The sequence below is a fragment of the Cupressus sempervirens genome, chromosome 6 (assembly GCF_028749045.1).
Source record: "Cupressus sempervirens isolate cs-2001-9-10 chromosome 6, ASM2874904v1, whole genome shotgun sequence".
NCBI classification, from domain to species: Eukaryota; Viridiplantae; Streptophyta; class Pinopsida; order Cupressales; family Cupressaceae; genus Cupressus; species Cupressus sempervirens.
In genome coordinates, this window is record NC_143123.1 from 185,129,392 (window position 1) to 185,201,480 (window position 72,089).

The following is a 72,089-nucleotide window of genomic DNA, read 5'->3' on the forward strand; positions in this document are numbered from 1 at the left end:
TGAGTTTATCTCCTCAGCATGGTGGGAGTGGGCCATTTAGGTTCCATGAGGTCGGGTGGTAGTACATTTTTCTTATACCATTGAGATCTAATAGTTCGATCTTGTGGCTAGAGTTCCTTGTTCTACATTTCCTTTCATTCTATTTTTGTGTACTATGATGGATGGTTATACCTATTGTATTGTATTTTATTTCATGGATCTCAAGAGATGATGTAATCTATTTTGTTATGTATATTCTTTTAACTTTTCATATCATATGACCTGTACGGTGGATGATTATGCAGTCTGATTATTGCCAAGTCACATTTGAGATAATTATATATTATTTAAATGGATTCATACTTGTAGTTATTCTTTGATGTGGATATGTTATATATTGGTTTTAGTATTAATTAAACTTAAATGTGATTCAATGTCATGGGACCCTTAATGGCATGTGCTTATCTGAATGTTACTGCTTCCACTATATTATTTCTATTGTTCTTAAGTTGTTATCTTAAAAAAAAAAATGTTTGAAAAAATTAGTGAAACTTTAGTTTAATTTATTTTTGGTCCCCTAGTAGGGCATTACACTGTTAGAGGATTTCAATCACCCTGTTAGGAGTGACCTTGTTAGAGGTCTTCAGACACTACACTTAGACATGCCACTTTTTTAGAGGATTTACAAAATGACTATCAGGACAACTCTATTAAGAGATTTCTTCACTGCTACAATTGTTAGAAAGTAACAATGATTTACCTGATTGATGAAGCAACTGACTTTGAAGATTCAAATTTATTTTTTGTTTTATCCTCTTGATTCTTCCTAGTGACAATATTCTTTGTAGATCCTCAGATGTTTTTTCCTTAATTATATATCCTTCTTATTTCATTTCTTTCACATTGTTCCAATTTCTTGTTTCAATCCATAATTTGACCTTTCATATATATGAAAATCAATGTCAAGTGGGCTTGAATATCCTTTCATACAAAATTTTAATGTCTATTAGTTAGATTTTATTAACCAATTAATCAAAAAAGTAATCTGCTAACTGTCGGCTAACACTGGACTAATCACTCGACTAATACAAAACCTCCTTTGTTGATCAACTAGGCTTGATTAATACTAACTTACTTCACTAATTGACTAGGATTAGTTGACACTAGCTTCCTTCATTGATTGACCAAGCTCGATTGACATTGGGTTTTAGTTGACTGATATTGGAATCTTCTTTGGTGCCCAACTGAGCTTGGCTTATACTGTGCTTGGTTAAAGCTTGACATTTGTGTAACATCGATGATAATATACAATTGAATAATTGTTTTCAATAATTTTACACTAGAGACCATTCTAGAATAATCCATATGACTCTCACTTCTAAACATGTTTGCACAAACAAGTTTCCTACAATATTCCATGTTCGCCAACATTAATTCTTGTTCACCAATAAGGTATAGAAAAAATATTTTTTACCTTCTCTATCATGATTTCTTGTAGACTGATTTGGTATCTCTTCACAAAAATATTTGTAACTTAACCAAAATATTATATAAAGTATAGAAAACATTGATGTCTATGATCATCCTTATATACAAATGTAAGCTCACATATCCAAACATGTCAACCATTGTCCTCATTATAATAACAAGTGCCATTAATACAACATCTCTACAAAATTCATAAGTTCCAACAATATCTCCAATTCCTAATAATCTCCCCCATTTGGCATTGATGGAAACTATTGGAAATAATCAAGACTAGCTATGTTACTGAGAGGGGAGGGGTGAATTAGTAACCTCAAAAACTTTAAATCAATTCAGTACTTGATCCATACATCATTCATTCATCTAATCTACTATATGCATGAGAAAGATAAACATTTGTAACACATGAACACAGAATTTTGGTGACCTAGAAACCTTCCAAATAGAAAGTAAAACTGGGGTGGGGATGATACCCACAAAAATTTGTTACTACAGTATGAAGTTAGCCTATTAGGGCTTACATTGATCACTTCTGATGATCTACTCTATTAAGAGCAATCTGGACTTCTAGATCCACCTTGTTAGAGGATTTACAAACATACAATAAAGTATGCACTCTGTTAGGAGATTTATACAAAGACTGTTAAGTCTACCTTGATAAAGGATTTACAAAATTGATTCAATTGTTAAGATGAAATAGTGGATCTACTTACAACTTGATTTCTTATTAGATCCTTGAAGTACAGATCACCTCTTGTGACTGATGAATCTTTAATGCTCGTTGTAGACCTTGCTGAATACTCTACTCTATTGTTGATTCACTTTTTATCCTTCTCAAAGCATTACATGTCCATTCCTTTTTATACTCATTCTTTACAAATGATATAATACAGTACATATATACCATTCCAATAATTACAATTGCAAGGTCAGCCAAAACACAAGTGAACAAAATATTACCGAGTTGGCCAAATAGTAGAAAACTCGAGTTCTTCAAGCTGACTTGGTAACCTTCTGATACTTGGAATCCACTACATTACTCGGCATCATCATGCACTTGGTAGAAGTAGAAGCTTGGTCCATACTAATCACACAATGTAGCTTGGAACTCGGTAACTATTGGAGACTCGGTAGATATACTATCACTTTGGTAAAAACTAAATCCTTCGTTTACCTTGTTCTCACTTGGTAAACACTATACTTCCATCACTTGGTAAACATTGGCTTCCATCGCACAAACTAATGACTCGGTAGACACCATGAAGCTTGTTGAATACTATATGCTCGGTAGATACTGCTGGGCTGCACACTTACTCAGTAGCTTTAGGAATGCTCAGTATGAACTACTGGATTGCACACTCACTCAGTAGCTTTAGGAATGCTCAGTATGAACTACTTAAGTGATGAACCTACAAGGTAACCATTGAATTCTCAGTATACACTATAGACTGAGTGATGAACTTGGTAATTATTTAGAATTGAATAAGTGTTTTCACTAATGAAAAATACAATATAATGCCAACAATCTCCCCCTTTGGCATTAGTGACAAAAAACTTATGAGCCAAACATTGTTTATACTGACATACTGGATTTGATTTTTCAAAATTAATCTATTTAAACCTATTGTCTATACATTTCTTACATGTCTTTATATATCTCCCCCATACATATGGCATGGTATATACATAGCTTATCACTGTGCATATATCAATATATTCTCTCTTGTTTTCTCCATTGTTTCTTACTCCCTCTTTGACTTTTACTATCTCTTACTCACAATAATCTCCCCCTTTTTGACAATAATGCCAAAGGTAATCATACTTATATAGAGACACCAAAATGTGAGAAAAACTCAAAATGTACCTTAAAAATAATAGCCAATGTCTTATCCCAGTTCTCTTGCAAAATTTTGTAGGTGGAGAGAGCCACTTGAACTTCTGTAGAAAGTTCAATCATATGATCTGCTATAGAAAAATTATTATCATGGATCAATGTTTTTGAATAAGCAATGTGCGTCTACATTGTGTCCATGATAGGAAGGATCATGTTCTGGATGTCTAATAGTGTAGACTGGATCCTTGCTTCCTCTCTTAATAGTTCTTCCTGCATGTTTGACAGGAATCTAATCTTTATGTGATGTGTGGAGCTTGAACTGGGGTCAAGCTGCAACTTTTGAGCATTGACCTTTAGATCTTCATCAATTTTATTCAATTTTACCTTTATTTCTTTTGTGTACTCAGTAACATCACATAGCTTGGCAAAAAGGGATGTTAAATTTGTAAAAGAATTTTCAAGATTGCTCAAAATTGAAGATAGTTCAACCTGCTTTATTGCAATGTGTTGAGAAATGTGCTCAAGCACTTTATGATCAAGTTTCTTCTCTGCCTTTTCTATAAGCTTCTCTTGACCAAAAGTTTCCTCATTGAACTTTTGTATGACCTCTTCTAATTGTAAGAAAATGTGTTGAGATGAATCCACATCAACACCTATTGCCTTAGTAATTATATTTTTAGCACTTACAATTATAGTGAATTCTTTATCTCTCTCATCTCTAAGTCATTTCTGCCTTGCTCTTTTCTCTAAATGCTAACTGACTAGTCTCATTTCATCAACTATGGTAGTATCCAAATCTATCTTAGGTAGAATAATTTCCTTTTCCAAGTCTATATCCTCATCAATTGCTTTGCCAGTAAGCAGAAGTTTTAGTGGAGTCTTTGGTTTAACTTTAGTGCTTACAATAGTTGATGAAGTTGGACTAGCAGAAAAAACTTGAATTGAGCTAACTGGAGGAAAACTAAGAGAGTTGCTAACTGTATCCAAAATTGATGTGCTTCTCAAAAATGAAGTATCAATAGGTAATGTACCAACTAGAATATTTACAACTAAAGTACTAACTGGAACAAAAATTGATTTAGTTGAAAGTATGGATGAAAAAACTATAGAACAAACTAGAAAACTTATTGTACAAGCTGCAATAGATGACTTAGGAGCTAATAAAGAGGGTTGCGGCTCGGTAGATGAAGTGGTTGACACTTCCATTGAAGATACTTGTAGCTGGGAGATGACAGATGATGATTGAGTTATTGATGTGGCAATTGTGCTCACTGTCTCACTTGTAGAAGCTATCTCTATAGTAGATGTAACAGTCTTTGGTGGAGAGTGAGGAAGGGATGCAATAACTTTTGCTACAATTTTTACTGGATCTTCTTCATCCTTGTCTTCCTCTTCAGCTTCATCATCATCCTTTAGTGCCTGATAGTCCTCAACATCAAAAGTGGCACATGGAGCATTATCTCCTTCATCATTGTCACTGTCATCATTATCATCTTTGATTTCTATAGGATCATTACTAGGCTTTTGCAGATGATAGATGTTCTTCCACATGTTTGTTGCATCTCTTACAACATGCTCAATGTCCTTAATTAAAATCAAACATATGCGAAATCTAATCATCATTTTACCTTCATTGTTCTTCATTGCTGCCTTTATTTATGCTTCAATAAGACTTAGTAGAAAATTCTTCAAGGATTGCTCATATATGTCCTTGGCCATTGGGTGGCTGACTCCCACCTTGGTTGCAATCTCATCAACAACTCTTTGGAGATTTGAGGGGCAAGATGGTCTGGAGAGTATTTCCATTTTCCCATCTTGTTAAGTACTAGTTCCTCAATCTGCATTTTCTCTGCATCAGTCCTTGTTTCAAATTTCAATGCCTTGAAATTTTTGACTCCAGCTCCCTCTTCCAATTGTTTCAATCTTTCTTGGAAGGTTAGTTGGGGCTTTCTAAATACTACTTCACCTTTGTGTTTACCTTTTTTTCACCTTGTGAAAATAGCTGTGGAGTCTTTAGGTGGCTTGGTAATGATTTCGTTGCCCTTCTTTTTTACTGGCTCTGCCTCCTTCTCTGATTCTTCCTCTATATCTTCTGGTTTCTGCTCCTCTTCTTCATCCTCACCTTTTCTGTCAGTAATCATTAGGAGCTCGGTAGCAGTTTTTAACTTGGGAACCTTTCTCTTGCCTTTATTAATTGCTTGAGGAAGTTTGATTTCAAGCTCAATTCTGACCTTTGCCTCATCATATGTTCCAAAAATTGGTTGCTTTGGATCTACTGGCTCATTCACCAGTGCTTCAATAATATTCTTGGTTTCATCAATATTCACCTCATAAGGAAGAGGTTTCACCCATGCAACTTGGGGCCTAACTGCCTAAATGTATACTTTATCACAATTAACCATAAAGCATACATCATCTTTGTAGTCTTCAACCAATTTTGGTAGAATTCAAAACTTGTTATTCATCCTTTCCTTGAAATCTTCAAAATAATTATCCATGATGCTATCAAAATTTACACCCATTTCTGCTACAAACTCATTTATCTAATATAGAATAGGAATATATTTTCTCCACACAAAAGTTCCTTTGGATAGAAATAATTTTTGTACATAGAAGAAAAGACATGTCAACAAAGAACCAAATTTGCAAGGGTTGTTCTTTGAGGTCCTCATGCTGTCCATATTCTTGTTCAGTTGTATTAACAATAATTTTGATAGATCAAATTCCATATTTTTCTTCACAACCTTGAATGCCAAATCCACAGCCTCACAGGGCACACTGTTCAAATGACTCAAGCTATAAATCTTGTGAGCAATGACATGAATACCAAATCTTAATTCAACATCAGAAACAATGCTAACCTTCAAACCTCTACCATCCCATTCAGCTAGGGTTTTCTTTTGAAGTTTGTCTCGACCTACGGTTTTGGTAGTTTTTTCTTTACTTAGCATGGGGAGACTAGTAATCCTATGAATCATCTTCTTGGTGATTAATACTAGTTGCTCTAACCATATTTGACCACTGTGCACATGAATGACGATGTACCTAATCCACTTATTCTAGAAACTTCTTGGCATATGCGAGATATGGGTTAATCCTTTGGTCTCTAGATGCTTATGCTCAGGTTTCAAAGAGACATCAACACTCATTTCTCCTAGGGCTTTGTCCATTTCTAGGTTTCCAATTTCTTGAACAGAACATTTAAAATGTGTACGAATATCATTTATGAGGAGTACCTTTGGTGGAGTTTGGGATTGAGCTCCATTAGGGTCAAGTGACTCTGCAATGGCTGAAACAATTTTGAAGTTAGGCACTTTCCACTCCACACCTTTAACTATCATTTATGAACCTCTTTTTGCCTTGGTGTTGTTGCTACTCTTGGATGCCATTGATGCTTGATAAAAGATAGAATTTTTTTCTTTTTTTGAACAAATCCTTCGTTAGAAAATTGCCTAAAATTGCTTGCAATTTGCTTGAGTGCACCTGGAAATCTCTTAGCTCTGAAATCGCGGTGAAGAATGAAATCAAATTCTGCCCTTTTAACAAAAATTTGTCATTAATGCTTAGTACAAAAGTAGTTGAGATGACATAGTGCTTGACAAGCTATCATTCATTCACTTGCTCGGTAGAAGCTTGCAACTCGATGATCGAACAAAAATTTTGTTACTCCTGACCTAGCTTGGTATGATTTGATTTCTTGTGACCCTTTGTATTTGAAATACTGATTGGATCTTTTACTTTCTTTCATTTAGAACTGCTTCAGATATAGCTTGATGATACCTTTCCAGATCCTCCTTTATGAATCTAATTAGAAATGGTGGAGTCGCCCATTTCTTGAGTGACATGGCCATCATTTGAACTATTTTGCTCGATAGGTCTAGGAATCCACTGTTGTCTCATCTGTTTTTGAATGTTATTAGCTTTAGCTTTGTTTTCATCTTCAATTCTTCCTATATTCATGCAATTCTTGGCTATATGACTAAGTTATGTGCATGTATAGCACCTTACAATAGTGTCCTTCTTCCTTAGGTGATGTCTTGCACAATTATACCAATATGTCCATATTCTCCACAATAATGACATCTGCACTAGGTATTGTAATCCCATCCAAATATTACCTTAACAAGTTGTTCAAATGGATTGAATGATTTTGATTTGCATTGGAATGCCTTGTGACCATGCTTCTTGCATTTGTGACATTTGCCTTCAAATTTTGGTTTCTCCTTGCATTCATTAGCTTTATGACCATGCTGACTGCAATTGTAGCATTTAGCATTGAATTTACCTTTTCCATTGCTCCAAAATTTGTTTGATGTGTGACCTGACTTACCATAGTGATTGCAAGTAGGTCTTTGATTCCTTTGGGCACCTTGTTTGGAGGTTTCACCTTCTTCCTTATAACCAAGACTAGCTTTACCTTTTTGTCTATGAAGATTCTGCTCACTTTTTTGATTTAATTGAGTCATGTCTGCTTGAGATTTCATTATCCTTTCATTGACTTGATTTTTAGTGATTAAGTCATTTTCCAAACTTTCATTGATTTGTCTTTCAGATCTTAAGTCACTTTGTAAGCTTTCATTGATTTGTCTTTCAGTGATTGAATCATTCCTCATGCTTTCATTTTCAGATCTCAGATTCATAATTTCTTCATTTGCATTAGATAGTTGATCTATAAGATCTTCATGCTAATTGGATTGATTTTTTTTTCCTCCAAGTCTTCATTTTCCTTGTTTTTCTTTGTTCCAAAACTTCACATAGCCTTATTGATTGGATTTCTTGTCCTCTTTTAAGCTTTCTTACTTCTTCTTGCAGAGAGCCATTATTTGCTAGGAGTTCCTTGATTGCCTCATTAGCTTCATCTGAACTGCTTGATGGTAAAAGGTCTTCAATTTTTTCTTCAACATACTGATGGTCATTCATTTGTCTTGCAAGTTCTTTCCTTCTTTTCAAGGATTGGGAAAGATGCTCCTTTGCTTCTTTGAGTTAAGCCATAGCCATTTCTAGATCTAGCTTTTCATTTTCAATAGCTTTGTCAAGTTTGAATATCTCCATTGTCCTTGATCTTTGCTGAAGCTGCCAAAATTTATCCTAAGAACCACAATGCTCTAATACCAATTGTTGGAAATAATCAAGACTAGCTAGGTTACTGAGAGGGGAGGGGTGAATCAGTAACCTCAAAAACTTTAAATCAATTCAATACTTGATCCATACATCATTCATTCATCTAATCTATTGTATGCATGAGAAAGATAAACATTTGCAACACATGAACACAGAATTTTGGTGACCCAAAAACCTTTCAAATAGATAGTAAAACTAGGGTGGGGATGATACCCACAAAACTTCATTACTGTAGTATGAAGTTAGTCTTTTAGGGCTTACATTGATCACTTCTAATGATCTGCTCTGTTAAGAGAAATTTGGACTGCTAGATCCACCTTGGTGGAGGATTTACAAACATACAATGAAGTATGCACTCTATTAGGAGATTTGCACAAAGACTGTTAAGTCTACCTTGTTAAAGGATTTACAAAACTGATTCACCTATTAGGATGAAACATTGGATCTACTTACAACTTGATTGCTTATTAGATCCTTGAAGTACAGATCACCTCTTGTGACTAACAAATCTTTATTGCTCCTTGTAGACCTTGTTGAATAATCTGCTCTACTGCTAATTCACTTTTTATCCTTCTCAAAGCATTACATGTCCATTCCTTTTTATACTCATTCTTTGAAAATGATATAATACATTACATATATAACATTCCAATAATTACAATTGCAAGGTTGGCCAAAACACAAGTGAACAAAATATTACTAAGTTGGCCAAAAAGTAGAAAACTCGAGTTCTTCAAGTTGACTTGGTAACCTTCTGATACTCAGCATCCACTGCATTACTCAGCATTGTCATACACTCAGTAGAAGTAGAAGCTTAGTCCATACTAATCACACAACATAGCTTGGAACTTGGTAACTATTGGAGACTTAGTAGATATAGTATCACTTCAGTAAAAATTGAATCCTTCATTTACCTTGTTCTCACTCGATAAACACTATACTTCGGACACTCGATAAATATTGGCTTCCATCACACAAACTGATGACTCGGTAGATACTTTGAAGCTTGATGAACACTGTATGCTCGGTAGATACTGTTGGGCTACACACTCACTTGGTAGCTTTAGGAATTCTCACTATGAACTACTAGATTGCACACTCACTTGGTAGCTTCAAGAATGGTTGGTATGAACTACTAGACTGCACACTCACTCGATAGCTTCAAGAATGCTTGGTATGAACTACTTAAGTGATGAACCTACAAAGTAACCACTAAATGCTTGGTATACACTGTAGACTAAGTGATGAACTTGGTAATCATTCAGAATCAAATAAGCATTGTCACTAATGACAAATACAATATAATGCTAACAAGCAACATAAGGAGAAACACCATCAATATAAAAGTAAACAATGAAATAAATATTTTTTAATATCCTTAACGTATACAGCCTTCAAACTTCTCATGTAGATGTCACAAATTGTCTCTCTTGATTATTCTCCCTGATGAAATATCTTTACTAATTTTTTCCCCTTTGACATCAATGGAAAAGGAGTCAAAATGCTAATTATCTAGAAATATTTTTATCCTAAGAATTTCTTTCCTCCTTTGATGATAATCTCATTAAAGTACCTATATTAGATTAAGCTAGTAAGAAACCAAAAATAATATCACGTGCCAACAAATATTGTTATGACATAAATCATTGCATAAGAGCTCTAGGACTAGTTCTACCATGTGACCACTCCCCCATGAGAGTAGTACCAAGCATCGCATCCAGGTGAGTAAATATGAGCTCTAAATACACTAGAATAATGCATATATGCATCAATTAATCTTCATAAGGGGCCATCACCCCAAACATACCTAGGAGGTACTCAAAGATTTCCTTAGCCAAAGACTTAGTAAATATATTTTCTACCTTCTCTTTTATGCTCACATATTCCAATATAATTTCCTTCTCAGTGAATTTCTCTCTCAGAAAATGATATGCTTAGTTTTTCAATGTAAAGTTGGATTCTTTGATGTTTTGATTATCCTTGTACTATCATAATGCATAATGATAGGTTTAGATAATGTTATATCAATATCTTTAAGCATTTATTTCATCCATTCCAACATATTACAATTATTTTCTACTGCTATATATTTTGCTTCTATTGTAGATTGTGATATGTAATCTTATTTCTTTCTCAACCATGAAACTAATCCTCCTCCGAGGAAAAATTATCCTTCACTAGTACTTTTCTTGTCATCAAAATTTTATGCCCAATCTATATCAATATAAATATTAAGTATGAAATCATTTGATCTATCATACAACAAACTGAATCCAAAAGTTCCCATCAAATATCATAATATTCTTTTATTGGTTCTAGATGTGTTTCTTTAGAATCTACCTAATATGTCTCCATAATACTAGTTGCACTTTCTATGTTAGGCCTAGTATGAGTCAAATATTATAAGAGACCAATCATAGATATATATCTTGTGTGAATAATGCTAGGGGAATCATCATTAGTAGTCAACTTACAACCTATAACCATAGGTGTTCTAAATAGTTTGTAATTTTCCATATCAAATCTTACTAAAAATTATTTAAGATAAAAGATGGTAGCTTTGTAGGGAAAGATTAACAATTAGAAGGATTCTAAGACTAATGATAAGGAAGGTCTAAATATCAAATCCTTGATAGACATGGATTCCTTTTATAGGATGGAGGTTAAAGTGCTAGAGTTGGATAAAATGGTTTCCAGCATTGAGAATACTGTGAAAAGTATTATTGATTAGATTTTTAAAATAATATATGTATCCAATGATCACCTTAATATTCTCATCAACAACCTATAGAGCTTGGCAAGGGACAAGGCCATTATCAAAGCCTTTGATGATCAAGGGGGTCCCTTGGATAGCCATGATGGGTAAGTTAAGAGAACCAAGGCCAATACTAGAAAGTGGCCTCTTCTACTTCTACAAAGATCAAGCAAATCAAGAAGTTTTCTACGAAGATGGATGTGCTAGAGTAATAGGTTATGGAGCTTCTCAAGAAAATTGGATATGACTCTAGTTAGGTTCAATATTTCTTTGTGTGTTTTTCTTGGCCTCGAGTCTTTTGGGTCTATTTGTTTGGCATTGTCCTTTTGTGGCTATCCTTTTTTTCTATGGTTGGTCGTGTTCTTTTTTGTTATGTTTTATCCTTTGGAATTTAATGGAGTCAATTAGTAGCTCTTTTTTACACAATTTTAGAACCTCTTCAAAACCTAATTTCTTAATCCAAAAACAAAACAATTCTTTAAGAAACTCAGTTTGTGATATAAAGATAGCAATTTTAGTTTAACTTATTTAGAATCCAAATAAGTTTTTTATTTCACCTATCATAAATATTTCAAATACATCTTTGAATTCATCAAAAACTTGCTACTCACCTCATCATTTCCTCCAAAAATTATGTCATCTATAAAAAATCATTAATTAGTAATCCACATGATTAATTAATAGGTACAAATTGTTGTCTTTATTTCCCATTTTGAACCCAAATAAAATAGGTGTTCATCCAACCTGACATACCAAGCTCTTGGAGCTTGAAACTAGGTTGGTCACTCAATTTTTACCTCCTCATCTAATTTGTCATTCAAGAAAGTCAATTTGACATCCATCTGATACACTTTGAATTTATTGTTAGTTGCATATACCAAAAATAATCTAAATACTTATAATCTTTCTATAAGGGCAAAGGATTCTTCAAAATCAATACCTTCTTATTGTGAATAACCTTTACATACCAGTCTTGCTTTGTTCCTTACCACTTGTCCTTATTAATTCATCTTCTTTCTAAATACCTACTTAGTTCCTATTACATTCTTATCTTTATTTTTGCAATTCTTTAGAGAAACTGAGAGGGGGTGAATTATTAATCCAAGGTCCAAATGTACAGAAAACCTTTTCATAGCTTAGTGAACCCATATACATAAAATGTTTTCATCATGCATACATGCATTAGATTATGTAATCCCTTAAACTTGTACGTTATTGTCAAATCAATTTGCAAAAATGTAAACATGAAACATAACAGATTCAATAACACATTTGACAAAATGATTTAATGTAAAAACCCAATATGGGGAAACCACTAGTAACATGCTACTCATTCTCACTCTTCTAAAGTGATGCAATGTGAAAGGCCAAACCTATTAAAGGTTAAAATGCACACTGTTAAATGTGACCTGGTTAAAGGATATCAATCACCCTATTAGGAGTGAGCCTTGTTAGAGGAGTTTAGATCATTCACTTGGAATGTCACCTAGTTAAAGGATTTACAAATGTCTATTAGGTTGGCCTAAATCCAAATGATTTACTCTAGAATAATATAATGATTAGAGAGTATTAGTAAGGCTTGATCTAATAATAACTTACAACAGACTTGCAGATTATAGATCTTTGTTTGAGTCCTCCATTCTACTTGGGTTTTACACACTTCAGCTTTAATAGCTTGTTCACCCTTCAAGCATCCATACCCTTAAGCCTTCTTGCTTTGTTTTCCAATGTAGACTCTTCTCTTAGGTCACTAAATGAAGCAATGACCTAGACTCCATGTCTTCCTTAGGTTTTCACACACGACAACCTTTGCTTCTAACCAGCTATCTCTATAAATAGAAAATTAAGATATTTTTTCGTTCATCCTCCATAGTTGATGGAAGTGGTCAGGGTACTGGTAATGCAAGTTGGGAGAGATCAACCCACAAAAAGACCTTAAAAAGGTTTAAGAGCCAAAAGAGACCCTAGACCCTTGAACTTGCACCTTTGTATAGAATGGCTCAATACATGAAACTTACTCAAAACATGTAATCATGAGACAAGGCTCAGGGGATATTATTTTTACATCAATATGGTCATGTTGACTAAGTTTAAGGACCCCAAAACAAACAAATTGCATAGTTCCTTCAATACACCCTTGGAATGCTAGTAGCCCAAGAAATACGATTTTGGCCTATAACTTGAAAATTTTGGATTGAAATAGAGATACCAATAATAAAAATGGTTATTAGTTTAGATGTACTATAGGACCCCCAAATGTTGAGACCCTATGAATAAAGATGTTGTCCAAACCCACTGTAACAAAATTTGGGCCTAAAGGGCTAATTAGGGCATTTTTACAAAGGAATTACCATTTAAAAATGTGAAAAAAACATAAGACCAATTATTTTAGTTAGAAAACATTCAAAATAGGCTAAATCCAAAGTTTTAGGCTATAGAATTGAGTTTTGGAGTCCCAAATGCTTGTTGTAGCAAAATAGTGTATAGGTTCATACATGAGATATACACCTAAGGCATCATTTTTCTCCCTTGTCCCTACATAATAACAACTGAAAAAAAAAGAATCTTGAAAAGGACTATAGGTACAAGGATTCCACAAAAGGCCATTAATTTCTTATGGTGGAATCTGGAGTTATGAAGCAATTTCTTCAGAAACCCTACAAGCCCTCAAAACTCAGGCTGTCTGCACTAAAATAGGGATAACTTGAGTTCTATTGTGTTTCAGGACCTCAAGCCAAATTTATATGAAATCTATCTCAATTGTACAGCCAACAGTACTAAGCTCAAACTCCTATGCATCTATACAAATTTGTACCATATAGAAAACTTGCCCAAAATGCATAAAATAGGGTTATTCTTTATTGATTTCAAGGCAAAAACATACATCATACCTTCCACCCACCTAAAAGGGCTATATAAAGGTCTTACCCAACTGATCAAACCAATTTTCAAAGGTTGTGACCATTGGGGGATCAATTACAATCAATTTTCCTAAATATGCAAAAGGTTACAAAATTGCATAGCAACTTTTGCAACATTTGTTGCATTTTTATATTTTAAATCCTTAAGGGAATTTTAACCATCCAAATGAGTCCTAATTAACTCAATGCAACTAATAGACCCTAGATTACAAGCAAATTTTTTAAATTACATGAATTGTGCCCTTGTGACCTCATTGAGCAATGGGCTTATAGAAACACCGAAATTGCTAATGGGCCACACAAAAGGGTTAAGAGTAAACCTAGGAGTCTAGAATTATTGCCTTATTGAAAACATAGAAATGTAAAGTAGAACAAGGTAATAAATGACCCAAACAACTATATTTCATTGTTTCATTAGAGGGTTTTCCTGCACCATGTTGCCCTAGGGAAAAGAAACTCAAGTTCCTACTCGAGGTGAGTTGATCAAGAGTGTATCCATATTGTTGTATCTAATCTTTAGTCATCCAGGTGGCATCAATGGTAGGTAACCCCTTCCATTTGACCAAGTATTGATAGTATGTGTGATTCTTTATCTTCTTGGCAATTTTTGTTTCCAAGATTACTTCCAACTCTAAGGGTTATGAAGGTGGTAAATCCTTCAACCAATATTCATGTGAATATTTTGTAGATGTACTTGCAACATCAAAACTATCCTTGAAAATAGTGAGGTCAGCCACATTGAAAACTGGTGAGATGGCAATAGTAGGTGGTAGTGAAATTTCATAAGAATTAGGACCAAACTTAAATGCAAGATTGTACAAGGTCCTATCTTCTTCATTTGGAGTTTGATATGATGACCTTTAGGGAGTCTTTCCTTTCTCAAATATGCCCATACTTTGTCACCTACTTGGAATTGAACATCTTTCCTCTTCTTATCTGCTTGTGCTTTGTATTTTTGTGAAGTATTTTTGAATCTATCTTTCACCTTTTCTTGTACTTGTTTGATAAGGTCAACCAATTCTTCTCCTTGTGCACTAATATTTATGTCATTAGGTAACTCTCTAAGTTCTAGAGGTCCCTTTGGGTGATAGCCATAGACTATTAGGAATGGTGTCTTTCCTGTAGACCTATTGAATGAATCATTGAAAGAAAACTTAGCTTGTGGAAGAATGAGATCCCAATTTTTTACATATTTCTTGGTGAGGCACCTAAGGAGGTTTCCAAGAGATCTATTTACAACTTCATTTTGGCCATCTGTTTGGGGATGGTAGGTAGAACTAAATTGCAAATTAGTGCCCAATTTCTTTTGTAAGGTTCTCCAACAGTGTCCTTGGAAATTGGTGGCTCTATCTAAAAAAATAGAGTTAGGAAAACCATGAATTATTACAATATCTCTAAAGAAGAGATGGGCCATATGAGAGGCATCATGAGTGCTTTTACAAGGGATAAATTATGTCATCTTGCTTAAATGGTCTACAACCAAAAATATATTATCATATCCTAGTTTTGTCCTTGGTAGTCCCATTAAAAAGTCCATAGATATTGCTTCCCAAGGTCTAGAAGGAATTGGTAGAGGTTGGTATGACCCTTGGTTAGTTGTAGTACCCTTTTCTTTTTGCCATATAACACATGACTCTACATATTTCTTGATATCATGTTTCATTTTTTGCAAATGATAATATCTCTTGATAGCCTCTAATGTTTTGTCAATACCAAAGTGACCACTCATTCCCCCACAATGTTTTTCCTTTACTATATTGTCTCTGATAGAGAATTTTTGGATACAAAGTTGATGACCCTTAAAAATTAGTCCATCTTGAATAAGAAACTTAGAAAAATCTGTATGATATCTGTCCATAAGAGTAGTGCAAACTTGATATATTTCACCAAAATTTGCATCATCTTTATAGAGGTCCTTCAATGCTTTGATGCCTATGCTTTGAAACTGGATTTCCTACAAAAAAATGATCCTCCTACTTAGAGCATTAGCAACTTTATTTTCTTGGCCTTTCTTATGATTTATAGTGAATGAATATGCTTGTAATTGTTCCATCACTTGATGTGTTTGACACTCAACTTGTCTTGAGAATTTAGGTAACTTAGAGCATGGTTATCTATACAAACCACAAATTATTTAGGTAATAAATAATGCCTCCATTTCTTGAGGGCTGGAACCATAGCATAAAGTTCTAAATTGTAAGTTGAGTACTTCTTTTTAGCATCATTTTGTTTTTCAGAGAAGAAAGCCAAAAGTTTATTGTCTTGGCTAAGGACTGCCCAAATTGCTAGGTTTCTTGCATCTATCTCAACAATAAAGACCTTATTAAAATCAATAAGAGTGAGTATTGAATATTTTTCTACCCTTTATTTCAAATATTCAAATGCACCATTTTCTACTTTGGTCCAAACAAACTTTATTTTTTTACCTCCTTTCATTGTATCCAACATAGGTGCACATACATGGCTGAAGTTCTTAATGAAATTTCTATAAAATGTTGCTAAACCATGAAAACTTCTTACATCACCTAGATTCTTTTGAGAAGGCCAATTAATGATTGCATTCACCTCTACTACATCCATTTTTAGTGTCCCTTGTGAGATTAGAAATCCCAAGAAGATGAATTCTTTCTGCAAGAATGAGCACTTCTCAAGGTTGATCATTAGTTGAAGCTCTTTTAATCTTTTGAGAACCAATTCAATGTGTTCAAGTTGTTCCTCCAAGCTGCAACTAAAAATTAGTATGTCATCAAGATAAACAACCAAAAACTTGCCATTGTAATCATAAAATATTTCATTCATTAGCCTCATGAAGATAGAGGGGGCATTACTTAAACCAAAGGGCATTACTAGCCATTCATAGGGACCTTATTTTTTTTTAATGTAATCTTCTATTCATCACTTGGCTTGATTCTTATTTGGTGATAACCATATTATAGATCAATATTTGATAAGCATGATGCATTTCCCAATTGGTCTAGGAGGTCTTCAATCTTTGGGATAGGAAATTTGTATTTGATAGTGATTTTGTTAATGACTCTACTATCAGTGCATAGTCTCCATTTACCATCCTTTTTGGGAGCCAAAAATAAAGGGACAACACATGGGCTAATATTTTTTTTGAATAAGTCATTTATCCAATAATTCTGCAACTTGTTTGGATATTTCAACATTTTGAGTAGTAGCAAGTTTGTATAGGACTTTGTTGGGAAAGGATGCTCCAGGGATGAAGTCTATTTGGTGGCTTATGTCTCTAACAGGTGGTAAGGATGAGGGTAAATATTTTGCAACCACTTCCTTGTATTCTTCAAGAAGATTTTGAACTTATTTTGGGACTAATTTATCCTTGCTAGGTAATGGTTCATCCCTCAGTTTCAGAATTAATGCATATCCCTCTTTTTCTTTTTTGATTTCTTTTAACATTTCTTTTTCTCCCACTATGATAGCCAAAGATTCTTTTTCCTTTTTAGGTTTACGTAGAGGCTTGAGATTATAATTTTTTACATCCCTCACTATGGTGTATGTATTTTTTCTACAATTATACATGGCATCCATATCATATTGCCATGCCCTTCCTAAGAGAAGGTGGCAAGCATCCATTCCTACAATATCACATAAAACTTTATCTTTGAGATCACCTAAAGAGAACTCTACCATGGCTTATTTAGTTACAAGGGTTTGCTGCCCTTTTTTTAGCCAAGAAACAATATGAGGATATTTATGAGGAATTCTTTCTAGTTCTAATTTTTGAACCATTTCTTTAGAAACTAGATTTTCTGTTGATCCTTAATCAATTAATAAATTACATACCCTTTCTTTGCATTTTATCCTTGTCTTGAATAGGTACTTCCTTTGTGCTAGTTCTTGAGGATGAGGTACTTGTAGGAATGATTGTCTCATCATCAGTGCCATACCTTCTTTAGCCTCTAATTTTTTTTTCCTCTTGCACCAATTGGGTCCTTATTTCTCCTTGATTGTTGTTGTTTCATTTTTTAGGGCACTTGTTTGGATAGTGTCCTATTTGATTGCATCTAAAACACTTAGGAGGTCCATTAGATCTCCCTCTTCCTCTATAGAAGGATCTTCCTCCTCTAGAGCTTCATTTCCAACTAGATTCACCATGGTCTTTATTTTTTTGCTCCATGGATTTTTCGTCATTGGATGATTGACCCCTTTGCTACGAGTTATTTCTACCCCTATCATTTTTGCCTCTTCCTCTATTGGATTGTTCATTTATTCTCTTGAACTTCTCTTCCACCTTTAGTGCAAGTTGCAAGCATTACTGCACGGTGGTTATTGTTGTCAAACTCAATTAATCTTGGATAGATAACTTGAGACCTTGTAGGTATCTTTCCAACTTGATACTTTTAGATTCAACTTCTTGTGTCCTCATCACCAATGCTTGAAACTCATTAGTGTAGGTTGAAGCTATCATGTCTTTTTGCCTTAGATTCATTATTCTTCTATGAATTTGGACTTAATAGTCTTCAGGAACATAGGACTTCCTGAATAACTTCTTCATCTTTGTCCATGTTGTTATTATACCTTTTCCATTCTTTACTTTATCACCTTGGGTGATATTCCACCATGTAAGAGCAGTGCCTTTCAACTTGAAATTGGCTATATTTGTCTTCTGATTCTCAGGAATCTCATCATGTTCAAAGAAACTATTTAGGACATCCACCCAATCAACTGCAACATCAGGGTTCATTCTCCCATCATAAGTTGGTAAGTCTAATTTGGCATCCATGGTTCTTCTTTCCATGGACTTAAGAGTACTCACAAGCAGCATCTAATCTAGAGGTATTTTTTCTTCTTCCTCGAAAAGGATTTCTTCATCACTTTCTTCATCAAATTCTTCAGAGTTCCTACTTTTGGAAAGCTCTTCTCTAAGCCTTTTTAACTCATCTTTCATTTGTTGCATCTCAATGTTTCTAAGTTCATCTCTATTCCTTTGTGCATCTTCATTTATCTTTTGCTCCTTCAAGTATTTCACTATGTCTGCATTAGACATCTTGAATGGCAACCCATCATTCTATCCATTTGACATTTTGAAAAAAATTTATAGAAGCCCAAAGGCCTAACTAGGCTCTAATACCACATGATGCAAGTGATCAGGGTACTAATAATACAAGTTGGGGGAGATCAACCCACAAACAAACCTTAAAAATGTTTGAGAGATAATAGAGACCCTAGACCCCCACACTTGCACCTTTGCATAGAATGTCTCAATACATGAAATTTACTCAAAATATGTAATCATGAGACAAGGCTTAGGGGATATTTTTTTTACATCAATATGGTCATGTTGATTAAGTTTGAGGACCCCAAAAGAAAGGAATTCCATAGTTCCTTCAATACACCTTTGAAATGCTAGTAGCCCAAGAAATAAGATTTTGGCCTGTAACTTAAAGGTTTTGGATTGAAACAAGGAAACCAATCATCAAAATTATTATCACTTTAGATGGACTACAAGACCCCCAAATGTTGAGACCCTATGAATATAGTTGTTGTCCAAACTCGTTGTAACAACAATTAGGCCTAAAGGGATAATTAGGGCAATTTTACAAAGGAAGTACCATTTAATCATGTGAATTTTTTTTAGACCAATTAGGTTAGTTAGAAAACATTCCAAATAGGCTAAATCCAAATTTTTAGGCTGTAGAATTGAGTTTTGGAGTCCCAAATGCTTGTTGTAGAAAAATAGTGTATAGGTGCATACATGAGATATACACCTAGGACATATTTTTCTCCCTTTTACCTGCATAATAACAACTGAAACAAAAATAATCTTGAAGAGGACTAAAATTACAAGGATTCCACCATAGGCCATTAATTTCCTATGGTGGAATTTGGAGTTATGAAGAAATTTCTTTAGAAACCTTACAAACCCTTAAAACTTGGGCTATCTACACTAAAATAGGGATAAATTGAGTTCTATTGTGTTTCAAGACCTCAAACTAAATGCAGATGAAATTTAACTCAATTTTTCATCCAATATTACTAGGCTCAAACTCCTATGTGTTAGTACAAATATGTATCATACAGAAAACTCACCCAGAATGCAAAAGACATGGTTATTCTTTATTGATTTCAAGTCAAAAACATACTTCATACCTTCCACCCACTTGAAAGGGCTATATGAAGGTCTTCCCCAACTGATCCAACCAATTTTAAAATTTTGTGACCATTGGGGGATTAAATACAATCAATTTTCCTAAATATGTAAAAGGTTACAAAGTTGCATAGCAACTTTTGCAACATTTGTTGCATTTTTACAGTTTAAAGCCTTAAGGGCATTTTAACCATCCAAATGAGTCCTAATTGACTTAATGCAACTAATAGACCCTAGATTACAAGTAAATTCATTCAATTACATGAATTATGCCCTTGTGACCTCATTGAGCAATGGGCTTATAGAAACACCCAAATTGCTAATGGGCCACACAAAAGGGTTAAGAATAAACCTATGAGTCTAGAATCATTGCCTTATTGAAAAAATAGAAAAATAAAGTATAAAAAGGTCATAAATGACCCAAACAACTTTATTTAATTGTTTCATGAGAGAGTGTTCCTACACCAATTGTACATTTTAGGGTTAGGTCAGATTAGGTAGGTGTAGGACCAGAAAATAGGCTAATGTTTAACATAATATGAGCAAATCAAAAACTCAATAAATGTACATCAACATCCTCTAGTCTACCATAAAATCCAAATAAAAAAAATTAAGCAACACAATGTTGAGAAAGCCCCTCTTTCATTTGTAGCTCCCATGTCCTTCTTTCTTCTCCATATGATGTAGCTCCAAATTACTTATAATGCACACAATTACGAAACAAAAGTCTATGATAAGGATAATGTTATGAGAATACTAGAAGATGTGATTTAAGCTTGAGAGTAAGAAGACCAAAAAGGTAGGGACTCAAGGACTTAGGACTTGAAGGAGCGAAAAATGAGATGAAGAATTCTCATTTTATAATCAATATACAAGATGAGAGCATTGGATTTGTCACCTTGGATATGTGACTTGGCAAGAGATTCCTTTGAGAATCAATGACACATATGACACAAGATGCCAAATATAGGATTATATGATGCTTAGAAGTCAAACAAGGCTATAAATGGAAGAGGATCTATGACACATCATGTGACACCTCAAACCCATTTAAAGCCAAGAATCTATGACAAGGAAGCTACATATGGGGATGCGTAAGGAATAAAAATATATGGATTATGAAAATATCTTAGCCAAGTGTAAATGGAGAATCCACAATGTTTCATTCCCATGTTTCATGATGATGTCAATATTATGTAGAATATTTGAATTAAAAATCCATTATTCCACACAAATAGGAATTAGTAAAAACAGAATTAATGGTGGAAAATATGACTTAGGAAATTGTGAATTTCCATGGTTTGTGAATGATGAATCTATTAATTAATAAAATTAATTAATTTAGGATGATAATTAGGAATAATAATTAGTAAAATGATATAGGATTAAATTATGGGTTATTTAATCCTATAGAGAAAATTAGTAAATGATTGCCCAGTTTGATTAAATAAATGCAGTAATATCCTTTGATGAAAATGTGATGATGACTATGTGGATTGACTAGGATGATGATGGATAGACCAAAGCCATGGTCAAATTGATTGATTGCTGAAAATTGAAAACATGCCAAGGACACATGACATGAATTAAGGACACGTAACATTTAATTGATAATGTAAATGCTACAGGATCAAGATTGGTTGATATGGTTGGTCATTATAACATTGATGGACATTGTTAATGTTATTAAATGGTTGATAATTCCATGATCTAACACTAAGAGACTTGACAATTTCAAAGATTAGATGATGTGAATGATAGTTTGACCTAGCACTGAGAGCCATGGCAATACTAAGGTTAGATTGATAAGATTTGATAGATTGATAGGCTTCCAAGGCATTGAAAGCCACAAAAATGCCTAGGATTGGACATATGATGATTTATTTAAGGTATCTAAGATGTTTTGGGTTGATTATGGTTGATGTTGGGTGATTTTGAGTTGTTTTTGGTTGATTTTGAGTTAATTTGAAATGGTTTTGAAATGATATGCAATTGATGTGAAAGAGGATACAAATGATGAGATATGATCAAGTTTGACAAAATATCTAAGTTAGTGGAATGAGAAAATGTGATGAACTCATAGATGTGAACCATTTTTGAGCATCTACATTTTGCCCCTCTGTGATACAATGTGATTTAGAGTGTTGTGTCAAAGAATAACTGATAAGAAAGCCACAACATGCCCCAGTAATGGTGGTATATATGGGTGCACCCTCAAGAAATTGACTAATATAAGTATATGATAATTAAATTTTTTGGCAACAAGAAGAAAAAACCATAGCAACTGATAGATCGCAAATCAGAGCTAAAATGTGAAAGTTATGAGGTCTAGAGTGTAGAACAGGGTCAATCAGGAGAACGAGAGTAGTTTCAAGGGTCACCACTCAAGATTATGACTAAATAATGAAAATGATAGCTAAATTGTTTCACAACTAAGACAAAATTTGAACGCAACTGATGGATTTCAAATCAGAGTTGAAACACAAAAGTTATGGCCTCTGAAGTGCAACATAGGGTCTACGAGAGTAGTTTTGAGCATCTTATTGCCCCAAGTGCACCTAAAATGCACCCAAGTTCTCCCAATGCACATTTAGTAAGCTTGAGTGTGCTATGACAGTATCAAGTGCATCCATGGTGCACTTGGGAAGCCCAATTACACTCTGAAACTGTAGATTGCACTTTAGAAGACTCTGGGGGCCAAAATTAGCCCAATTGGACTTGGAATGACCTAGAAATTTGTGTGCATGGCCAAAGTGATGGAAAGATGTCACACCATAAGAAAAAAAAGTCAAACATGGTTAGATTTGGTTAAAATTGGTCAAAGAAAGGTTAGACCAAGGTGAGACTAGGTGGAAAGCCACATAAGGTTGACAAACAATGTATGATGATGTAGGGATGCAAGATGAAGATGATTTGGTGTATTAGAATACATGATCATGGTGTTGGATGAAAAGATCAATAATAGAAGACTAAAAAGATATGATGAGGACCAATTAGAAAGAGATGAAGACTTTTCCTTTCAGAAAGTGCACTATATGTCAAATGTAGCTTTATTTTGATATGGCAAATAGAATGCAACACATCATGGCATAATGGGCCAAAACAAAAATGCAAAACTTTTGCATAAACCAACATGATGTAGATAGAAAATGACTTTGTCCTTCTAGAGTCATATGTACATGCCTCAAACTCTCAAAGGTACATTTTTTTAATAGGCAACAAAAGAAAAAGATGACCATGAACCATGAACCATCCTGACCACTCTCATAGATTAGTTTATATCATCAAGTGGCATAGGAACATGATCAAATAAAAATAAAGAAAAAAATAAATCACTCACTAAATAGCCTAATCCAACAACTATTCTTGTCCATAGTTGTAGTTACCTTTTAGTGCTTTAGGTCTTTAGATAGTGTTTGATAGGTTGATCATGTGATATTTCTATTTGTGGATTCAATTGATGGGTTCATGGTGACATGTTGGATCAATTGTTGGTTCACATTGCTCAGATAGGTGTGATTATCATTGAAGTGTAGTGCTTTGAGTTTCAAATTGCAAAGTGCAAGTGTTTATGCAAAAGGAGTGATAATCCATAGTGATTATTTACAAGGTTTATTACACATTTTCAGTGGGTTTTTGTAATTTTTAGGGTTTTTGGGGATATTTGTTGTTTTTGTGTGATTGGTTTTTTCAGGACATTTTACATTTTTAGGATTTACTTCAGGATGTTTTATGATGTTTAGGGATTTTTTTAGAACATTTTATGTTTTTTAATGATTTTTTAGGATGCTTTATGATTTTTAGGGATTTTTTCAGGACATTTTATGATTTTTTCTTTAATGATTATTTCGGGATCATATTTGAATTTGTAGGATTTTTTTAGGATCATATTTGATTTTTTAGGATTTTTTCTAGGACCATATTTGAATTTTTAGATTTTTTTCAAGATCATGTTTGAATTTTTAGGATTTTTTCAAGATCGTAAATGATTCTAAATGTTAGCTCTAGTCTGATATGTGAAACTCCAATCAATAAGATGTGCTTAGGGACATGCCCCTAGTTCAAGTTCAAACTCATGCACTGTGTGGGTGATATGCCCTTAGACAAGATGCAAACTATGTGCAAAGGCCAATGATAGAGTATATATAGATTGGTGATGCTTGGGTAAGATAACAATGGACATTAACTAGTTCATCAGCCATGATAAGGGACTAGGGATGTCATCCAATATGAAGGATATGATAAGGGAATGACAAAGGGGGAAAAGCTAGATGGAATCCTAATAGATGGAGGAGCAACAACTGATTACACATGGTGCTTGTTTGCGAAGTTTTCACCATGGTACTTGCCTAAAGTGCCTATTTGCTAGGTTTTCACTTTTGGATGAAATCTTTCTCTCGACTCAAATTTTCATACCAAGATACCTGTTTGCTAGGTTTTCATCAAGGAATCCATTTTCCATGATTTTTTTCGCTTTTTTCTTTTTTCTTTTTTCATGACTTTTTGCTATTTTTTGATTTTTTTAGGACTTTTTGCCATTTTTTGATAGTTTTTAGGACTTTGAGATGAAATCATGAATGTTGTTGGTGAATCCTGAGAAGAAATCTATTGCTAGTGCTACTAGTTGATAATCTTTGAACCCACAATTGACCATAACTACATAGGATTCACTCCAAGTATGTAGCTAAAATCAAACTATTAGAAAGGCCTCGAGATATATCATTGTGTACCACATGTAAGAAAGTGTTTGCCTCTCACAAATCATGACATATGAGGATAAATAGGTCAAAGGATTATTTGTATAGGATGTCACTAATGATGACATATACAAAGGGTTGTTGGATTAAGATTTGATCTTGGGTGTTGGGAAAATTATGTAGCTGGATTTAGGGATAAGAAACTAGATATAAAGAAGGATTGGGAGGATTGAGACCAATGTCTTCCCACATGAAGGCTGATTGAGAATGCTCAAAAAGAATTTGTAGCATGTTGAACACTAGAACACTAATATTCATGGCATTATGTTTTTCATCTTGAATCCTTGGGAGTTGATTAGCTTTTGATTTTTCATGGTCTAATGGTGTCTTTTGGTTTTCACCAAGAGACCTATTCTTGTCATTTTTTTCTTTGTGTTCAATTTTGCATCTAGAAGATGGAATTGGCTCCCCAAAATATGTCAATGTGTTCTTTTAGGAGAAATTTCTTCTTTATGATGGCCAATCATAATTCCTTCATAGATTTCAAAGTCTATTACAAGAGTGTCATCATTGTGTAATTGATCAAAATTTAGTTGTCCCTGCTAGTTCCAATCCAATAGTTTAGGACAACCTAAGGGGATGTCATCATTATTTTTGAATGGGCTTTGGTTTAAGGTATATATATATATGGATATCTGATTCAATGGTATAATTGGGGTCATGCTCATAAGCTAAAGGACTATTGGTTTTAGGTTGGGTATCCTTAGATGCCTTTTCATCATTCAAAACATCCATAGTCTTACACATAGGTATCATAGTACTCAGAAGACCTATTCACAATGGTTTGAATCCAAACCCCAAACTAGGAGGTCATCCTTTTGTAGTGATAGGTTCAATAATTCCTATTTCTAAGATCCAAGGACACTATGTCCACCATACCCTTGTTTCTGTATGATTGTAAACCTAGGTCCATCCTTGCTAGGATATATCAAAATGGGTTCTTGTTCAACCTTTTCTTTCTCAATATAGACATTTGTATTCTCATAGACATGTTCTTCATGTAGGCCACCTCCACTAATGAAATTTCTAGAAGTGGAATTTTGTGTATTGATCTCAAAATGTTATGCTTGCAATAGGTTTGATTTACCATAAGACTGGGGAGAAGGTGGCAACTCCCTAATGTGGAATACTTGAGACATAAAGTACTCTCCACACCCATTATATTCAATCTTTGTCTTTTACTTGGCCTTACTAAGGAGTATATTGGCATCCACATATTTAGAGGAATCTGTGGGTTGTGCTTCATTGTTTATTGGGACTTGGTATGCTGTAGCATCTCTCAGATTAGTGAAAAAATAGAAAGGGTATGGATCACCAGGGATTGTAACCTCCACAATGTTATAGGAAAACTTTAGACATTGATGATATGTAGAGGGCACTACTTTCATAGCATGAAGCCAAGGGCATCCTAGTACCATGTTTCAATTCATTGCTATGTCTAGGACATGGAACAATGCATTCTTAGTAGTTGGACCAACTCTAATGGGTAATATAATGATGCCCTTGGAGAAGAATTCACCATCATCATAGGCCTTTATAGTAATTCTATGAGAGGGATCCAAATCTTCCTCAGAATAACCCATACCCTTGATAACTTTAAGAGTACATATGTTCAATCCCACTCCTCCATCTATTAAGACATCTTTGACCTTGTCTTTATGTATAAAGACTTCAAGATGAAGGGGATCATTATGGTTGGGTTTGTCTTTAGGAATAGCTTGGGGGGAATAGGTGATATGCTATGATGTGGATAGGTTCCCAACCATGGGCTAGAACTGGACAACATCAATGTTATCTGGGGCTATTGACTCTTTTAATGCTTGGTCAAGGATCTTCTGATGTTGGAGGGACACATGTTGTAGGTCCAAGATGGATATTTACATAGGGGTCTTGCCAATCTGTTCACCAAGGCTACCATCAAATGAAGTAGGAGCATTAGGTCTACTAGGGGGTGTAGGTCTAGTAGAGGTTGTAGGTATAGAAGGTGCTCTAGGTAGGGTGATCTTGGTACGACATGTAGTGATAGTGCAACAAGGGTCTTCATACCTTTAAGGTGAATGTGGATATGTGAGAATCAGACTCGTTGAAATAGTTGATGGTGTAATCACATCCTGTATGTGTGTAATTCACATTGGCTTGTGAAGTTGACTTTGAGCTAGAGGCCTTCTCTTTGTCATGATTACCTAAAGGATCTTTAAAAATATTGTGATCAGAGTTGGATGCCAGTAGTGATGGATTGACTATGATCATACCATCATCAATAAGGTCTTGTATTACATGTTTGAGCTAGAAACATGATGAGGTCTTATGTCCTTTGGTGAGGTGGTAATCATATAATTTTTTGTCATCCCACCAAGAAGCTTTAGTTAGTGGCTCTTCTTTGATTAGGGGTAACTACAGAAAGTTATTACTAAGTAATTGTTGGAGTGCAGTCTCAAGAGGTATCCCCTAAGGTGTGAATTTTCTATCTTTGGTTCTAGGATGTCTTAGTGGTCCATCCTGCATGGAAGTCTCAATTTTCTATTGTGGAGGTGGTGTTTTATTGGGAGTTTATGAATTCATAGGGTTCACACCTTTCAAAGTCAATTGAGGTTGTGTTGTGCTAATTTTTCATGCATCCACAATGCCATCATTGGTCACATTCTTATTTTTGGAGAAAAAAATTTCCTTGTCATTGGATGAGTTGGTTTTTGTGTTTTCCTTGTTCATCTTGAGGATTCCCTTATGGATAAGAGCATATTCAATACTAGCCCCTTTTTTCATTAGTTTGGAGATGGTGCTTGGAATTTTGATCTTAAGTTCATACATTAAGTTGGGGGCTAGGTTTTCAATGTACAAGTTAACTTGTTGCTCTTCAAGAATGTCTAGTGAGCATTGACTAACTAAGCTTCTCCAACATAGTAAGAATGTGATAAATGGTTCTCCCATCTTTTGTTTAGTTGAGCACAAATCAAATAGTGTCACCTCATTTATAATGTTGAAGGCAAAGTGGGAGATAAATTTGTCTACTAGCTCTAACCAAGATTCGATAGTACTAGGAGGTTTGGAATACCATTCGAGTTTGAGCCCACCTAGAGAATGAGGGAACACTCTCATGAGGTACATGGGCTCACCATTGAGTTTGGTACATTAGGTACAAAATTCTTTGATATGATCAACAAGGTTGTATATTCCTCAGTAATTTTCAAATCTTGGTACCTCAAAGTGTTTTGGGAATGGAGGCATATACAGACTTTTATCAAAGGGATTAGGACATAAGTCCCTTTCTGTATATAGAGCCTATTTCTTCTGGACTCCTAATGCCTTGACTTGTTTGGAAAGTTGTTTGGACTATTGTAATAACTCTTCATTAGGGTTTTTCATGATAGTCTTCCCTTCAACCCTTTTTTGTCTATGAGTAGATTGTTTTTTATGGCGAGAACTATGTCTACTTAGTTCTAACATTTCTATGTCTGATGAGTTTGGTGATGTGTCACTAGGTGGTGCAGGCATGTTAGTACCTCAAAGACAAAAGGGTCCTTGTTTTAATAGATGTTGGGGTACTTGTTGTGGTATTTTTTGTGGCACTTGTTGTGGTATTGACTGTGATTGTTGTACCATATTTTGTTGTTATGGTAATTGTTGTGCCATTTTTTGTTGTTGTTGTTGAGATACCTTTGTTGGTTGCATATGAGACCATGTATGTGATTGTTGTTGTAGAGGTATTTGTTGAGCTTGTTGTGGCACATGCTACTATTGTAACAAATGTTGTTGATACACAATTTGTTGCTCGAGGTGTCTTTGGTATTCCAACTATTGTTTTATTTGCTCTTTTTGTTTAGAAAACATGGCTTGTTGTTGATACATTGCATGTAAGTCAAGTGAATTTACATTGGGGTCCATGTTAGGGATGTTGGATGCTTGCACCATTTGATTGTTGTGGTTTTGGTTGATGTTGCTATTGATTTGTCGAATGTGTGTTGAGTGGATTCAAACTTGATTGTGGATTAGAAACATTGAGTCCTTGTACCACTATAGGTTGATGTTGTCATGGGAGTTGATTATGTCCTTGGGAATTGAACATCATGTTTGGGTTGTTATTTTGGTATCTTTGTGTATTAGATATTTCTCCTTGGGACATCATATTGACTTGACAATGAGACATGTTCCTTTTGGGAATGGGTGTAATGTCAATAAGACTTTTCATTTGTATGTCCATAGGGATTATTGCAATTGATGTTTCACATGTTGTACTCATGAGAGGCTTTATAACATTTGACATCATAACATTTGGAAGAGTTAGGGGCAAAGGTGTGCTTTGTTGATTTTCCTTCAATGGAGGTATGTTTGGCATCCCTAGAATACAAGTCCCTTCAAGAACATCTTATTTTTGTGTCATGTGATTAAGATAAAGTCTTAACATCCTTTTGGGATATTTAGGAAGAGTCTTGTTTCCCTTTATTTGTGGTGGTTCATCAAACAAGGGATTAATGTTGATGTGATCAAATGTACTTTGGAGGATTTTGATGGTTGATTCTTGGTGAGACCTTATAGGTGCCATCATTGTGTTTGAAAAATTTGAAGGTTATTTTCCCTTGTCTAAGTGCAAATTGATCATGGGTTGTATGATTTTGAGTGTTGGATTGGTTTGATGCTTGGACTTAGGACCTTTCAAGTTTGGGTTGAATTTGACAATTTCTTGGGCTACTAAAAGTTTAAAGTTCATTTGGAAGGTTTTATCTTGACATGCCCTAGCCATTTCTTCATTGGTGATGGCATAATTAGTGTTAGAGTCATCACTTAGGTGTATAGTACCTTGTTGTGTGTTTGATGTGTTAAGGTTAAAGGTACTTGTGTTGGGTTTGCTAAATTTGAAGGAGTGTGTTTGCTCATCTTCGGATGTGGTTGGCACACTTCCACCTCTGGGTGGAGTTGACACAAATATAGGTTCAAAGTTAGGACACCATTGAACCATCCTATGTGTAGGGGAAGTGTTTGTAGGAAACCTCATGGTAGGTGCATTGTTTAGGGTTTTTTGTGTCATCTCTTGTATATTGTGATCTTGTGGATACATGTTTAAGGGGTCTACAAGTAAAGGTTGTAATGTCTCAATTTGGTCTTCTTTAAATGTTTGTTGGGCTTTCTTGTTCTTCTTTTGTCTTGGACAAGGTTTTGGTTGTGTTGGTACCTTAGAAAACAAGGGTTGATAAAGTTCTTTAGGTCTCTGGGTTGATTGTGTCCTAGTAAGTGGTGGCATGATACCTAAGGATGCAGATGCAGTGGAGGAAAACCTAAATGGACTCCCTACCTCCCAAGTGCACACCTAAACTACCAATTGTGCTTAGACAGTAGAAAGTGTACCCTTGGTGCACTTGGGGCCCTGAAGGTAAGAAATTGGTAAGTAGAAGGTATGTAATTGGTAAACAAAGGTGTTAGGGTGACCAAAATGCAAAATGTGAATCATTTGAGTGTTTTCCAAGGTTTACGGATGTAATGCAAGCTATGGAAGTACAGATTAGGGTTATGAAACCTAAAATGATATCCCCAATTACCAAGTGCACTCTAAAACTACCAATTGTGCAGTGAAACTACTAACTATGCACCTGAAGTGTGTAGTTGGTAAAATAGGTATGCAAGATACGAGTGTTTATTGGATTTTTAGGTGTTTAGGGATATTATATAGTGTGAGGAAGAGCCAAATGAACTAGGGTTTTAATATGAAAACTAAAAATTTCCTAGGGATGCTATGAAAATGAAAATGCAAAGTGACGTTTTGGAAATTTACTAAAGGAGACAAAAATGACTCTATGGTATGTAAACTAACAATTAGGGTTAGAATTTGAACTTGGAAATGATGATAGAGGTTGGTGTATACAAGCTAGACTATGCAAGGGATGACATGCTAGGGTTGAAAGTGATGTTTGGGATATATGTAAAATGAGGATAAGTGATCAAGAAGACAATTTGGTTGATAGACAAGTTGATAGGGTTTGATAGTGGAAATGATGTTAGGGTTTTGAACAATGCAAGATGAGGGGGATATACCACTAGGGTAAGTCAAAATGATGTTTAGGGATGCTAGGAATATGACAATGCTTGGTAAAGGTATATGCAAGTTTTTTGAACTTAGGTGAAATATTTGAAAGGTAATTTTTCTAAGAGTCTAACCTTGTGAAGATGGACTTCGGACCTTGACCAGAAAGTGATAAAAGACAAAAAGCTCAAGTTGATAAAGATGAAAAGGTCAAATCCATCAATACATAGATTGATGCAGAGCCCTCTATATTTACCTTCAAAGAATCCTAGTTAAACTCAAAGGCTTCATAATAGTCTGGAACACCCTCAAGGAACTAAGTATATCTCAAAGACTTCAATAGAGAACCCTTACATTTAGGCGAGTAATTCAATATCCCCATCCACATTGTCTGATTTCTATATCCAAATAAATTACTCATAAATTTCAAATTTGATATTTTATTTCAAAACCCTTTGGAGTAAATTTATACAATTACTATTTCTAAAACATATCCAAAGATGAGTCAAATCCAATAATATAATTAGAGGTTATGGTCTCTCTACCAAGACCTGTATTTTTTGTCAAAAACCAGATGTAAAACCAGTAACCCTACCTAGGGCATCAAATAAATTTTTCAAGAGAAGTCCAAATCATACCAAAAAAATTTACACTCAATATTTTATGATTCTAGGTTCCAAAAATACAAGCCATAAATTTTTTCAATCAATAAATAATTCTACAATAATATATCTTTAATTGTAACTCCAATAGAGATCTCTACAAACAAATCTTCACTCAAATACACACAACTTTTACAAATATGAACCAAAAAGACCCAAACCAATTTGAAATGAAACCTAATTCATATATATTTCCAATTCATATAGATTTAGTTCCTCATTTATCAAAATCTTCCTGTACCAAACATTTCAATCTGATTGTAGTTGGGCATCCTTAAATCTGAAAATAACAACTTTCACCAAAACTTGCATAACTTTTTCAAAACTTACTACAATTAATTCAAACAAAAATAATGAGAAATAAGATTCATTAATATATCTATCCATTACAAATTTATAGAGTTTCTAGACTGTACATGTCCCTAAAAGTCCTAGAAATAGAGACTAAATGCAAGAAACCAATCAAAATAACAAGTTTTGAATACTCAAATTTTCAAAATTGATATCCTCCTTCTCTCTCTCTCTCTCTTTGAATTACCATTACAATTTTTTTATAGTTTTTTTGGTATTTCACAACTTTCCAACCACTTTTTAAACCAACTTATTACATTCCTTTAGCCCTTTATGACATTATGCATTTGTTTTCACAATCTTTTGTGCACTTTATGTATTTTTCTATTACAATTTTTGTATAAGCCCAAACTAGATCACACCTATAACTCAAATGAATTTATATTGATACATATAGTTCCATTCACATATTAAATGAACATTTTGACATTATTGATCATATTAAGACCTCCTTAGACAACTTTGACACCTTATCACAAATGGCTTTTCTAGCCTTTACATCTTGACTCAAAAGAATCAAATGAATTCAAATATCTCACATTAGAAATATTTACCTTCTCATTTCTTGTATATTAGGTGCTTCTACATCATACTCCCCAACTTCAAATTTTGAAAAGTCCTCTTGGAAATGTATTTTAGGTGATCTGCAACAAACTTTGATTCCATGCTTTTGCTGCACATACTAATCTTAAAATGACTCTCATTAATGAAGTTGATATGGCTACTTCCAAGGTGTTTTGACTATCATAATATCATCCAAATAAATAATCACAAACTTACCCAAAAATCTCTTGAGAACTTCATTCATCAACCTCATGAAAGTACTAGGTGCATTAGTCAAACCAAAAGGCATAACCAACCATTCACAGAAACCATCTTTTGTCTTGAAAGTAGTCTTCCATTCATCACCTTCCCTAATTTTGATATGATGATAACCACTCTTCAAATAAATCTTGGAAAGATACTTTGCTCCACTCAAACAATCCATTATGCCATCCATCCTTAACATAGGAAACCCATATTTCACTATGATTTTTTTAATAGCTCTAGAATTAGTAGAACTTATCCATTCTCCATTCTTCTTAGGTGGTAATACAATAGGTACATCACATGGACTCAAGATTTCTTTGATCAAACCTTTCTACAAAAAGTCATGCAATTGTTTGTAAAGTTCTTCATTCTCTATAGGTGTCAATTTATATGGTTCTTTTTTGGTAAACTAGCTCCAAGAATCAGGTCTAGACAATGACTTATACTTCTTACTGGTGGTAAACCATCAGGTATATCTTTAGTAACAATCTCCTTGTAATCATTCAATAACCTTTCAATTTCTACTGGCACTTGGGCAATACTTCTAGCTTCTGTTGTCACTTAGTTACTACTAACCTCTATTACTAGGTTATTATTGTCTATCACTCAGTCATAAGTAGTTTCTATCACTCATTTGCTACTGATGCAACTTGATATTCTAGGAATTATAGAAAAATAGATTTGATTCTTCTTCATTTCCTTTTCAAATTTCTTCAGATTGACCACACAAACTTGAACTATAGTACAATTAACCTTATCTAGAATTCTTGGTATACATAATTGAATTCCTTTGAATAACATACCTTCTTGAATGAAATACTCATCATACTTACTCATTTAATCTAATAGATTTGGTTCTTTGATACTGCCAGACTCAAGGAGGGGATGAATAGCTAGGGACAAAGGTAGACCTAGCTATCCAAACACCTTGTTGAGTAAACACAATAGAAGAAAACACATGGAGAATAACACCAAGGAGAGAGAGAGAGAGAATAAAACACTTTTATTGATTCATCAAGTCACTAGCATACATGCCTAGCTATAAGGCCTTATTAGTTATGGCCAGATACAAAATACAACTTCAAGATCCATGATCTGACTTCAAATTCACAATTCCAGAAATATCTTCTTTGAACTTTCTAAGTCATTCCGTAACCTAAACCAATCACCTCTACTTATACTTGCCCAAAATGGATTACAAAATATGCTAGATCATTACATAATAGAAAGGCTAACCTTAAAATAGTATGCACTCATCCCAAGACAAGATCCTATCATTAAATAAATGGTACAAATTAAATACATAAGTTGTCTCAAACTAAAAACTAATCATAGAAAAACTTGGTCAAAGAAGGAAATGAGCATCAACAAAATAATAGGTTCACTTAGCGCATGAAGGAACCCTCGCTCAACACTAGACAACTCACTTAACACTAGAACTTGATTAATACTAGAACTTGGTTAACACTAACTCGGTTAGCAATTCTTGAACTCAATTAACACTAGAACTTGGTTAACACTATTGGAACTCAATTAACACTATTGATTAACAATAGTTTGATTAACAATAACTTAGATAATTAGGCATAGGTTTAGGCTTAATCTCCCCTTCTACCTCATGCAATCATTGGGTAACATAGTTTTAGCTATTCATACTGATCCTAAGGGTGACCATGCCTTCCATGAGGGCTTAGGTATTGGTTATGGACCTTCTAAAATCCAAAAAAGTTGATAGACCCCATTATAGAAAAAAACATTGGAGAGTGAGATTGAGGGGAGTGAATAGGATGAGGGCTTTGATGAGGATACAAAAGAGGAGGTTGCTGAGTCAGATGATCAAAAGAGGAAAAAACTCATTCCTAGGATCTCATCTAGGAAGTAAAGGAAGATTAAGTATGTCAAATCTAAGATGGATATAGAGTCTAAAGAGGAGCTAGAGGAGTGTAATAAAAAAAAGGTAGTTCTAGTATTGTTACAAGAAATAAGAGGAAGAATAAAGATAGGGTTTCAAACATACCTTTTGATGATGAACCTCTAATTAAGAGGATGGAGTGGAAAGGGAAGAATGTGCTTTCTCAAGGGAAGGTGGCTAACAAAGGGTGGCTAACAAAGGGCCTAAGGAGGCAGATAATAAAAGAGATAATTTGGGTAGGGATGAGGATTACTTGATTCATAACAAGAATAATGATGACCAGGGTCATTTGATGGGGATATTTCATAATCCAAAGCTAATGAAGAAGGACATTAATAGTTTGAAGTAGTAGATGTAGGACATTCTAAGAGAGTTTGATCAGCTTAGCAAAACTACTAGAGGGGAGAGAACCTTGAGTCAATATATTGATAGAATTTTTGGGGTGATCAGTAATGATGAAGAGGTTAAGAATTTGATGAAACAATTTCCACCCCTGGAAGCCAAGAGTAAAGCTTTGGATCAGCTGATTAAGGATCTCTACAAAACATTGGATGTTATGGATAATAGAGTGTTCAATATGCAGAAGATGGTTAAGAAACTTGCTGACCAGAATTGTTCTATTCTAAAGATAGTGAAGGACAACATTAACACTCTAATGAACAATTTGAATAGGGGAAAGTCCAAGGACCTAAGGACATGAAAGATGACCATAGACCCAAAAAGCATACTAGGGCCAACTCAAAAAAGATCGAGGTCACGGAAGCCAAAGAAATGGAAGTTCTAAAGGCCTTTGTAGATAATATGAACATCCTTGAAGTTCTGGATATACTTTACTTTGGTTGTAATTGATCTTCTGATCATTTCTATTCTATTCCAAGTATCGTCTACACATGTTTACCATTTATATAAATATATAGGTTTATGTACTCAGATTTTATATATTGACACTCTGTAAGGTCTCGCCCTGACCCATCATAGAATAGATACTATATTTTTATTTTGTTACTTAGGATTGGATATCTCGACATATATTTTTGAGACTTGATGGATAGTAAATTTTGCTACTTATTCGATGATATTTACCTTGTTATTTTTTGTCATGATATGTATTAGGACTTAATTGGCATAGTTGATGAATTAATGGATATTTATTCAGTACTTCATTATTATGATAGGAAATGGAATTATGATGTGATTTAAATGCTTAATTTTATATTGTTAGGGAAGTTAGTAATATGTAATATTTTGAGGTTTAATGATTAAATGCTTTCTATGTAAATGATGGAGAATAGGAAGTTAGTTATGAAATACGCTATATGTGAACTATAGAATAACAAAATTATCATGTATCCTTACTTTCATATGTATTTATATGTGACTTTTTATTGGATTATTGATGCTTGAGTTTAGTGTGTAGGGAAGAAAAAATGAAAACATAATGGGGAATCAAGGTATAAACACATGTTAATATGACACTGCCAAGGTGAATCTTTAGAGGATTCATAAACCTCATTGTGATGTGTTATTTTGTAAAAATGAGATGTATGTTTCTAGTATGTATTTCATGAGTAGATTCAAAACATGTCATGTGTGATGTATAGTGAATTTTTTGTGTTTCACTTAACACTTGTACTCATTATGTGAAAATGACATGTTCTTTGAAGATGGATCATGCAGCCACCTTATCTCAAGTTAAATTCCTTAATTAAGAATTACACTTATTGCGTTGACTTAGTAAGAGAAATAAAGGTTACCCCCATAGGAAACTTGTAATTGGACTTTACCTAGCATTGTGAGTGCCAAAAAGTAGCTCTAAGGTGAATTTGTGATGAAAATAAATTCTACCCATGATAATACTTTAAGTTAGGGGACTAATAGTGACCATTAGGGTGCCTAGAAGACCTAAGAAACCCCAAAAAGAATGCATTTTAGATTGAATCCGAAATGGGAGTCTTATATAGAGACATGGCTATATTAGAAACCCATTTACCCACTCTCTAACTTTAGATACATTTAGGGTTTGGAGGAAGAGGATAAGGAGCTCTACAACAACTTTCATTTTCCATTGCTTGGAGTGAGGTTGGAATGCATGATCCATGGTGTTTCTTCATTGCATTGTAGATTTGATATGGAATTTCTTCATTGCACTGTAGATTTCATATGGTGTTTTTTCATTGCATTGTAGATTTGATAAGGTGTTTCTTCATTGCATTATAGATTGACATGGTGTAGATGTGGTTTTGTGAAGAATCTTGTTGTGTGTGTTTGTTGAATCTGAGAAGTTTTTTGCTTTTTTTGATTTCTTCCTTGAATCTTGTTTTTTTCATGTTGGTTGTTTGTGTAAAATGGGTGTGAATCATCACTCAACCTTGGGAGGGAAGAGATGCTTGGGTGAAGGGGTTAGTTGGGCTCACCCATGTAGTTGAGAAACTCTCCCATGTGTGAAGATGATTTTGATGTGTTTCAATGAAGTATGAAATTCATGATCACTTGCATTCTTGGGAGGTATAAGGAGGTGTATGAAGAGGGAAGACATTGTTAAGCCTTGAAAGGGCATGTTACATATTATAATATGTGAATATATGTGGTTCATGGATTTGAAATTCTCCTCATGGAGAGAGCCCACCTTCACTCTATATCTTGATTCTATTGTAGAATCTATGTGCAAGCCTTGGGATGGGTTTTATTGTGTTGTGTTGAGTTGTATTGTTATAGTTTTGCATGATATGTGAATGTAAAGATGTGCAACTGTTTGTACCTTATTTATGCAAGCTCAAGGGTGGCCTTCTTGAGGCCTAGGATGGGAGGTGAGCCTCCATGATTCCCCATTTTTGTCTCTCTTTTGCATTTTTTACTTGTTAATCTTGAAAACTTGGAGCTCATATATGTAATCCTTTCATTTTCATTGGAGAAGAAGACCCTATTGTATTTGTATTGAATAAAGGGAAACTCCATCTTGTTATGTGATCATACTGTATTGTAAGAGTGTTACCTTGTATTATTTCATTTTTCAATATAGAGGTTGTGAGACATCTATGCATTGTGAGAAAGTATTTCCATTGTGTAAATTTTAATATATTGATTTCACCACCCTATGTTCATGTTTGATAAATGTGTTGAGAGCAACATGAAAAAGAATTTCATTGTATTGACATTTTTGTTTTGTTTTCTTGAACATGAATGTATTGAAGAAAAGAATTATCATTATTGGCACTAGTAAGATGAAAGAAAAATGATCTAGTGTCAACCTATTATTCTTCAATCTCATAGATACAATAAATGCATTTTATGTTCAAACTTGATTCATACATATGGATGTAGAATATAAAATTCATTAGTTAATGTATTCATATTTAGTTATAGTCATGAAATGGATGTCAAAAATGTAAATTGAATACTTGATGTTCAAGGAAATACCAACAAAAAAAGATTTCATTTGTGGACATATTAGAGTATCTTGTAATTAGATTTTTTTAGTATTATGTTAGTTGTTATGTGTAATACATTAGATTTCCACATTGAATAGGTATTGCAATGCATTATACAATGTTCAATTTCATCAACTCAATTATAAACAATTATAGAGAATGCATGAAGAAACAAGGCAAAAAGTTTAACTTCAAAAGAAGCTTGTAGATGCATATTTACTTGCTAGAAAATGTATGGCAATTCAAATAAAACCTCTTCCCAAAAAAAAAATCAATAGAATAATAATATCAGCATAAAATAGGCATATTTTACCTCTAGCAATGAAAAAATATATAAGTCAACAATCATAATAATGATGGCTACTCACGAAGTAAACAAAAAAATATTGATATATGGTTGTATTAAAGTACCCTATTAGCCAAACAATAATAAAATAACTAAAATAGTAATAAATAAATTAATTAATTAACTCCCCCATCCTAGGAGGCAACATGGTCATCAATCATGTCAAGAGTGTTTCAATTTTTTTTTTTTTTAAATGCAAGTCAGGGGGAGAAAAGGAAAAACCCTCCACTCTTTCCTAACTGGCAGCCTTACTCCTTTTGGGGGGGGGGTGGGGGGGGGGGAGGGTGGGGGTGAAGGTGGTATTTAATGTTGGGGCACCTTAGGAAGCACGCTTTCCTCTCTCCTCCTTCCCATGTGGGAAGAGAGAGGGAAAGGGGGGCATTGGAAATTGGGCAGGGGGTAGGTTTTAAGTTATGGGGAATAGAGTTTGTAGGGTAGTTTTGATTTGATTTTTTTATTTTAATTTTTGTGAAGGGAATTATGGGTTGGAAATTAAATAGGAACATAACTAAGAGAATTTATTAGGTAGATGGGAATTAGACTTAAGGGGTGCTTAGGAAATAGATTAGGAATAAGATAGTTTTTTTTTTTTTTTTAAATTACTTTTTTTTTTGTGTGCTAACTAATGTGTAGGTGTATTTAAGTCAAGGGTGACCATGGGTGGTTTAGCATGGCCTAGGGAATTTAAAACTAAAATTATTAATGTATTCTATATTAGAAAAAGTATAGGAAGGATTGCTCTTAGGAAAATAAATTATGTTAAAATGGGAGGTTATGCCTACAAGAAAACATCAATTTAAGTGTATTTTTGGGGATATTATTTTGGAAAGAAAATTAATATTTAATTATAGTAGCCTAGTAGTGTAGTAATATGGAATTAACTTGGGTTAGTAGTGGTGTAATGAAATGGTAGTTAGTAGGTTTTATAGGATACAAGTTTATGTGCAGTTAGTATATATCAAGTAAGTAACGTTTGACTGATCAATGTACACTCACTAAGTATTTTATGGGCTCAAACCTTGATATTGAGACTATCGAATCATCATCACCATGCAAGGATTAACTGCTAGATAATAGATACATATATAACAATAATCTCAAATGCAATTTTGGAATTAATTGAATACAAGTTATACATTAGGATAAGAACAACATAACCATACCCCATATCCTTCAAAAAAAAAATTAGTTGTGTTTTTTTTCCTTGTAGAATTTTAGGCATGACATTTTTGTATCAGAGCCTAGTTTCGAAACTAGAAGCCTAACCCATTACGTCTAACCTATGAACTAAAACTGTGTAGGATGCCTACAATCACTCACAATGGTCATTAGAGGGACAAAGGTCCTAGAGAAAACTAAGCAGGCTGAGAGGTGTCAAGGCAGGATGTGGGAGGACCCCCACTGGGGCAACCTCCAAATCTTGATCAGGTGTTGAATGCCATCAATAATCTGATTAGGGTGGTACAATAGCAGTTACCACCCATTATTTCATAGTCAAGATAGTAGTGTACATAAGGTCAAGGGCCGATATTAGGGAGAAGCATCAATACACCAGATAGAGCCACCCCCTACATTAGGGTGAGCACCAATGAGAGCACCTAGAGATATTGGGGATGAGATTAGGGAGTTACTACAACTCCAACCACCCATATTCACCTATACCATAGATATCTTATGTGCAAAGGCATGGCTACAAAGTTTGTAGAGGTGCTTTGGATTGCGTACCTATGGGAGAAATCTAAAGGCACAACTAACCATACACCTATTACAAGAAGATTCCTCCAACTAGTGGAAGTAAGAGGAGACTATAAGAGGAGTAGACATAGAAATACTCAAGTCATTTTTGGACTAATTTAGAGATAGATATTTGTTAGAGCATTTTAGATAGAGGTAGCTTGAGGAGTTCTGTGATCTTCAACATAGGGGTCTCACAGTGGGCTAGTATGAGAGTAGGTTCTCAAAGCTACTCCATTATGTGGAGTATATGAGAGATGAGAAGATACACATCCATCAGTTCATTAAGGGCCTTAACTTATCTCTCAAGGGATCAGTGCAGTTGGCATTTCCTACCTCTTTTAGAGAGGTAGTTGAGACATCATTGGTTGTTAAAGACATTCATACTAGACAGGAATCTTAGGATAGATCCCACAACCGAAACCCCTCCTAGTAGCTAGCATAGTAGAAACCCTCTTAGAAGGGTAATCAGAGCCACTCAAAAAGGTCTTTAAAGGCCCCACAGGGATAGTAGTGAGGCTAGCAAGACACTAGATAGAGGTCTTCTCAAGGTTATCAAGGCTCTAAGCCCAAACAGTGGTAGTCATAGGGCCCTAGACATGATCAAAGCCACAAACACATATACATAGCCAATCAAGACTCAGCAGTCCTCTAGGGGAGGCTTTAGTGGATCTAGCAGGACTAGGGGTTAGCAATAGTCGAGGCTATAGGGAGTGTAGATTCAAACCCATGGGCCATGTTATTCTTGTGGTGGTATGGGTCATATTGCGAGAGAGTGTCCACAAGCTCCCATAGTAGGCAGCCAGTGAGGAGCCACCTTAGAGCCTCCATAGGTGATATGGGCAGATCCCATAGGGTGTTTGTAGTGGTTCATAACTGTTAGGCCGAGCATCAAGCCATGTGATTAAGGCTACATGTATGATTTGAGGATATGAGGTTACTATACAATTTGACTCTGGAGCTATAGACTCCTTTATATCCCCTTTTGTAGTGGAGCGATGTATGCTAGTGGCAATTAGACAAGATGTTGACTAGGAGGTTGAATAGCTTTAGGGGCTAGGGTGTTAGTTGATTCCTTGATTCATGAGTGTCCAATTCAAATTGGAGACATGTTCATCACATTAGACTTGCGTATTACTCCTTTGGGTTCCTATGATATAGTCCTTGGCATGGATTGGCTTCGCACCCACAACATCAAGATGGATTGTAGATAGAAGAGGATTGAATTTATAGATGATCATGGTACACCTAGGGTGATTTCAAGAGTTCAAAGGCCAGTATCCCTTTGTATGATTTTTGCCATGTAGCTTAAGTGGTGCATATAGAAGTTATGTTAGATATTTTCCATCACCATTAGTGATAGAGAGGGGGATGTAGGGGAGGAATCTTCCCTCAATGACTATATGATATTAGAGATATTTTAAGATGTGTTCTCATCAAAGCTTCCTAGTATGCCACCATCAAGGGTAGTTGATTTCCATATTGATCTCATGCCAGGAGCTAAACTTGTATCTAGAGCACCCTATAAGATGACCATACATGAGCTCAATGAGTTTAAGATTCAGCTAGAGGAACTTTTGGAGAAGGGACATATTTGATTGACCATGTCATCTTGGGGAGCATAGGTGATCTTTGTTAAGAAGAAGGATGGATCACTCTAATTGTGCATTGATTATGGATAGTTGAATAAGCTAACTATCAAGAATTGATACCTGCTAATTAAGGTTGACAATCTATTTGAGTAGTTATAGGGTGCTCGAGTATTCTCAAAAATTCATTTGAAGTCAGGGTGCCATCAGTTGTGCATCATGGAAAGTGAAATCCACAAGACTACATTTCATACAAGATATGGTCACTATGAGTTCATAGTGGTACCATTTCATCTCATGAACACCCCAATTGTATTTATGAGCCTCATGAATGGGGTGTTTAGCACATTTCTAGATAAGTTTATAGTAGTGTTCCTAGATGATATATTGGTCTATTCTCGTAATGAGAAGGAATATGAAGAGCACCTATGACAAGTATTGTGATAGAAGGGAGAATCAACTTTATGGTAGCTTGTTTTAGTGTTCCTTTTTTAGATGGAAAGTACATTATTTGGGTCATGTGATATCAAGAGATGGGATCTTAGTGGACCCATCCAAGATCTGAGCCATCATGGGTTGGTTAGCACCTACCAGTGTCACATAGGTTAGAAGTTTTATGAGATTAGTGGGATACTATAGGTAGTTTGTGGCAAGTTTCTCTAGGGTAGCTCACTCTATTACCTCTCTTCAAAGAAAGGGAAAGAAGTTTGAATGGATAGAAAAGAGTGGGGAGGCCTTTTAGAAGCTCAAGAGGGCACTCACTAGTTCACCCATTTTAGTAGTACCCGACCCCTCATTGGACTTTGTAGTATGCATAGATGCTTCCTTGGATGGAATTGGAGCTATTCTTATGCAAGAGGGTCAAGCCATAGCTTATGAGTCTAGGAAACTCAATGCACCTAAGCTCAATTACCCTACTCCTGATCTCAAGAGCACAGAAGTGATCCATGCATTGGCACGATGGCATCATTTCCTTCTAGGGTGATAATTTGAACTTCATTCAGATCACTAGATCTTGTAATATATTTTCGCACAACCAAACTTTAATGCTAGGAAAAAGAGATGGATGGAGTTCTTATGTGAGTATGATTTTGATGTGCATTTTATTAAGGGTAAGGAGAACATTGTGATGGATACCTTGAGTAGATGATTTTGTGGGCTCGCTTCCATTATTACAAGCACATATTTGAGGGAGCATATTATGCACCACCTACTAGAGGATGAATTCTATGCAAAAAAATTCCAAATAGCCTACTCTTAGAGACCTCTTGAGGGTAAATTTTCTGATTATTCATTAGATTCTAAGGGATTATTAAGATATAAAGGGCTCATCTATGTGCCCTCCACAGAAAAATTGCATGAGTTTATTATTTTGGAGGTTCATCGAGCATATTATGCAACAAATCTTGGAGTTAAGAAGCTCCATGCCAAATTAAGATAGCTATATCATTAGTTGGGAATGAGGATGCAAATTGCTAGTATTATAGCCAGATGCCTTGAGATTTAGAGGGTTAAGGTAGAACATGGACATCAAGTGGACTCTTGAAACCCCATGAGATGTCAAAGTGGAAATGGGACACTGTTTCTATGAATTTCATTGTTGGTCTTTCGATGTCTTCTCATATTTACAATGCCATCATGGTGATGGTTGACACCTTGACCAAAGTTGTCCATTTTTTACTAGTTTAGACTAGCTTCACCACCCCTACATTAGCACACGTGTTCTTGCAAGATATTGTTAGACTACATGGCATTCCTCATAATATCATCTCAGATAGAGATTATTTGTTTGCATCATCCTTTTGGAGGGAATAATAGGTAGCATTAGGCATTAGAATCAAATTCAACACCACTTATCATCCTCAAATAGATGAACATATAGGGAGGGTTAATCAGATTTTAGAGGATATGTTGTAGATTTATGTGATGGAAAGCCAGGTTAAGTGGGAAGAATACTTGCATCTTACCAAGTCTTCCTACAATAATGGGCATCATTCTTCTATAGGTACACCACCCTACCAAGCCTTGTATGAAAAATCTTGCAGGACACCCTTGAGTTGGGATAGGATCAAGGATAGGGTATCCATTAGACTACAGTTGGTCAAGGACATGGAGCAACAAGTAACACAAATTAGGAAATGACTTAGAGAGGCCCAACATAGACAGAAGAAGTATGCAGATGCCAAGAGGATAGATAGAGAGTACATAGTGGGTGATAGAGTATTCTTGAGGGTGCAACCTCTTAAGAGTCCAATCTATTATAGAAAGGGCTCTAAGTTAGCACCTCATTGTTTTGGACCATTCAAGATTTTATAGCGGATAGGACTAGTTGCCTATCATCTAGCCTTGCCACCTAGTCTGTCACATATCCATGATGAATTTTATGTTTCTATATTGTTGAATTATATTTATGATGAGTCTCACCTCATAGATTGGGATGCATTGCAGGTGGAATCAGATAGACAGATAGCCTTAGAGCCCATTTACATATTGGCTCGATGAACCCTCTCACTTTGAGGCAGAGAGCTAGACTAGGTTAGAGTCTAGTGGGAATGTTATGATGAGGTCATGGTGACATGGGAGGATGCAACACAGATGAGAGCACAATACCCCTATGTTTTTTATGAATTTCAGGAGGAAGTTCATGCTTATGGGGGGAGGATGTAAGGTCACGCCCTGACCCATCATAGCATAGATACTATATTTTTATTTTGTTACCTAGGATTGAATATCTCAACATATAGTTTTGAGACTTGAAGGATAGTAAATTTTTCTACTTATCCAATGATATTTACCTTGTGATTTTCCATCATGATATCTATTAGGACTTAATTGGCATAGTCGATGAATTAATGGATATTTATTCAATACTTCATTATTATGATAGGGAACAAAATTATGATGCGATTTAAATACTTAATTTGATCTTGTTAGGAAAGTTAGTAATATGTAGATTTCTGAGGCTTAATGATTAAATGTTTATATGTAAATGATGGAGAATAGGAAGTTAATTATGAAATGTGTTATATGTGAATTTTAGAATAACAAAATTATCATGTATCCTTACTTTCATATGTATTTATATGTGACTTTTCATTGGACTATTGATGCTCAAGTTTAGTGTGTAGGGAAGGAGCCATGGAAACATAACGGGGAAATAAGGTATAAACACATGTTAATATGACACTACCATGGTGAATCTTTAGAAGATTCATAAACTTTGTTGTGATGTGTTATTTTGTAAATGTGAGATGTATGTTTGTAGTATGTATTTCATGAGTAGATTCAAAACATGTCATGTGTGATGTATAGTGAATTTTGTGTGTGTCACTTGACACTTATACTTGTTATGTGAAAATGACATGTTCTCTAAAGATGGATCATGTAGCCACCTTATCTCTAGTTAAATTCTTTAATTAAGAATTAGACTTATTTCCTTCACTTATTAAGGGAAACAAAGGTTACCCCCATAGGAAATTTGTAATTGGACTTTATCTAACATTGTGAGGGCCAGAAAATAGCTCTAAGGTGAATTTTTGATAAAAATAAACCCTACCCATGATCATACATTAAGTTAGGGGGCTAATAGTGACCACTAGGGTGCCTAGAAGACCTAGGAGACCCCAAAAAGAATGAATTTTATATTGAATCCAAAAATGGGAGTCTTATATAGAGGCATGGCCAAATTTAAAATCCACTTACCAACTCTCTAACTTTAGAGACATTAAGGATTTGGATGAAGAGAATAATGAGCTCTACAACAACTTTCATTTGCCATCGCTTGGGGTGAGGTTGGCATCCATGATCCATGGTGTTTCTTCATTGGATAGTAGATATGATATGATGTTTCTTCATTGAATTGTAGATTTGATATGGTGTTTCTTCATTACATTGTAGATTTGATAAGGTGTTTCTTCATTGCATTGTAGATTGATATGGTGTAGATGTGGTTTTGTGAAGAATGTTGTTGTGTGTGCATTGAATGTGAGAAGTGTTTTTTTTTTTTTTTTGTGATTTCTTCCTTGAATCTTATTTTGTTCATGTTCATTGTTTGTGTAAAATGGGTGTGAAGCATCACTCACCCTTGCAAGGGAAGAGATGCTTGGGTGAAGGGGTTAGTTGGGCTCACCCATGTAGTTGAGAAACTCTCCCATGTGTGGAGATGATTTTGATGTGTTTCAATGGAGTATGGACTTCATGATTACTTGCATTCTTGGGAGGTATAAGGAGGTGTATAAAGAGCGAAGATATTGCTAAGCCTTGAAAGAGCATGTTACATATGAGAATATGTGAATATATGTGGTTTATGGATTTGAAATTCTCCTCATGGAGAGAGCCCACCTTCACCCTAGAATCTATGTGCAAGCCTTGGGATGGGTTGTATTTTGTTGTGTTAAGTTGTGTCATTGTATTTTTGCATGATATGTGAATGTAAAGGTGTGCAATCTATTGTGCTTTGTTTCCCCAAGCTTAGGGGTGGCCTCCTTGAAGGTGTAGGATGGGAGGTGAGCTGCCATGGTTCCCCATTTTTGTCTCTCTTTTGCAGGTTTTACTTGTTAATCTTGGAAACTTGGAGCTCATATAATCCTTTCCTTTGCATGGGAGAAGAAGACCTTATTGTATTTGTATTGAATAGAGGGAAACTCCCTCTTGTTAGGTGCTCATATTTTATTGTAAGAGTGTTATCTTGTTTTGTTTCATTTATCAATAGAGAGTTTGTGAGACATCTATGCATAATGAGAAAGTATTACCATTGTGTAAATTTTTTTATATTGATTTCACCACCATATCTTCATGTTTGATGAATGTATTGAGAGCCACATGAACGAGAGTTCCATTGTGTTGACATTGTTGTTTCATCTTCTTGAACATGAATGTATTGAAGAAAAGAATTGAGTATCATTGTTGGCACTAGTAAGAAGAAAGAAAATTTATCTCTTGTCAACCTATTGTTCTCCAATCTCATAGATATAATAAATGCATTTTATGTTCAAACTTGATTCATACATATGGATGTAGAATAGGCAAGTCATTAGTTTATGTATTCATATTTAGTTATAATCATGAAATGGATGTCAACAATGTAAATTGATTACTTTATGTTCATGGAATTATCAACAAAAAAAGATTTCATTTATGTTCATATTAGAGTATCTTGCAATTAGATTTTGTTAGTATTATGTTATTTGTTATGTGTAATACATTAGATTTCCATATTGAATAGGTATTGTAATGCATTATACAATGTACAATTTCATCAACTCAATTATAAACAATTATAGAGAATGCATGAAGAAACTAGGCAGAATGTTTAAATTCAAAAGAAGCTTGTAGGTGCATATTTACTTGCTGGAAAATGTATGGCAATTCAAACAAAACCTCTTCCCAAAAACATAGTAAATAGAATAATAATATCAAAATAAAATAAACATATTTTACCTCTAGCAATATAAAAATATATAAGATAACTATCATAATAATGATGGCTACCCATGAAGTAAACAAAAAAAATTATTGTGAAGGCAATTACAAGTTGGAAATTAAATTGGAACATAACTAAGAGAATTTATTAGGTAGATGGGAATTAGACTTAAGGGGTGCTTAGGCAATAGATTAGGAATAAGATAGTTGTTGTTTTAAAAAATAAAAATTACTTATTTTTTTGTGTGCTAACCAATGTGTAGGTGTATTAAAGTTAAGGGTGACCATGGGTGGTTTAGCATGACCTAGGGAATTTAAAATTGGAAGTATTAATGTATTCTATATTAGGAGAAGGGTAGTTTAAGAGGAATTTCTCTTACAAAATTTTTTTATGTTAAAATGGTAGGTTATGCCTACAAGAAAACATTAATTTAAGTGTATTTTAGGGGATATTATTTTTGAAAGAAAATTAATATTTTATTATAGTAGGGTAGTGTAGTAATATGGAATTAACTTGGGTCAGTAGTGGTGTAATGAAATGGTAGTTAGTAGGTTTTATAGGATACAAATTTATGTGTAGTTATTATATCAAGTAAGAAATGTTTGACTGATCAATGTACACTCACTAAGTATCTTATGGGATAAAACCTTAATATTGAGACTGTCGAATTGTCATCACCATGTAATGATTAACTGCTATATAATAGACACATATATAACATTAATCTCAAATGAAATTTTGGAAGTAATTGAATAAGAGTTATATGTTTGAATAAGAACAACATAACCATACCCTATATCCTTTGAAAAAAATAAAATTAGTTTTGTTTTGTTGCCTTCTAGAATTTTGGGCATGACATTTTGGTATCAGAGCATAGTTTTGACACTAGGAGCCTAACCCATTATGTCTAACCTATTAACTATAACTTTATGCAGGATGCCTGCAGTCACCTGCAATGGTTGTCAGAGGGTCAAAGGTCTTAGAGCATACTGAGCAGGCCGAGAGGAGTCAGGGAAGGATGTGGGAGGACCCCCACTAGGGCAACCTCCAAATCTTGATTAGGTGTTGAATGCCATCAATAATCTTATTTGGGTGGTACAACAGAGGTTATAACCCATTATTTCATAGTCAAGACAATAGGGTACATAAGGTCAGGGGGCTGATATTAGGGAGAGAAGTAGGAATCCCCACCTAGGATTGTAGAGGATCATGGGGAAGCATTAGTACACTAGACAGAGCCACCCCCTGCATTAGAGTGAGAACCAATAAGAGCACTTATAGATATTGGGGATGAGATTTGGGAGTTACTACAACTCTAGCCACCCATATTCATTGGTACCATAGATGGCACATGTGCGAAGGCATGGCTATAGAGTTTGTAGAGGTTCTTTGGATTGTGTGTCTATGGGAGAAATCTAAAGGCACAACTAGCCATACACCTGTTACAAGAGGATGCCTCCAACTGGTAGAAGTAGGAGGAGACTATAGGGGGAGTAGACATAGAGACACTCACATGGGATTCATTTGTGGACCGATTCAAAGACAAATATTTGTTAGAGCATTTTAGATAGAAGCAGCTTGAGGAGTTCCATGATCTTCAATAGAGGGCTCTCATGGTCACCCAGTATGAGAGTAGGTTCTTGATCTACTACCTAATGTGGGGTATATGAGAGATGATAAGTTACACATCCACTAGTTCATTAAGGGCCTTAACTTATCTCTTAAGGGATCAGTGTAGTTGGCATTTCCTACCACTTTTAGAGAGGTAGTTGAGATGGCATTGGTTGTCGAAGACATTCAAACTAGATAGGAATATTAGGATAGATCCCATAATCAAAACCCCTCCTAGAAGCTAGCATAGCTAAAGCCCTCTTAGAAGGGTAATCAGAGCCACTCGGTAGGGTCCTTAAAGGCCCCATAGGGACAATAGAGGGGCTAGCAAGACACTAGACAGAGGTCTTCACAAGGTTATCAGGTTTCTAAGCCCAAACAATTGTAGTCCTAGGGCCCCAAGCATGATCAGAGGCCACAAACCCATATACATAGCTAGTTGGTACTCAATAGTCCTCTAGGGGAGGCTTTAGTGGATCTAGTAAGACCAGGGGTTAGCAGTAGTCTAGGCCATAGGGAATGCAAATTTAAACCCATGGGCCATGTTATGCTTGTGGTTGTATGGGTCATATTGTGAGAAAGTGTCCATAGGGTAGATCCCATAGGGTCACTACTACATTTAACCTCATTTTTCTACCAAAATTTTTGGCCATCAACTAAATAAGTTTAGGTTGGTCAGAATGTTAAGACAAAAATTTCTTTTTTTTACATGTAAGCCCTGTGTTGGTCAAAATTTCGACCAACATGGGGGTGTTTCGACCAACACAAAGCTTACATATAAAAAAAGAAAGAAAAATTTCATTCATTCATGTGCATGGATAAAAGAGAAAAAGTTTCATTAATTCGTGGGAAATTCTAAAGTATGAGCATGGGTGGGAGAAAAATTGGGACTTCATTTCCATGAGGACAAAGTTGCCTGAGCATAGGTAGAAGAAAAATTGGGACTTCATTCCGTGAGGACAAATTCACCTGACTTTTCTCATTGTGGCTCTGCTAAGAGTAAGGGATTTTTCTAAAATAGGGAGAAGATCATAGCTATTTATTTTTTTTGTGTTGGATACATTTAGGCTTCAACCCGTGGATTCCAAACCTCTAGGTGCCAGGGAAATGGTGGATGATCTAGTTTTGTATGTTGACCGTTTGATAACTTCTCCTACCTTGGAGCCTGTAAATGATGTCAATGTCACAATGCCGCCTACCCAGATTTTGGGGAAACAAAATGTGGTATCATCCTATCAAGTTGGATCATCTAAGAAAATTGATGAAGAGGGAAGAAATTTGTAGAATGCAGGATTTACCAGGAGGAAGATATCAACAAGAGTATGGAAATACCATGTTCCTACACTGGTAGTATGAAGGTATGTGCATCCTCTTGGAATCTCTATTTATTACTATCTTTCTTGTTAAACTAGTTGACATATGAGAAGGGTTTGTCTATACGGTTAGGTTTTTGTTTTGGCCTGATCACTGAAACCCTTTAAGTAGAACAATTGAGGCAGTATGTTTGTGTGTGGATTCCCATGTGAATAAGATGTGAGTTCTATTCAACTAATTGTGTTTCTTAATGCTTTGGTGAGCACAGATTTATGTATGAAACTAAGAGCTCTTTTGTAAAACAATCAAGGTCATTAGCACATGATTGAGATTTGTACAATTAGTAGGCTTTTTTCTATAATTGTAATGGATACTCCTATTTTCATTGTAATAATAGAAATAAATAGATGATTCATGTGCTCATAATCTTATAATTTTAGCTTGACATATAAACAAATTCTTAAAATAGAATTGTCTTATATCTGCATTGTAAAAATATAATTGACTTCCACGTTCCATTTAGGTTGAATTAATTTGAATGCATAGAAAATCCTTTCCTCTTTCAACTTTACTTAAAGAACTACATTGTGGTCTATACATAGGTAGTGTGTTGTTAATATTTCTATTTTATGGTTTGGGATTAAGTGGTTTGAATTTTTTTATGTTCAGTTGAACTCTGGCAAGGTTGTAGCAGTTGGACCAAGGGCTCGCAGTAAGGAAGGCAACACCATTCTTGATAGCTTTAAGGAAGGTGATCATGTTCTTCTACCTGAATATGGTGGTAATGAAATCAAACTAGGAGACAAAGAGTAAGTTTGCATCATTGAATGTTTAATTTCTTATGGTTTTAATGCATGATTTGTGTAATGGGTGCATTGGTCTTATAAAGAAATTTCACTAAATAAGAAAAGTTCTAAGAAATGACTCTAAATTTGTAGATTATCCCATGTATAGATTTCTCTAATGTAGATTGTCATCTTTTGTTTTCAATGTTGGAATTAGGTATCACTTGTATCAGGAGGATGACATTCTTGGAATTTTGCAGGATTGAATTTGGCTACAGATAAGGTCTCCAATTTTGAATTTAGTAGTTAGGATGAATTGTTGCATCAAGGAAAGCTAATTAAGATTTGGAGTTTGAGAACAATGCAAATGATTGATTTTTTTTTTTTCATAGTATTTGTTTAAGCAACCTAAAAACTGGAATGTCATCATTGACATTATTCATCGACGAAGTTGTTATTGTGTATTTTGGGAAAACAATATTTAATAAGAACTCAAGCTATTTCAAAAAAATCTCTATTTCAAAGTTCTTTTGATGCATGGAAGAATAATTTTATAGGAGAAAATACACATTATCTAGGAAATCAGACAAGGCGTTAAGTTCAAGTGCTTCTTTAGAGAACAATTGTCAATGAAATTTAATGTTGCATTTAAGATTGTCTTGTTATGTAGAACAAGCATGAGCACACATACAAACATTTTTTTCCCAAAATGTTTCCCCGATTAGTGATGATCACACATGTTGTTTGCTTTCTAATATTTCTCTACCATGAAATCATGTCAAATGTGGCAAATGTGCATGCACTCATATACATTTCAAATCTAAAATTTGTTGAAAGAGAAAAATAAATTTGTTTAGTTAGTATTGAATGTGTTTTCTCTTGTTTCCTTTGTGCTTCTTATTTCCATCCATCTTATCTTGATCTTTCAAGATTCTTTTTGAAAGCATGTCTTGAGAGAAGATCTATTTTTTAAAAAGAAATCATGATTTAAAAATAATGTAACATGAACAGATACTACAAATCATCATTGTAATCATCATGAGAGACTAAGATGTGTTGTGTTTCCACTACTAGAGATATTCAAAAACTTCCTAACTCAGGGTTCTATTGGCTATTGTCTCTTGCAGTCTCCGATTCTCTGAAATTTTATGTTCCCTACCTAGAAACTTAGGGAAAAACTCATTAAAAGAGAAAATAGAAGCTAAATAATAAAATAAGCTTGCATAATTTTTCATGCTGGTGTTCTTGATGCCACAAAAATCCATGCAAAGTAATAGTGTGATTAGGTCTGCTGACAATGTTTACATTTGGGCATAAAACTATTGCATGACTGATTTCTGTATAGAGAATTTTTTTAGTGATTACTGTTCTTTATGACTAATTTTTGTAATTTACTATTATTGTTTTCAAAGTTCCACTGTTAGTCAAAATGGTGTCCAAGTACTTGTCTCCAATTTTTGAAAATTAGTTGTGCCAGTAATGGTACCAGTCTTCAAGTACCCTTGTCTCCTGGAGACCATGGTAATAATAGATTAACCATCACTTTTTATCCTTTGAAAGTCTGTTACATTGTTTTAATGAAACATCTAGGCCTGCGAATGGCAAAAATAACTTGTATCATCAAAATCTTTCTATACTATAACGTATAGAAAGAAGTTCATGGGATTGCTTTTTCTTTATTCAAATTTGTTACTTTTCTATTTTAAAACACATTGATTCAAGGGTGAGGATATATTTACCAAACTGTATGGCAATAAATTGTGATGGTAAGCCCCCTGCCAAAATTGTGGTTATTGAAATTTTTACTGTTTAATGCTTCCTTTAGTTTGTTACAATAACATCTGATATGTCTATAAGGCAAGCCTTGGCTAAAATTGGAGTAAATCGTAATCTCTTTTTATGTTAATTAACTCCAAGATGACATATGTAATCTTCCATGAGTGCCAAGTGTTCCATTTATTCTCATGAGAGATGGATTCTTGTGAACCACACACTATTCATGAAGCCTAGGTCAAGTTTGACTCAAAAACTGCACAGTTGAAACATGGTAGCAATATCACAATATTTTGTCACTTTCCTTACAAAAAGTAGTCACCATTATATGCCATACAAATTAAATCCAATATTAAAGAGTTTGTTTGTCATGCTACACCTGCTTTTGTCCCTACATTTCAGAAATATTTTTTTCTGAATATAGGAGATTGATTGGAAATTTGAATGTATGCACAGAAACTTAGGAACTACATGCACAGAGCCTTTTATTCTTAGGAAACACTCTTTTATTCTTGTTAAAAAAGGCTTCCTATGATATGGATTGAATTAGCATTTTCATTGTGAGTTACTATTAGAAATTGATTTCCAAGATATTGTGCCTGCTTGTGAATCAAAAGGTTTTACTACTAGTTATTTTTGTTACTTTTCCTTATCAACAAATTGGAAGATGAGGTTTGATTACACTATTTGGATAATGTTCCTAAAGGAAACAAACACGGGCTTAAGGTTGTTTCTAGTTTTCTCATTAATCGAATGATTTTTTTTGGATGGAGACCAAAATTTGTAGAAGATAGAGAGGCTGAAAGAAGCCTCATTAAGGACTAAAATGACACCTAAAGAATGTAAGGGAATGACTTGCCCTCACCACTAAATTTCAAATAGCACCATTACCAGTATAGAAGAGTAAAAGACATCAAGAGCACACATTCTACTTCAAATTGATGCAATTATTTTCCTTTGTATACCATATTACCCTTAATAGAATTTGTTCAATTTTCTTCAGTCTTAATCATATTGCCATGTATGCAATTGATGAAAGTCACAAGGATATATTGATGTTCTCATCTGTAGTCCTAACCAATGCAAGAAAATCACCTATGACACTACACATCACAAATTGAAAATCATATTCCTGGCTGATATTTCTCACTTATTACTCTTTAAAAGATCCATCTGTGAGGAGTGGGGTTTGGGATAATTAGCAAGATTGAAATCAAAACATTGAAAGAGAACTTAAAAATCCCAGATTCACATAAAATGGACTTAAATTTCTGCTAATCGTAAGGGATTTTTCTAAAATATGGAGAAGATCATAGCTATTTATTTTTTTGTGCATTGGCATATGAGAAGGGTTTATCTATATGATTAGGTTTTTGTTTTGGCTAGATCAATGAAACCCATTAAGTAGGACAATTAAGGCTGTGTATTTGTGTGTGGATTTCCATGTGAATAAGATATGAGCTCTGTTCAACTAATTTTGTTTCTTAATGCTTTGGTAAGCACAAATTTATATACGAAACTAAGAGCTCTTTCATAAAACAATCAAGGTCATTAGCACATGACTGAGATTTGTACAATCAGTAGGCTCCTACATCAAATCAAGCTTTAGATGAGCAAAAATAGGCATAACCACTATCCATGAAGTCCATCATCATCAGAAATTCAATAAAGAATGTCTTCTATTAAGGTTCCTAAATTGGATGCATTTGTAGAAACATAGAAAAAAGCACGTGTGCATTGATCTATAGACTTTGAGCAGCTCTATGGATGTTGGGAGGGAGCATTTAAATTTATTAGTCTAAACATATTTTCATCATCATAATAATAATCAACCATACATTACATATCTATTAACAATCATAAATACTAGTAGAAGCCATATATCATGCATCCATGTATACATGACACTCATACGTAATCATAATCAGGTAGGAATTTGCATCTTGTATTATCCACATAAACATTATAACATTATAGATATAAGCATTGTATAGGTCATCTATGTTCATATCAAATCATTTAGCCACCTATCATAACACATTAACCATCACCTACATCATCTCAACAATATTGAGAACACACGGATAGTCTCTTATCCTCTTGAAGGGATTGCCACACCCCCACTAAAACTTAGCAAAAATATTATACCCCTAACTGAGTGATTTTATCGCACAGTTTGTAAGGTTTGCTTAATATAATTGAAGTTCTATAGTTTTACAGTTTTAATATAAATGAAGGACAGTAAGACAAGTCGATACATTGGGTAGGCTAGCTGACTAGACTTGAGAGAACAGATAATGTTGATTGGATTATGTAACTTAATGTATGTATATGCCTCTAATAAAGCATTTGATGAAGACCCTGAAAAGGTTGGAATATCGGTTGATCCATGATCCCACAAGAGATTTAAATAATCTAGACTAAGCAAAGAAACAATAAGGAAGAACAAATTATGAACGTTTAGGAGGATTAGTGAAACAACAGAACCAGAGGTCCCCACAGACCATGGATAGATCGAGACATTTCTAAGGCAATAGGAAATCATTTGTTTGCACCCTTGAATAGGAGAAATGAAGGGGCATATGGAGGAATCGGTCAATGGGAATAAGAAAAGAATTAAATAGAAAATGACTCATTACATTGAAGAGATCAGTCAGTAGTGGAAATTGGAATGGTCTACATGCCAATAAAATAGTAGAAGTAAGAATATCCATCTCCAACTATATATATATATATATATATATATATATATCCACATAGCATACAGATTTATATAAATAATGATAAGTATGCAAGAAAAATTTCTTTATTAGAAATTATACATTTAGATTTCCCAAGCACGATAGCACCTAAGGTGGGTGAGAAAAGCGAGGGAGGGAATCCACGTATACATAGTTTGTCAATGAGTTCAAGAGGAGTTCCCTTTTTGCCTACCCACCTGAGCTTATGGTAGTCAATCACCAAGGTGGTAAGATACCATCTACTCCATTGTAGCACTTGTCGACCAACCTTAAGTATACAACCCACCTTCAAGTTCAAGAGTGGCTAATGGCCCTTGAATAGTGATTCACATGATTAAATATATGATGAAGGATATAATAGCCTGTGACTACTGACTACAATAGTGGAAATAATAAAAAACAATAATCATTATAGATTGATGATGATGGATTCTCTTATATTTTTCCACTACAGTCTTTAAAAGTGCACTTAAAAGCATAAGATATGTGACTGTTAGGAGTTACAGAGATAGTGAATAAAATATCATTTTCTGGTCACTGTCTAAGATCAAATTGGAAGTAAGAACTTATCTCTTCGATCCATTCTTAGTTATACTCATCTTAGCAATTACTATATCTGGCATATAAGTAATTTCATTCAGCTAAATTAGAGAAGGCATTGTAGTGCATAGACCAATAATTCAGATCACAAATAACATTCATAACTGCCGTAAGATTACAACTCTGAATCAGAATAAAAATTGTTTAGCTATAAGAAATATTATAAGTTCATCATTCATGTATCAAACCAACATATAAAAACTAGAATACCAAAAAATCAATAAGGGCTTGATAAAAGACTTAAGAGTTGAGCATAAGTTGTAGGAAAAAAAGAAGTAATTCTACAAACAATCAGTCCAAAAACATAGATGACTGGACATGGGACATAACACAAACATGTCACATGATTTCTTACATGTGAACAAAGAGGACAATTTTGTCAACAAATACCATTATTCAAAAACTACAAGTAGAGAATATTCAGATTGAGTAATGTAGATTGAGTTGTCCAAACATCTATGAATTGCAACTTGAAATGTGGAAAATTGTAACTTGAAATAGGTAAGAAAAATAAAAGAAGCGACTAAGCAACAAATGCAAAAAATAATATAGAGAGCTATCTACATCAATTTATGAGTTACTAGAATTTTAAAAATCCATGAAGAAATGTTCAACTAAGGTGGCTTAAGATTTTACTTCAAAGAAATCTATATTCAAAATTGTCTTAGTCTGCACACAATATCCAGAAGGGAGAGACAAAAAAAATGTCTTTAATCTACTAATTGTAGCAAATCATGAAAACATGTTTTGGTTGAGTAATGCAAAGTACATCTAAAACAAAAGATTACTAATATCAAGTACGAGATCTTGGAGACACTATCTACAAAAAATTTCCATGCATCCTTTTATTGTCGATGACACAAGATTCTATGGTGATTTAATCACTTCACACCTTTGCAATTTTCTCTTCCACAATGGCATTCAAATTTTTTAATAGGATGCCCCAAGTCTTCAAAATCAATTCCTCAATCCTGCATTACATATGATCCACAAAATTAAAGTTAGGCTTACCCAACATGCAAATATCTATAACATGAAGCTAGATGTAGATAAAAGTGGTTGCATGTTGTTCACTCTTCCTCACATTTGTGCCACTATTCATAACAATCATGTCTTTTTATATGGTCAGGCCTCTTTTGAATAGCCAAGTGCCAATGATTATTCATTTCTCTTTTCCATTAATTTTATTCATTGGGTTGTCATTTTTCTCTTCATTATACCACTGTCAGTTATATATTTGATCTTCTAGGTAATGGAATAGATGATTACCATTGTGTGATTTTTCAAGCATAGTGGAGTTGGTCATATTTCTGAAGGTTTTCATTTTTTGATATTTCTCTTATGCTAAGTATTTAGTTGTGTAAAGACAATCACAACTCTGTAGAGACTTGAGTATTTAACAATGTTAATGGACAATCAATAAGGTTGGTGAATGCATGTAGTTAAATAGAGCTAAATTGTTTGCAGTTGGTTTTGATTATATGCCTAGATTGATTTTTGTCAATTATTCTCTTGATGAGCAGTAGGATTCTATGAGGAGCATATTTAAGAGTTTGAGGTAGGTGTTTGTTTTTAGTATTTCCACATTCAAACAATTTCCTCTTACCAACCATGCCTATCTCATGTCCATGTTATTTCTCACTTCCTTTTATCATCTTCTCCATAAAATCTCAATAATTTCTCAGCTATTTGGTTTTCAATATTCTCTTTCCATTACTTTATGATTATCAATGAAAGTTGAGTATACTCACTAGGAAATTAGGAAGATGTAAATATAATGATAGGGTATGTAGAATGTCTTCATGAAGTTATACTTGTGAATCTTAAGTTGACATGCTCATATTTAAGGCATTAGTAATTCATATCTTTATAGCCTTAGAAGTCAGTCAACTCCCTAGGCACATTCAAGGGGAATGGGCATGAATCATCTATTATTTATCTACTTCTATTAAGTCATTAACCTTGGTTGTTAGGAGAGCTTTCAGAATCCTCTAAGCAATCTTCTAGCTCACATTGCCGATAAAAATGATAGTGAAAGTAATGCAGTTATATTGCCATCTTCTTCTAGGGTGTATCCTTTCAAAAGTTAGATATCAGCAAGCATTGCTATGCCTAATAGGAAATAGACATTAAACATGGGTTCTAACTCCATATTTATGGATCAATCATAGTATCAAGGAAAGATGGCATTGGATTATCATTATGACTACATCTTGAATTCCATATGTGGTGCTAAATTAGTTAATGCTGAAAGGTTTGGCCAAGACAGTTTTAAAGGAACCCAGAAAAATGATAGGCTACAAGAAACTCTAGTAGATGTGCAGCCCTTACTTCCATTATTTCAAGATAGTGTTGGATAGTTTGGATACTCTTCATTAGCAACAAGGTTTCTTGCACACAATATCAACAAGACAAAAAAGGAGCCAACTACAATGCCAATGGTTAATGTAGATACAAAAAAAAATCAATTAAACCGCTCCTTTATTATCTTCAGTCAACATGGGGATAACCATCTCTGATAATAGGGAATCCTATAATGTACAATGGACTAACACAGCTGGGTGTCATAACACAAAAATGCTCGAGAATTTAAGCAACGATCTTGTAACTTCTATTGTTGTGATATATACTTTTCTTTAACTAGAAATCTTCAGCATGACCCCTTGTTGATTCTTGAGATATGCACTATTTGACATTTGTTTTTCAATTTACCAGGGCATTGGATGAGTCTTGGAAGCACTTTACCTATATTTACATCTCTTTCTTAATGAATCTACCATTCTGATTTAGCACATTAGTTTTTATCCTACGTAATACTATTAGTATCTTAAGCTCATTCCTAGGGATTGTTATTGACCTTTCCATTCTATATAAAATTGTTTTCATTATGGGTTTTTGTGTCAGGATATTTGGTAATAAATAATTTCTTTGATAGGAAAAGCACTACATGTACTAATCACAATACCCATATTTAATAATAAATTTTATAATTATATTTGTTTATTAAGGTAAAACCTACATGTAGTCATCACAATACCTAAGCATGTCTTCATTTTCTTTTTTAGGGACAGTTAGTTCAAGGTTGTGATAAAGTTTGTGGCTCATGCAGACCTTCATCATTTAGGTCAATTCTTATCTAGCAAGCAAGCAAATGCTCCTCAAGAAGCTCTGCAGGTATGGATATTGTGTTGCATGAGTTGCCTACACACAAGTGCCTTTACTTAATTTAATTTGTTTCAATAGAGGATGAAAATTTGGATGATAAGGGAAGTTATTAAGTTTGATTTACATTGTAGGTATTCTCTTGTTGGAAGATCTTTTTACACTCCTGATTTGGGAAGGAGGTAACAACTTGGTGAGTGTCTAGAAAGTTGGCGTGGATTTTACTAGAGCATAAAATGAACTCAAATGGGATTGTCACTTAATATTGGTAGGAAGGAATAGAAGTTCAATCTTTGTTGAAGTGTTTTTTCTTGTTATTTTTTCTACTTTGTTATTTGTTAACCTTTTACTAATTAGGATAACTATTGTTTCTCTGTTAGAAAATGTTTCCCATATCATTATATTATATTCTATATAGGAAGGTGTAATTATTAAGTTTATAATTGAATCGTGACCTGAAAATAACAATCAACAACCATCTTCCTTGTTGCAGATATGTCATTCACTACCTTCATTGAGCCACTAAATGTTATTGATTTTGTGGCTCAGCTCTTAAATAGGGACATGGGATCTAGACCATTATCTAATGCTGATCGTATCAAGGTATAAGGTTTCATGAACACCCAATTAGATTATATAAGATAATTTTAAAATGTGGATGTAAATAACGAATTTAGTGTAATATAGTCATTATGACATCTCTTGGTGATTTGAACTGATGGCTCTGTCATGTGTTCGAGATCATTTACAACTCATACTTATCCCATTTGACCTTGGACAAGCATGTGAGAAAATATTGTTCATACTTTTGGTGATAAAAAACCCTTTTTTGTCGACATACTAAAATATAAAATATGAAATGCATGACCAAGATAAATTAAATCAATAAATGAAGTAAAATATGAAAGATTAATTACACTAAGTTGCCAATTGTGTTTGGAAATGAAGTGAAAAATAGTGTTTTTCTTAAAAACTATAAGCAGAAAAAGGTTTTAATGTGGGCTTAGACAAGTATTAGCACAAAAAATGTGTTTTTCCCTGTTGCCTAATCAGTTTTATAGGGAAGAATCACCACGAATTTAATAACTCGCATAGCAATCTGGCTTGTGAGTACTAAACAAGTTTTGCAATTATGGTTAGAATGTTTTACTCTTTTCTTACTTCATTTGTCCAAGTCTGAATGCATTGATGCTTCCTAGGCTTCAGTCTCACGAACCCATTAATTAAGTCTATTTTATAAAAAATATTTTTAGCTAGGACTTGTGTGAGCTTTAGAATTAATTTTTCCTATTTTTGGATAGAATTAAAATTAAAATTAAAACTTAAAATGTTGTATGTGTATTTCTCTCTTTTGATTTATTTTATTCTCTTGCTCTAGGAACAACTCTTTGTATATCATTTCCAGTTGATTGTTATTTGAGATTGGCACTCCAATGCTATTTACCTAGTCCCCTTATTCATGAAAACTAATATAGTTTAAAATTTGAGTTTAATTTATGTTTTCAAATAGGAGAAGGTTTCACAATTTCTCACCTGAACCCTATCAAAGTGATTTGTTAATTTTTGTTTGGCTACTTTTAAGTTTTCATCTCAAGTAAATCATTATCCTATAGTTGTTTGCATTATCTGAAGATACTGTATCATTCTGATATCACTTTTAGTTGACTGCAGGAACTTGACTTCTGTTGTGATAAAATTCAAGGTGAATGTCGTGCTAAATTTGCATGCCACCTAGATTGTTTTGCTTGGGTCAAGCATGAAAGTTATCTACCACAAGGTAGCTAGGTATTGAAGGTGCTAGTTCTATCTATCAAACACTATAACTTCTAATAGTTAAATAGCTTTTTGTTAGAGTTTCTATATTATGTTTGGAAGGAGCTTAAATTTAGAGAAATAGATCAAGACTTGCTCCAAATATTATTTAATCATTTGTGCTTGGTGAATGAATTTTATGCCCAGCCTAAAATTAAAATGGAATTTATCCTTGGCTTAGTGCTAGTTGAGCTGCAAGAATACACATCGAGAGCTGCCAATTGAGCCTTTGCAAAATATGTCCTGAAGGCTCAAATTGGATTTTGAAAGTGCTTTGAAGGAAAACACTTGCAATATGGGTTTCCTGATGAGTAAAGGCACATCTTTTGATTCTCTTGAAACTTAAAGACCCATATGTTAATTTTGAATGTCACCTAAATGTTTGTTTTTCCTTTAATAAAATGACTGATTTTTTTAATTTTTTGAACTTTAGCTAGATGTTTATTTTTCTTTTCATAAAACAATTGAATTTTTTTTTCTATAAAATATCTTTGAAGTAGAGAGCTTGAATATTATGTCATGTGTATTATATAGTATGAGCATCCAATCAAGCCACCAGAAATCATTACATCATCTGTTCTCATTTTGGGCTTAGGAATTGACAGTTTATAGCCATTTTTTTGTGCTCAAGGCTTTTTTTTGTGGCCTTAAGGCCCACAAGTTGATGACCTCCTTATTTTTTTTTAGGGAGTGCTATGAGCATCAAGACATGCCTAGCAAGCCTTTAGTTTAGTCCTTAAAATGTCTATCAGACTATTTTCTGGAATTTGTGATTTAGACTTGTCCTATTGTTGATTTTTACACCCAGGAATTGATGGTTAGCATTTTTTTTTGTGCTATTGGCATCATGTCATGCCTAGAAAGTGTTTGTTTTGATTGCAATAAGTATAATGTACCATGAATCATGATATCAAAATAAGTAGATAATATTATAATGCAAACAAAAACTACAAGTCTCCCCGCACCCACAATAAAGGAGACTCCATTGCATCCCCCTACAATATAGGAGACTTCGTTGTGTCCCCTTGCACACACAATAAAGAAGACATTTTTCCATCTTGGAGATGTCTCGCCATCTCTGGTAGAGGTGGTGCTCTAAGTGGTGCTGCCTGAAAGGTCGAGATGTTGTCCCCTTGTCCCAGGGACGTCCCCGTCTCTGAGATGGCCCAATTTTGGGGGGGACGCATCCCCGTGTTACACTACTTTTTATAGAGAAACCTACCTGTTATGCCAATTTTAAAGGTCTTTTCTTTTTAGGTGAAGAAACATATCTTATTTAGGTTTTCCTTACAATTCTTTTCTAAAAGAGATGAATTGTTTTTTCTGAAGTAGATTGCACTAATAAATGAATCACTGACCTTAATTTTTTCCATGGTACAACATGATTATGCTTTACTCTAAGAATATGTTTCATATAGTGGGATTTCCAACATAGAGCCTGCTCCCTTTGATTGGCCTAAAATTCTATGGCAACTGGTTACCCACCTGTTAACATTGGCTCAAATCCTAGTAACTGCTGAACCCTTGATCCCAATGCCCAGTTCAGACTTGCTAGCATGCAGGCATGGTCCAATAGTTATCCATGTATATACTAATTCACAACAACTATATCTCCATATATCATATTTTCCTGGTATTCATTTGTACATTGATAGCAAAAAATTATTATTCATATGTCATAACAACCTCTTGAATGGCTTCCATAGACATGGCCATAAGATTATAGTGCTGTAATGGTCACCTAAATCTTCTACACAAGCTGTAGTGCGCTAGTTTATTTGAGTCTGAAGTTGAAATCTTTAGGAAATCTGATATAATAGCTATGGGTTATTCATGCCTGTACCTTGGTGACAAATGATTTAGCATTTCATCCTCTTTCTCTATCGTTACATTTTCTATCATGCATGTTAATAATCTTCAAAGTCTATTTAACTTATGTGCTAGTATTGTGTCTGGGACATTAGATTTACCCATTGTTTTTGTCACCTCTTAGTGCATAGTGGCTTTAGTGGATTACCACCATACATTCTACTATCTCCTTGGATTTTTTTTCATTGTGATGTGATGTTGAAAGTCATTATATTCAGACATATTAACAAATAATAACACTATAGAAAACCATGCCATATTTGATGCTTCCTTTTGCTTTTCATAGACAAGGTGCTATCATGGCTTCCATAATAGACTTCACTGTCTTATTTCTCTTCCTTATTAATATTTAGTTGTCCCTTTGTGAAATTGCCCTTTTCTCTATGGACTCCCAATAATAAACAATCATAAGACTTCTAAAACTTGTGAGTTGTCCTATGCTTCCATTCGTGACTGTGGTTTTCTCTATTAATGACTATCTTTTCTTGATTGTGTTCTATTAAACAGTCTTTTGATGGGTTCTTTGCCTTACTGATACACTTGCAAATCATAATGTCCTCACAAAGCCTTTGAACATTCTGATCAGATCTCGTGCATTGAGACCATTTATAAGTTCCTTTTGCTTTTGGAGCTTGCCACTTATCTCTTGATGCTATCATGTTCATACATTATTGTGAGATCAAGAAAATGCAATAAGTAGTTTCACCACTATGAACCAAGACAATCATACAAAGGTATCTATCCTTTGAGGAAAAAAAAGGTATTCCTTCTCCCTTATTCTCACATTCTTGATTGACATATTATCATTCCTTACATGAATTGTGTTTGGTCTTTCTCTCATCTTCACACTTTCATCTTTTCAGGATATCCAAGAAACTTTGAGAATAGTGTAGTCTTCTAAATATTGAGGCCTTAATAAATCACGGTTGTAATAATTACATTGCAAAGCCTTTCTTAGTAAGTGAGAGACTTTTTTTTATATTAAATGTCATGTAATCCACCTTGACATCTTTAGCACATTTGACAATTAATGAAGAATTGGCAAGGTTCCTGAATTCTTTGCACTTTTCTCCTTCCTAACATCTCCAAATTTCTTTCCATATATTTCATTAAAAGTAAAATGGTGGCATGTTTTAATGGTGACTTTCAAATTAATATTGGGTAACCTAATCTTATCCATCATACAAACTATAGACATTCTCCTAAAATTAATGATCATCCCCTTCTTACAACTATCATTTTTTAACTTAGGAACCTTAACCTTCCTATTAGTAACAAAATTGTTCCCCTTAACTATGTCTATTTGATAATTAAACTTGCCTTGGGCCAAAATAAACAATAGGTTAATGTCATTTGTAATAAAATAATTTGAGAAAAGCTTCTTGATTCACCTTTATATATATATATATATATATATATATATATATATATATATATATATATATATCATTAATTAAATTGATTTTCAGTTGAATACATAAAAAATCACTTTCACTTCTGGGCAGCCCAAAATCCAGTTAAAAAGTCTGCTGCCCCATTTCCTTCTCTTGGAGTATTTGTGATCTTGACTTATCTAAACATGGCTATTATTCATTTATAATCTTTCATAAGGCTGATATTTCTCTAGGAGCTATTAACTTAATTCAAGAGGATATCTGGTATGAGTTTTGATTCCTCTTCCAAAATGATTTTTTTGATCCTTAGTTCCTAAAGAGGTTTGGTACCATGTCACATAGCCATCCCTTCCACATAGCTATTAGAGTTGATACTTATATCTTCATAAAAACCTTGGATCATGTCTCTTCTATTAATCCTTACAACCCTCATAGACTAGATATATTTGGGTTTCTTTATGAGCATCTATCCACATTGCATTTCCACCAATTCTGGTCTGGATGGATCTATTTAGTTTGTTTCCTTCTTGCTATTTTCAACCAATTCAGGTTACAAGGATAATTTTTCTTGATGTAAGTTCTTCAAAGATTATAATTTTCTTAAAAATAACTTAATCTCATCATTTGCTAAACCTTTGTGAATTTTGACTATAATAGAGTTCTAATGATGATGATAATGCAAGCATCAATGATTCTATAACCATTTGCAACTCTTTGTGGGCTTGACGATACAAAATTCTAATGATGACCACCATGAACAAAAGTCTGATGATGACCACCATGTAAGCAATAGTGCAACTATAGGTTCAGCTCTCCATTGCATTGATGTAAGTTCTTCAAAGATTCTATAAGACATTTTTCAATCATATTGTTTCAGTGATCTATTGTAGTTTGAATGAGGTTTCAGATTCTACTTTTCATTTGGGTGATGAGGCCACTTAATATGCGAATATTAGTTGACATGATATTTTATCTGGAAAGACATCCAAATTCATAGATAGTTTCTGATTTGTAATTTTTGATTATTAGAATCCACTAGCGAAGAGACATTAATCAAGAGGTTACAGAGGTCACAACTAGCTTAAGTTCTCTTCCTCCCTTCTGTAGTGTGTGCTAACTTGTGAGTCCCATGAGATACTTTAGTCTTGCAAATTCATTCATTCATTGATTTGAAAGTCTAAAACTGTAGTACTTTAAAAACACATGTTTGTGATGTTTTCTCAAAAAATATATAATTAATTGTCAACATTTTTCTAATGCAGGTGCAAAACAGAAGTGATTCAGTATGAAGGCCAATTGTTGGGGAATCTAAATAGAGAGTGATATCCAAATGCACCCTCCAAACCTTCAAAGTAAAAATTCCATTCAGTTGATTGAATAATGTAGGCCATTACCTTTTCATACAATTGGAAAGAGCATGCAAGTGGTTTGAAGAGACTTCCATGGATATCACATGAACTTTAATCAAATCTTTGCTACTGTCAACATCAAAATATTCACCTATTTTGAAATGGGATATTATAGGTTTTTGGATTCATGATATTGTAAGTTTCATGTTCCTCTGCTTTTTTCAATGAATTAAGGGTTTCAGTATAGCTTTTGTCCTTTCTTCCCTGGGGTAAAACATGCTTATTTTGGACTTGGTTTGACAATGAAAGCTTAGTATGCTATCTCAAGCATCAGGATGGAGGATTCACTAAAGGGAGAAAATAGATTGATGTCTATTTTTTGTTGCAGAGTGGATAAAAACATAATGTAAGTACACTTCAACTACTAACACCATTGAATGAATGAAAAGAGTCAAGGATCAAGAAGTAACAGCTTTAAATTATCTTTACACTTCTATGATGTCAGATAAATGTTTACTAGTGACAGTGATCTAAAGCTCAAATGCAATTAATAGTCGTTGATGGGTATAAAATAATTTAGATGTGTGAAGAATTAATGGTGCAACATTTGAAATGGAAAGGTAAGATGTAGATTAATGTTTAGAAAGGACACATGGGTACATTGAGAAGATCAGTTGTGACTACAAATTTTATGGAGACTTAAGAAATGGTGAAAATTGTATCAGTTTGCTTTTGAAAGGATGTGATAATTTCTTTTCTGCAAAGGGATGGGTGTTCTTCTTAGGACATTGTTTTGAATTGTTAAAAGACTATCAGCTTCAAGTCATTAGACTTAGACTTACTTTCTAACATGGAAAATTTGAATGTTTTAGATTGAATTTTTAGTGATTTTTTTGTTTTGGTAAGATGTCTTGGTTATGATTGTTTACTCAATAGTTTTTATTTACAAAATCTTCTCATGTAATTGAATGATTCACTTTTTCCCAAGATAGGCATGGGCACAATGTTGGAGTTAATGTGGAAAGCCAATGTTCTAGAGCTACATTGTTGTCTTAAATATTTTGTAGTTGTGCTTAGAATTAATGTTGGTTGACCTTCTTGTTTACAACTGATCAAGTCCAGCTATTGGCAGTGTTTCTTCCATGAATCTCTCCCAAAGCTATTATTGTTTCCAACATTACAAGGATTACATTGGATTTGTAATGGTAATTGGCTGATACATTTATAGTTGCTCATCTTTCCCTCAACAGTTCACTCTAGCTACTCCAATTTGTTCATGCAATGTAACTTTTCTTTTTGCCTTGCTATAATTTTTCTTCCAGTAGTTATTTTTCTTACATCAAGAAGGGAATTGGTAATTTTTGTAGACACATGTTCTTAAAATGTAATTTATAATCTAATGACTTTGTTTTAGTGTTGTTCAGATTGTCAAACCTCCTGTAACTCAAAATTGAGTGTCCACAGGTGGTTTTTTTCTTGAACAATTACTTAAAGATGTAAATAAATGTTCATATCTTCTCTGAATATAAAAACTAAATTGTATGAAACAAATGTGTTCTCAAATATAATGAAATTGATTTTATAGCTCTTCTGTACGAAACCCTTTAATATATCTTTGTTGTGAAAGGTATTTTAAATTATTTTATTAAATAGATTAAAATTTAAATAGTTCAAAAACTTGAGTTGAAATCATGTTTATTATATAGATCTATCATTTTCATCTATCTTATATTTTGTTTAAATTTTGCATGTCATTAATTTTCAAATAAAATTGACTTTAGTGGTTGTAGGTCTTCCTATTTTCATATTTTGAAGTCTTCAATTATTTTCCCCAATCACTATCTTACAAACACCAGCCTAGTTATTTGAACCTAAAAACTATGAAATAAGGAATAAAATGCATGAAAAGAATAGTACACAACTTCTTGCCTATTGTAACATTTTCTTTTCTTTTCTTTTCTTTGGTCAATTTTTAACTACTGCTTTGATGTCACTTTCAATAAGTATGAAGAGATTTGTGCTCCACATGTGGAAGAATTTTGTTACATTACAAATAATACTTACACAAGGGAGTAGGTACAACTTTCTTTTTGTATTGCAAGATGATTTGTCACATCTCTCTTGGATAGTATTCTTAAAATGAGAATTATCCTTATCTTAATACTAATAGGTGTTAGAAATGGAGATTGATGTCCTAACTTACTTGCGATATGATCTGACAACACCAACAACTAAGATCTTTCTCAAGTAATGTGGGAGATAAAATTATTTAATATATAAAAGTATTTTATTCTTACCTTCATAATTTTTTCCATTCAGGTTCCATCTCTAGATTTGGAATTCATGGGCAATTATCTTGCTGAACTCACCCTTGTTGAGTATGACTTTCTCTGTTATGTTCCGTCAATGATAGATGCATCAATTGTATTTGTGGTAAGGATGACTCTTGATTCTGGAACTTTCCCTTGGGTAATGTAAATTCCATAGAGTCATTTTTTTGTTTGGTCTTGTCTGTACTAAAATTTGAACAGGATTTTATTGTCCTCGATTTTCAAAATCCTATGCTAGAACATTACACAGGCTATAAAGTATCAAATATGAAGGATTGTATTCATGCATTGCATAATTTACAACTAAATAGAAAAGGGTGTGCATTGACTGCAGTCAGGGAGAAGTATCGCCAACACAAGGTATCTGAATATCTTCTAGCATTTAAAATTCTAAATTTATCACCCCCATAGTCAATAATTTCTAGCATCTTTATTTTGTATTTACAATTCAAATGTGTAGCAAACTTTTCTTTTGTACTATGATTTGACAGGCTTCTATAGAGAAAAATCAAAACAGAAATAACAATATTTTATGCATTGTAGGTCAAGATCCAGTGCACAAGCTCATTAGAGAGTTGATAACACTGAAAAGAATTATTGAACAAGTCGACTCCCATTGATACACCCACCACCAGGACTTTAAAATATTGATACTCATGGCTAGCAAACTAAGCAAACAATGGATTTCCTTAGTGGTGATGCTTACCAGTCACCAACTACTGAAACTCCACCAATAGCTAGCACAGTCAATGAGAAATACACACATTCACCACCAGTATCTCTTTCTCGGCAAACTTTGCCATATCCTTTAAATTCACAATCAAATTCTCCATATCAAAATGGAGGTTACTCTTTAGGGATGTCATCAACATAATAGAATGAATACGAAAAGTTTCCACACCATGGCCTAGTGTCACATTTTGACAAATCTAGCCAGGGTTTGCAATGGTCAAATCTAGCAAGGCAATCTCTTAGTCCACAATAATCAGTTCTGTTATATGGGCCACAATCATAGAATTCAAAGGCATCAACACAAAATACTTCTGAAAACCTTCCTCTTGCTCCTTAGGAAGTGGAGCAATCACAAAATAAATCACAAGGTGTAGATAATCTACAAGGACCTCCCATATATGATATCAATGTTATAACAGTTATTCCCCCTCCTCCAACAAAGTACAATCAGAGACATCAATTTTTTTAGCAGCAACAAGCTTTGGGTTCTGGCCAGTCTACACATGGTTACAGTGAATCAACACATGATGAGTTGATATCAAGGACACAAAACATCTCCATTCATGATGGAACTTACAATGATGCATATCTACTACAATCTTTAACTTCCAGCAAACAAGTTAAACCTAAAGATAAGATGTTTGAAGACTTGGTTGACTTTGCCAAGGCAAAAAGTAAAGCTTCACCCAGTAAAAGAGAAAGTTTTTAAAAATTAGAGGTTATTCTTTGGGATGGTTTGTACTACATATCTTCAAGTAGCTTGCTACAAGTGATGGTTTAGGTGTAGCATCAGTTTTATTGAAGCCATTGTATAGTCTTTTGTTTAATTGAGGTTTAGTACTCATTATGTACTATATTATTCCTAGTGCACTACAATTTAATTTATTTTTTGTTACTTTTATTTTTTGATATGAAATTCCTTTTGAAGATTTGTATATTGAAACAAACTTATGTTCTTACCTAGAAGGTAAATGATTTTAGTAACAGTGCCAAAAGATCCATATATATATATATATATATATATATATATATATATATATATATATATATATATATATATATATATATATATATATATATGTATGTATGTATGTATGTATGTATGTATGTATGTATGTATGTATGTATTGCAATGTATTGTTGAAGCTTGTTCTATTTCAGATCTCAAGTAGTGTGTGAGCATTATCTTTTCTTAATATAGTATTTGTGGGAAGTAATTGCCTATGTGGCCTTGCACTATTCTCTAGTTCACAATTTGATTGTGGCATTTTGTTCGAAGAAAAGCTTTATAATTACAAATCTAGGATATTTTAATAGATTGTATACTTGTGTGAGGGGATAAAGCCCATTTTGGTGCCCTAAAATAAGATAACTATATATAGAAACTCAATCATTAAGACATTTAGTATCGACTTGAGCTATCTTGATGGAACTATTTCTAATAAGAGTAGGAAAGAATGGTTACTGTTGATGTTTTCCAGGCATTCTATAAAACAGTTCATATGCCTTGCATATGATTTAACATTTTGCATGCATCCTGTACTCTCTTATCTGGTTGATGATGGATTATGGAGAGTAGTTTGAAACGATGATGCTAAAAAACACACACAATCAAATCCAAAATGAAATTAGTTGTGATTTTCTTGGTAGACATGCATGCAAAATTAGTAATATCAGATTTCCACAATCCATTTGTAATGCAATTTCATTTTGGATTTGATTGTGTGTTTTTTAGCATCATTGTTTCAGATCACTCTCCATCATCAGCTGAATGAGAGAGTGCAAGATGCATGCAAAATGTCATATCATATGCAAGGCATGTGAATTTTTTTATGGAATGCTTAAAAAATTTTACACCCACGCGTTGGTAGAAATTTTTACCTTCATTGGTCAAATTTTTTGACCTTCATTGGTTGAAATTTCTACCTTCATTTGTCAAAATTTCTACCTTTATTGGTCAAGATTTTCTACCTTCATTGTTCAAAATGTTTACCTTTATTGGTCAAAAATTTCTTCCTTCATTGGTCAAAATTTCTACCTTCATTGGTCAAAATTTTCTACCTTCATTGGTCGAAATTTCGACCAATTCCTGGCATAACTTGCACCATGGCTATGGAATTTTTTGACCAATGTATTGGTCAAAATTTTGACCAACTAGTAGGTTGGTCAAAATTTAGATTGAAAAATTTTCGACCAATGTGTTGGTCGAACTTGGATGAAGTTTGGTCAAAAATTGGGTCAAAATTTTGACCACTAATGGTCGAAAAATGGTCTCAAATGTACTAGTGGGTGTTTGTAGTGGTTGATAACCACCAAGCTAAGCATCAAGCTATGGTGATTGAGGCTATAGGTATGGTTCATGGATATGAGGTTACTATACTATTTGAGTCTAGAGCTACAAACTCCTTTATATCCCCTTTTGAAGTAGAGTGATGTAGGCTAGTGGTAGTTAGACAAGATGTTGACTGGGAGGCTGAGTAGCTTCAGGGGCTAGGGTCTCAGTTGATTCCTTGATTCATTAGTGTCCAATTTAGATTAGAGACATGTTCACTACATTAGACTTGTGTATTACTCCTTTGGGTTCCTATGATACAGTCCTTGACATGGATTGTAGAAAGAAGAGGATTGAGTTTATAGATGATCATGGTACACCTAGGGTGATTTCAAGAGTTCAGAGGCCAGTATCCCTTTGTGTGATTTCTACCATACAACTTTGTGGTGCATGCGAAAGGGATGTCAAATGTTTTCCATCACCATTAGTGGTAGAGAGGACGATGTACAAGAGGAATCTTCCCTTGATGACTATCTAATATTATAGGAGTTTGTGGATGTGTTCCCATTAGAGCTTCCTAATATGCCACCACTAATGGTAGTTGATTTCCATATTGATCTCATGCTAGGAGCTGGACCTATATCTAGAGCACCCTATAGGATGTCCACACATGAGCTCAATGAGCTTAAGATTTAGCTCAAGGAACTTTTGGAGAAGGGACATAGTTGACCTAGTGTGTCACCTTGGGGAGTACCAATGATCTTTGTTAAGAAGAAGGATGGATCACTCAGATTGTGCATTGATTACTAATAGTTGAATAAGGTAACTATTAGGAACTGATACTCACTACCTAGGATTGACAATCTATTTGATCGGTTACAACAAGCTTGAGTATTCTCCAAAATAGATTTGAAGTTAGGGTACCATCAGTTGTGCATCATGGAAAGTGACATCCATTAGACCATATTTTATACAAGATATGGTCACTATGAGTTCACTATGGTACCTTTTGGTCTCATGAATGCCCTAGTTGTATTTATGATCCTCATGAATGGGGTGTTTCGCACATTTCTAGATAAGTATGTAGTAGTGTTCCTAGAAGATATATTGGTCT

General features: G+C 34.1%; 1 protein-coding gene across 1 annotated transcript; it reads left to right on the forward strand.

Annotated features, from left to right (window-relative positions):
• Positions 1–36,150: 36,150 nt before the first annotated feature.
• On the forward strand, positions 36,151–51,207 carry LOC149551868 (10 kDa chaperonin-like). The gene is made up of 4 exons (XM_089790144.1): positions 36,151–36,163; positions 45,324–45,337; positions 50,826–50,965; positions 51,159–51,207. Exons 1-4 carry the CDS (start codon positions 36,151–36,153, stop codon positions 51,205–51,207), a joined length of 216 nt encoding a protein of 71 aa, XP_089646270.1.
• Positions 51,208–72,089: the final 20,882 nt, after the last annotated feature.

Excerpts from the sequence above, each read along its gene's own strand:
- LOC149551868 (XM_089790144.1), top strand. Across the intron at positions 50,966-51,158 it reads ATCAAACTAGGAGACAAAGA|GTATCACTTGTATCAGGAGG; the intron begins GTAAGTTTGCAT and ends TGTTGGAATTAG.